Source organism: Lotus japonicus, chromosome 3 (assembly GCF_012489685.1).
Source record: "Lotus japonicus ecotype B-129 chromosome 3, LjGifu_v1.2".
Classification (NCBI taxonomy): domain Eukaryota; kingdom Viridiplantae; phylum Streptophyta; class Magnoliopsida; order Fabales; family Fabaceae; genus Lotus; species Lotus japonicus.
Genome location: NC_080043.1, coordinates 38,825,749 through 38,897,837, shown reverse-complemented (window position 1 = coordinate 38,897,837; position 72,089 = coordinate 38,825,749). Strand labels below are relative to the sequence as shown.

At 38.5% G+C, this 72,089-nt stretch overlaps 4 protein-coding genes across 4 annotated transcripts; 3 read left to right on the top strand and 1 right to left on the bottom strand.

The window, feature by feature from the left end:
- Nucleotides 1-14,696: 14,696 nt before the first annotated feature.
- Nucleotides 14,697-23,482, bottom strand: LOC130742500 (plant cysteine oxidase 4-like). The gene is made up of 6 exons (XM_057594599.1): nt 23,325-23,482; nt 22,418-22,719; nt 18,707-18,852; nt 18,450-18,597; nt 15,242-15,445; nt 14,697-15,109 (listed from the first exon to the last, which is right to left on the bottom strand). The coding sequence occupies exons 2-6, from the start codon at nt 22,518-22,520 to the stop codon at nt 14,991-14,993; spliced, it is 720 nt and encodes a 239-aa protein (XP_057450582.1). The 5' UTR covers nt 22,521-22,719; nt 23,325-23,482; the 3' UTR covers nt 14,697-14,990.
- Nucleotides 23,483-31,194: 7,712 nt separating this feature from the next.
- Nucleotides 31,195-36,051, top strand: LOC130744109 (uncharacterized). Its single transcript, XM_057596301.1, has 3 exons — nt 31,195-32,321; nt 32,421-33,969; nt 34,063-36,051. Exons 1-3 carry the CDS (start codon nt 31,195-31,197, stop codon nt 36,049-36,051), a joined length of 4,665 nt encoding a protein of 1,554 aa, XP_057452284.1.
- A 78-nt stretch (nt 36,052-36,129) lies between these two features.
- LOC130744108 (uncharacterized) lies at nt 36,130-36,618 on the top strand. The gene has a single exon (XM_057596300.1). The coding sequence runs from the start codon at nt 36,130-36,132 to the stop codon at nt 36,616-36,618; it is 489 nt and encodes a 162-aa protein (XP_057452283.1).
- Nucleotides 36,619-44,916: 8,298 nt separating this feature from the next.
- Nucleotides 44,917-47,709, top strand: LOC130742498 (multiprotein-bridging factor 1a-like). The gene is made up of 4 exons (XM_057594598.1): nt 44,917-45,170; nt 45,879-45,962; nt 47,147-47,229; nt 47,382-47,709. Exons 1-4 carry the CDS (start codon nt 45,026-45,028, stop codon nt 47,499-47,501), a joined length of 432 nt encoding a protein of 143 aa, XP_057450581.1. The 5' UTR covers nt 44,917-45,025; the 3' UTR covers nt 47,502-47,709.
- The last annotated feature ends 24,380 nt before the right edge of the window (nt 47,710-72,089 follow it).

The window sequence follows — 72,089 nt, the reverse complement described above, 5'->3', positions numbered from 1 at the left end:
AAATAAAGGCTAGGTCATAGGATCAGAACTAGCTTCTGGAATATTGAAGAAAAGTAGGTAAAAATATGTGAACATTGTTGAATTCAACATGTTGTCTACTCTAAGCACTCGTTGTAGATTGGTCTCTACGGCTTCGTTCCCCATTGGATTGCTCTCGAATTTGGATATGACGTTTTACATTTTCAACTTGACTAGTTGGGTCGTCAAAATAATGTTTGTGCCGAGATAATGTTGTAAGAGAGCATGGTTGGCACAATAAATATTTAGGATAAAATATATAATAGCAGGGGCGTGATCTATAAAGCAATAGATATTTAGGATAAAATATATCATTTCATTCTTGAGGCCTTCTCAATATGATATTTTCTAGGCTTACTTTGCTTTCTCATGTGATCTTAAACAAAAAGCCAACTTTTGATTGCCTAAACAATGACCCACCCTTTTGAAATACAAATTTGATTAGTCCGTTGAGTTCGATATGTGGGACTTCACCATCTTATATGACAATAGAGTGTATTTTCTCTTAATTGCGTGTGTAATTTTACCGTATCATGATGCTAAGAATGTGAGGGTGGGGCGGTAGAGGAAGAGAGGTTATGAGTTAGTGGTAGGGTTTGAGAGATAGGGGAGAGAAGAAAGAAGAAGGCTTACAAATGGGGGTGGAGCGGAGAAACCAACAACGGTTAACATCGAACAGGCCGACGCTAAACATAAAGGCGTATTGCTTGGCGTACAGTGCCCCATTAAAGCTGATCAAAGTCGATGTTAGACAAATGCTATGCCTCAAGCCATGTGCGTTGAAACCATACACTTAAAGACTTGTGTCGTCCTTGATCGACGCAAAATATACTGGCAAAAGTAGCGTCACCGCTAGGTCGTAGCTGCACATCCAAAGGTCGATTCTGAGTGGGTCGGTGAATTTAACATCGACCTTTACCAACACTAATAAACACTTAGCCGATGTGAAGTTACATCGGCTTCACCAACTCAAAGTTTAAGCAAGATTTTTAGTTCTATGTGTCGGTTAAACTAACGCAAATTTGCCGAATTTAGCATCGGTGTGGTGGCCAATGCTTTTTTTCATGCTAAATCAGCACATTCTTATATCGGTGACACCGACATCGGTGCATATGACTACTTTTCACATTCTTAGTTTGGCCATGAGATCCAGAAAATGGGGGGAAATAATGGGGTTGTGAGGTCATCTTAGACAACTTTGGCTTGGAAGGTTCTATTTCTTGCTAGATATTTGGTCACAATATTAACATTTCTCAAAACAAATATAAAACAATTTTCATAAGTAGTTTGTAAATACGGGTATATATTTTTTTCGTTTCTTTTTCCAAAAGAGATTTCCAAACATGCTATGCATTATAAAACCATACTTACAAACTAAACCCTCAACTAGGGATGGCAATGGGTAGGGTCTGGGTAGGGGTACTATAGTACCCGTCCCCATACCTACATTTTCAAAATGTACCCGTACTCGTCCCAATACTCACGCGGGTATCAACTTGAATACTCGTCACTGTACCCTTTGGGTACTAATTTGCCCGTCCCCGTGCCCGTTACCCGCAATTTACTGAAGCAAAATATAATTTTCATGATTTTTTAATAGAAAATCTAAACAAAAGTGCTATTATAAAATAAAAAGCATTAATTTAAAATATTAGATATTAGGCTTAATTCCACTTTGGGCCCCTGATCTTTCAAAAATGAGCGATCGGGGGCCCCCGTGTTTAAACGTAGCGGTCAGACACCTTAACGTTTCGAAAACGTGCGTTCCAAGCCCTTCTGTTAGGTTCCGTTAGTTTGACCAAACGGAGCCATTTACGTGGCTTTTCTTTTTTATTTTAACATTATTTTTTACCCAAAATTCCCCCCCCCCCCCAATTCTCTCTCAATCTCGACATCTCTCCCTCTCTCACTTTCTTCTCCATTTTTCTCTGAAAATCCTAAAACCACACAACATCACCGCGCCTCCTTCTTCTTCTTCTTCTTCCATGAGAGCCACTGCCGGTCACACCATCACCTCCTCATCATCCTCGCGCGAACCTAAAGGGCAGCCACCATGGCCACCACGTGGAAGCCATCACCACCATGAAACCCTAGGACCGCCGCCTTCAAAGTCCGATCTACGGCGAACCGCTCACGATCTCGACAAACTAACACCACTGCTGTGCTCCTCGCCTAGTCCGCAATAAAACCCACAAAGAAATTTCCGATTCCGATGACCTCCGCCGTGAACCACCGTGCGCTGCCGCCGGAGGCGATTTCCGGCGACTCGCCCTTTTTGGCTTAATTCCAGCTAACAGCAGTTCATCTCCCATCAATTGCGCATCTCTCTCCTTCCTCATCTTTCTCATTGAACCTGGGTTTGCTAGGGTAAGGGTTGGCTTATGGGTGGTGGCTGGATTGTTGATGGTGGGGGTGGACTTGTTGGGTTTGCTGGGATGGGTTGGGTTGGGTTTATGGATTTGGACGTTGATGGGTTCCTGAGTTTGGAGAGACCTAGATCGACGAAGAGAAGTGGGTGAGGAAGGTTAGGTTTTCAGGTTGTGTTTTCTGGGACGTTGAGGACGGAAGGTTGAGGAAGATGAAGATCAATTTTGTGACGAATTTAATTAAGTTTGTGACGGATTATTTCCGTCACTAATTTGCTTTTTCAGAATTAATGAATTTAATAATTCTGTTTTAATAATAAAAAATAATAATAAATGCAGCGTCAGCGAGTTCCATTTAGTCAACTGACGGAACTTAACTGAAGGACCTCAATAGATCGTTTTAGAATCATAAGGGATGTTGACCGCTACGTTTAAACACGGGGGGCCCCGATCGCTCATTTTTAAAAGATCAGGGGCTCAAAGTGGAATTAAGCCTAGATATTATTTAAATAATTAACAAGTAAAGATTTAAATTTATAACTCTATATTCGTTAATAAACTCCTAAAGTTATAAGTAACTAACTTTAAGTGAGAGTAAATTAACAATCATATATTTAACATATATTAAGACTTTTTTTACGGATAATACTAAGACTTCACTTGTTTTAAAGAGGTTAGAAAGTTATACTTCAAGTTTATTAATATACTATCAATTATGTGTATAATATGTGTGTGCAGGTATGAGGCACGTTGGGTACCATAGTGCCCATACCGGCACCTGTACCAGCTACTTTTTGCGGGTATTTATTCATGCCCAAATTCATACCCATCTAGCGGGTTTTTAACCTACCAACTGTGGGTATTTTTTGCGGGTACCCAATGGGTCCAAGACCCATTTTCGGACCTTCAACATAAATATACACATGCCTGGAGGCAACAATAGTCAAGTCATCAGCATCATAGTACATAATTATATTACAATGCTCAAAAGGAATAGTCAGCCTAAAATGACCTCCAAGCTAAACTTCTAGGTCCGACTACTCCCTGTGATTCTTTCGTAGGAGAACCACACAAAAAGAAATATGTAGGGGCCTACCCTGCCCTAAAATAGAGACACGTGCTGGTCAACGCTAACGCCTTACTACCGCGAGTATGCACTACCCCTTATGTACCCTACCCCCACCTCTATAATAGCATCTCCTTGTCACTCCTGAAGTCTGACTTGTCGTTGGTATCCTCTATCATGATCAACTTCGCCTCTAGGTCCAGGACCTTTATCCTGTCAACCCCCTCCTCCATCCTAGTCTCACTCGCCTCCAAATCTGTGATTGTCACCTTAGCTATCCTCTCCTCAAGGCGCATCATATGTTTGATACAATAACAAAGAGGTGAAGAAGGGGTGTAGTATGGGGATGGTGGTGGTGATAGTGGCTCTCTCTTCAGGACGACTCGTCTCGGTGCGGATGGAGCGACAAACAAGGCGGATTGTCGTCCGCCCAAACACAAACATATAAACAAGGCATGCAAGGATCAACTTCCCAACATTAGCATATAGTAGAGAAACAATGTATACTTCGTAGAGAACAATAGACAATATTTCTAATCTCAGGAAACACAGTACATATAGTCATATAACATTAACCATTCAAGACATCACTCCACACGATCACGTAACAAGCATATCAATACATCAAAGTCAGTTGCATGATTATGCTCATGCAATGAATGCTAAAAAATGATCCGGATATAACGCCTCCTGGTAAGGTAGACGAGACAATTAACACCACTGATGAATGTCACTTGGTAGGCAAGACACCTCCTAATCGATCCAACACAGTCCTAGTGTTGACCATACCTACTCGGGTGTCACTTACATCCTAAACATCGTCAAGTTGATCCAACCCTCTAGTTGACCATACAAACTTGTGAATGCTGGAAGTTAGTACCCACTTGGTACTCTTCCATTGAAGGCTTGATCTGTGATCGTCTCAACCTTCACGATGGCCGATCTTTTCACTGTCTCAACCCCATTGAGGTCCGACCTTTAGACCATCTCAACCCCATTGAATATGCATGCATGAGGTGCGTCATGGTTAGCCAAACAGCTGAACGTCCTCTTAAGGATACACATGTCTAGCTAACAATTAATTTCTCTAAAGTACCCATAGGTAAATTTTGGATCCTCGAAAAAGTTGCTTTAAGCAAGGTGCGCCTCCCGCACCCTATTGGCTTCTCATCCGACGACGATTCATCATCTTGATGACCAAATCTCTAGTTCACTTTCTCTTCTCAACTCTTGGATCGTCGATCTTTCCCCTTTTCAAAATGTTTCCAATTTTCTAAGTTTCCCTTCTCAAAGTGGGTCTCTTTAGATTATAAAAGTGTCATCACTTAGATTAGTTTCATCAAGATAGTTTATTCTCATATATTTAGGTATTTTATCCTTTTCAAAACTTATCAATTTTTCTAAAGCTCCCTCCCCCCCCTCCCCCCCCCCCGGATAATTTTCCACAAGGCAAGGTCTCGATCCTACAATAGAAACAGTTATGACCTCTCGTCGGAAACCTACTCGCTGACACTCATAAACACTCTGCTTTACAATCGGTAAGCAGTCCATTCACTATGATCATAATTAATCAAATCATGGCAGCACTATTAGTATGCAATTTAAACACTCAATCATGCCTCAACATCAAGCAATATAACAATAAGCATGCTTCGAGCCATCACTCATAATAAGCAATCAAGTACACAATCATAGCAATAAATTGCATATATTTATTAACGGAAATTTCCCTCACCTTGGATGTTTCCTCGGCTGCTTTCTTCTTGCTACAGCCGCTAGACACTCATGTGTCTTGAACCTTAGGCAAAGCATAACTTAACTTAGTCAATAAACGACTCTCAACCTCATACCAACTCAACATGCTCAAGACAAGGTTTCCTAGGCTCCAAGGCTCCTTTAACTCACTCAACAACATATAACTTAGCCAAAAAAACAATTAACCAAAATCACAAGTTCGAGTTATCCATTTTCTAAACAAGTCTTTTAATGCTCCAACAACACATCTAAGCATACATATCATGCAATTTTCCAAGGATTATCCCGAAGCATGTTTCTAGGTGAATTCAAGAAATTTTCTCTTCCCTTTTTCCACTAAATGCTCTCGGCCATAGGCCTCAATTCATGCCCAAATTTTATTTCAACTCTTTTTAAGCTACAACTCATTTTTATGCTCATATAAGGCTAATCATGCAACTTACACTTAGCAATTTTTTCAATTATTTAAAAAGAAAGAAACATGTAACAATTAGCACTTTTCTCAATTATTTCAAACCCAAACTTCCCACTAAGAAACCTAAGTATCATGCACAAATTCTAGAAGTCAAAAATGATATTTTCACCCCCAAATCATAGAGCTAGCTCTCGGCCCCATATGGTTCATAACCAACCCAGCTTTTTCTTCCAAAACTCATTAAATCATAAGCATTTTCATGGAATTTATATGGCTAAAACATCATCCAAATTTCCATACAAAGATTGTCTTGAATTACTATTTTTCTCAACTTCAAAGCCATTCATCATAACTAGTGCTTTTAGAAAGTTAATGGCATCCTTAATCACTTTCATGAAGGTTTAAACCATAGGGACCAAAACTTAACAAAACCCTAAAACTCAAAGTTTGTATTCATGCAAAATTTATTCCATAGAACTCAAATTAAAGGTCGTACAAGTACTTACTTTGAAGATATGCAGTTAAGCTATAGCATGGTATATCACTAAAACTCTTCCACAAAGTTTCAAAACTTAGGGTTTTCCCCAGTTTCATAAATCAACATGTATTCCAAGCAACCTCAAGGTTCAAAAGCATTAATCAACAACAAAAAAACTCCCAACGTCCATCAACTCAAAGCTTTCGGTGGATTCTTACCTCAATACAAAGATGAAGACTCAAGAAAGAAGATGAAGATGATGGTTGTGGAAGGATGGTAGCGATTTTGGGCTCAAAAACGAGAACCAAGGCTTGAATCCATCTTCCTAGCTTCAAGACCTCAAAAATCACTCAATAACACAAGAAGAACTCAATAACTCCCTTCCTCTCTCTCTAGCCCGCGGGTTCAAGTGTGTGCCTCAGATATTTTTTTCTACTTAAGGTGTTAATGATGAGTTATGTGTGGTTAAATGGGCTTAATCACTTTTTAACCACTCATTAGGCCACATAACCTTCCATAAGGGTTGGACACATGTCCTAATGGTGGCCCACACGCCCAAAAATATCTCTTAGGCCCTAAAAATATATCGGGGCAACGTGCACCGAGATCGGCTTGTTTTTACCTCAAAATTTTTCGCCAACTTGAATTTTTTTATTTTAGCACTGGATTCCTTACACTAAATGGAATCGTTCTGGCGGACAACAAAATTTTGAAACGGGTCTCGAACATGCTTGTTCGTAGCCTGGAAGTGCTCTACTAAAACCCTCGCAAGAGGTGAGAAAAACTTCCCCAGGTTCAGAAAATAAAACCTATCAAAATTCACGAAATCGAACATACATTCTCAAACAGATCATCAGAAGTTCTTATCCTCTCTCTAATTAAGAATCGAGACTTATTTTGTATTTTCACAGTGAGAGATCACCTTTCGAATAATTCCAAATTGCAACTAGGCTCTGAGTACAATTCAAAATTTTGCATTTGAAGTGTAACTGCAATGATACACACATAGATAGATATCTTAAACATTGTTTCACTTGTCATTTTGAGCACACACTTCTTACAAACATCCATATGCTAACACGAAACCCTAGGTGTAAGTCAAAAATTAATTAATTAATTAATAATTCTTAAAAAATCGAGGTCGTAAAGTAGGGTGGTAAGAATAGGAAAATGGAGGGGTGATTAATCGTAGCTTTGTTGCCATTATTGCGTTATTTTTGGTCTGGAATTTTTCCACTTCGTGGAGGAGGAAAGGTCGGCTTAAGCTGCGATGACGGCAAGCCGAGGAGGATTAGATTATGGGAATCGTTGTCATTGGGTTCATGTGGGAAGTCGAGGAAGTAGTTTTCGTTGAGTCGGAGATGGAATGCATGTTGAGTTAGATGAGGGTGGAGATTTTGGAGGTCGGTAGTTTGTTGGTAAAAAGGAGTTTCCAGAAGAGTAGAGTGAGTGACAGTGGTGGGCGAGCGATTCGGTGGTGATTGATTTCAGAGGGGATTTGTAAAATTAGGGGTTTAATGTTTTTAGGTTGAAGTTTTTTTGGACTTGAGGGTGGTGAAGAAGGGGGAATGAGGAGAGTTTCCTGAGAAGAAGGAGGAGAGAAGAGATGAGTACGAGAGAGGGTCGAAGAGAGAATGATGAGTCCACCATCAGAGTCTTTTAGATAGTTCCTAGCAAACGAGGGTTTATCCTAAAGATAGTTCCTAGCAAACGAGGGTTTATCCGAAAGAGCACCGTTGTTTTCTCTTAGTTATTTTTTTATAAGCCTCGTTGTTTTCTCTTAGTAATGCTCGTTTATGGAGAATGGTGAGTGAGACTGGTAGTGGTGGTGGTTGTGGAAGAGGGCGACGAGGTTGAAGGAAGGGAAGTTAGTGGAGATGAGGTGGTGGAAGGGAAGGGTAGTGATCGGTGGTGGGGAGGAGAAGATCTAGTGGTGATGGTGGTGGTGGTGGTAGTTGTGGGGGAAGACGAGGAGGTTGAGGGGATGGAGGTGATGGAGAGGAGGTGGAGGAAGGAAAGGGTGGTGGAAGAATTTGGGGTGGGGTCCTAATATAATTTACCATAAATTTGGGTCAAACTACAATAAACATTTTAAGAAGGAAAAACATTTATTCAGGTGAACCTATAATAGAGGTTAAAATTGGATTGTGTAGTCTTTTAAATAAAAGTGTACATTAGGAGGAGCCAATCAAAGAACATATAATGAAAATTTCGTAACAAATAGATTTGAGTAAATTACACTCCCCTCCCTTAAGAGATGTGTAAATTAAACTTCCCTCCCATCTTATTTTAAAAGCTTAATTGCAACTTTGGTCCCTGACGTTTACCAATTCCACGATTTTAGTCTCCCACATAATTTAATTACACGGATGGCCCCTGACTTTGCTGGTCGTCTGCATTGTTGGTCCTACCGTTTATTTGTTAATGGAGGAGGTTTACGTGGATGGTCACTTAGCTGACATGGAAGTCGAATTGGAGAGAGAAAGAGACCAGCAACTGATTCAACGTTCTTCCTTGCCTCCAAGGACTCGTTCGTTCTTTATCTCTTCCTTTTTCGCTCAATCTCAAGCTTCGAGACATCTTCCTCACGGTGCTCTGTTTTTTAAGGAGGAAGAGGGTAAATGATGACTGTTACAGATCTCACGTGCAACTCACATGTTTCCCTCTCTCTTTAGTCCTTTTTTCTCTCTCCAATTGGACATCCACGTAAGCCTCCTCCGTTAAAAAATAAACGGCAGGACCAATGTTGCAAACGACCAGCAAATTCAGGACCATCCGTGTAATTAAATTAGGTGGGGAACTAAAATCGTGGAATTGATAAACGTCAGGGACCAAAGTTGCAATTAAGCCTATTTTAAAACCTACACATCCCTCCCCTAAGAGAAGGTTAAGTTATATTTTCCTCCCCTCTTATTTTAAAGCCTACACTGTACTCCCTTGTGAGATAATATATTACACTTAAGTCCATTTTAATACAAATAGACTCTTATATGTATTTATTTTCTCTATATCGTCATTTTTATATAGTTTTAATCAAGGTAGTCAAATCGAGATACGTATCGTGTATCGCTAGACCCTAATTCCGTGTCGCGTATCGTATCGTAACGTGTATCGTAAGATACGGACACAAAAAAAATTAAGTCATAAATTAAATAATATACTAATATATCATCTAAATATAGTTCAAAATAATCAAAGATCCAAGTCATAAGTAGAAAAATAGTCTCACAAAGTTCAAGTTCAACCTAATTCCAAGCCATAAGCCAAACTAAAGTACTAAACATCAAAGAGATGAAATTAAATGTCCACTCCCTAATTCCAAGTCATTAAAGGGCTGCTGAAGTTGAACGTGAAACATGAAAGGGCTGCTGAAGTGAAGTTGAACGTGAAAGGGTGAAAGAATCAAAGAAAACATCACTTTATAGAGCAATTTACTAATTTTTAATGAAATTAAATGCCCACTCCCTAATTTTTCTAGGGGAGTAAAATGAAACGACATTTGAAAAATTGTTTTTGTATCGTATCGGGATACGTATCGTGCGATACTCATGCGATATGTGCGATACAGGTCACGATACGAACACAAAAAGATACATACATGGGATACGTATCGTTTGGTTGATTTTCGTATCGTATCGGGATACGTATCGTGCGATACGCACGATACTGACTACCATGGTTTTAATTTCTTAATATTAATTAGGCTTAATACATCAGAAGGCCCCTAGAATTGTAAAGGGAATCAGTTTCAGGGCCTGAAAAATTTTCGCATCAAATTGGGTCCCTAAGAAATTTTTTTTAATTCAATTAAGGCCAAAGTGTGCCAGACCTCAATTTTGTCCTAGTCATAATTTACACGTGGCTTTTATAAATTTTTTTAATTAAAAAAAAAAATAATTCCAACTCATCTCATTTATTTAAAGAGAAAAATTAAAAATTAAAAAATTCCAATTTATTTAACTTTTATCCTAATTATATCTTTAATCTTATCTCCCTCAATCTCCATGGAATCAACAACAACAAATTCAGAAGAAAAAAAAATCCTCAGAATCAACAACAAATCTAACATCAACCACCATCTTCATCCTCAAACCCAGAAACAACCACAAATTCAACATCACCCAAAAACAACCACAAATTCAACATCACTCATCGTCTTCATCTTCAGCCCCAAACCACCAAAGAGTCAAATACTGATTTCAAATCAAGGTTTCTTCACATAAAAGCTCTGAATGTCAAGAAGCCACAATCTTCAAGCTGGACAACCCATCAAAATGAACATTTATGTTTTAAATCATAAACATGATATGTGAACCAAATCACAAAACTTCTAGCTCATTAAAAAATCACAAACCAGATTCAACCCCTCTTTTGTGTGCTGGCAAGCAGTACAAAATCACAAACCAGATTCCACCACTGAGAAGCTCCACAACGCGATCCACCTCCTCGAGATCCAGCTCCGCTCCGAGTTGCTCTCCCGCCACGACAACCTCCTCTCCCATCTCTCCTCACGCCGACCACGCCCTCTCCACCCTCCTCTCCTCCCTCCAATCCTCCCAACGCCGCCTCCGATCTGAACTCTCCTAACCTCACCGCTCAATCGCTACCAAAACCTCCCACCTCTCCAACCTCCACGGAACCACCGAGCTTCTCCAGCACTCCTTCCACGCCCTCGCCTCTGCAAGAAGCTCCGAGACCTCATGGCAGCCGCCGATCCGGATAAGCTCGACCTCGCCAAGGCCGCGCAGTTCCACTCCATGATCCTGAGCCTCTGCGACGAGCACGACCTCGCCGGCATCGACGCCGTAGACGAGGAGCTCCGGTGGGTGAGGGAGAGCGGCGACAGGTTGAGGAGCGAAGCAATGAAGGTTCTGGAGAGGGGAATGGAAGGGTTGAACCAGGAAGAGGTTGGAACTGGGTTGTAGGTTTTCTATAATTTGGGTGAATTGAAGGGTAATTAGATTTAGGTTTTATTTTTTAGGAAATGAGTTGGAAAATAAAATAAAAATATTAAATGGTGTTTAAAAAAATTATAAAAGCCATGTGGAAAAAAAGTTTAAGACACATCAGCAGCTGGCACACTTTGGCCTTAATTGAATTAAAAAAAAATTCTTAGGGACCCAATTTGATGCAAAAATTTTACAGGTCCTGGAACTGATTCCCTTTACAATTTCAGGGACCTTCTGATGTATTAAGCCTATTAATTATAGGTCATTTTGAAGATGAAATAAATATTATGTTCAGAAATCCATAAAATAATTATTTAAAGGGTTAAAGTTCGCCTAAAGAAGATTAAAGTGTTTAAAATTAGTTAATGATAACATTGATAGTTATAAAGAAAAGAAATTTTTTGTCTGGAGGCTTGTTCATGGTCATTTAAACAATTAAAAGATTCATCTAAAATAAAATATACTAAAATGTAATATGTATTTATCTTTTAGAGAAGAAAGTGTAGGTTTTAAAATAAGAGAGGAGGAAAATGTAATTTAAGATTCTCTTAGGGGAGGGATGTGTAGGTTTTGAAATAAGAGGAGAGGGGAGTGTATATAATTTAAGCATCTATCAGGATAGGCATCTGTCAGCTTCGTCTATCATAACCAAGTGCACAAATTAAACTGATTCCCTTAATTATAAATTGAGTTAGCATATAAGGAACATACTCTAAATAATATATACAAAAATATTTATTTTATAATAAGTAAAAACATAATGTTCCACTATAGCTGTTCAAAAAAAAAAATGTTCCACTATATAATTGCATTTTTATTTTATAGTACGATAAAATTGCACTAAATTGTAAGTATATAGTATTATGTCCCCGAATGATAGCTTAAGTGGGTGAGGTGAAGAGTGAAGGGTCCAGTGTTCGAACTCTGAGAATGACTAATTTACTAACAATTTACATTTACCTATTAAAAAGTATACAGTATTATTTGTAGGTAGCATTTAATTATAAGGTCTTTTACTAATATAAAATGAGGTTGTCTAAATCACATAAAATAAATTTTGAATAAAATATTCTTAATTTTAAAATACTCAATAACATTTTAACACATATCATGAGTTAGAACTTTCTAAAATATATTATTAAACCATATATAAGTTAGAGTGATTTTATCTAAAATAAATATTAGTAATTTAAACAATCTCATATAAAATACATTGAAGGTACTTTCATATCATGATGAATTAATGCAAATGGATTCAATATTGATTTCCTAATAACCATAGTAGAAATTTATAAGCATCGCCATTGTATATCAGGAGTCAAGGACATCTTCAAACAATAAAGAATTTACTTGCCATAACTGGCCACAAATTAAGTTGAGAATTTGAATTTTCATGTATCTTCTAAAATTTTAGTTGGTAGGCAATCCTTCTTAAGGAAATCTCATGATGTTCTTATCTATAAGTAGACATCTGTTGGTCTCTTCAACATACCGTTGGCGCCTTATTTTGATAGTCTGAAGGTGTTTTCTCTTTATTCTACCATTTTTATAACCAAAAGAAAAACAATAAAGAATGAGAAAAAGTTTGATGCACCGACGGTGTAAAGTTTTTTTACACCGTCAACCAATCAGATTTCAAGGATGTGAGAAAATCCCTCTTTTCATTTAATTTCTTTAATTGACATGTCACATCCTTGAAATTTGATTGGTTGACGGTGTAAAAAAACTTCACACCGTCGGTGCATCAAAATTAAACTCATAAAGAATCCTATTTGCAATATATTTATAAATGAGACCACTAGTGGAATTTATTTATCGTCAAATATTCCTCTGCAATAACCAAGTGGGTTGGAAGTAGTGACATTTTAATTTCCAAATCAATGGCTCAGATTTGGATGGAGAGAAGCTGGATGGAGAGGATCTAAATCCAGTGGTTGGAGATTCGATTCTAAAATCATGTAAAAAAAATCATTAATCAGTTTCTATTATTTAATACGCTTATTGTGGAGTGGGAAATTAATCTCTAGTGTAGAAATACATTGTTTAAAAAAGAAAAAAACTTCCTCTATAACATGGAGATTAGAGAGACCTAATCAACAAAGCAAGAATGAATAAGAAAATAGTCGAATAGACCGGTTAAGACTATAGTCCTCCACCATGTTGATGTATATATTTCTGTATACTTTGGCATGTTCTCGATTTTAGTATCCAATTAGAGGAATCTTTGAGATTGTATTAGTCATAGAATAATATACAAATGGATGCAAAGATTCTATCTAGGTCGCTTCAAGGTCTCTGGGTGAGTTTGCACATATAGTGCCTACTTTTGCGGCGACACTTTCGCCAACATAAACAGAAATCTTCAGTATTAGAAACTATATTTATTCCATGAATCAAATTTTGGTTTTGGTGAGTTCGGCTCCGATCACCATCATGGGATTGGTCAGTAGGGCAGATCATAAGTTATTTTCAGATCATTTACTAACACAGCCTCACAACGGTAAATCAAACACACAACTTTCTGAGAAGAAATCACTCATTATTATGAGACAGATAGAGAATAATGCCATGCTGATTGATCACATGCCCATGTTTTTCGGAGCAAAAATGTGTGAAGCATTTTGGCTACTAGCTGATTTGGCATGAAAAAACACACTAGCTGTACACTTCGTGATCTGACTCAGATGGATGCTGGTTTTGTTCTATTGGGTTTAGCTAATTTTTTTATTACAAGCCAGAATCTCAAGAAATTCCATTCTGGAAAAAACAAATAATTGAGTTTATTTTGATTATGTAAATCAGGCTAGGGTGGAAGAAATTTCTGCAGTTTCATCTGGACAAAAAACTCTAGATCTGTAGTACGAAGTGCGTGTAACTTTCTCCTACTTGGGGATTTGAGAAATTATAAATCTCAACTATAACACTCAACTACAACATCTAACATATTTTGAATTAAGAAATGACACAACAAGATTTGATTGTTTTTTAAATAGGTTTGAACTTGTTTATGATCACTCAATATCACGATTTTCTAATTTAGTCTCCCATCCTCGATTTTACAAATTAGTCCTTTCAAAATTCTTTTCCATTACTAAGTTGTCCTCCTTATGTTTCAGCCGTTTCTTCTCACTATTGAATGCTCGTTTTCATACTTAGATTCATAATTCAAAATTTGATTTTACTTTTCAATATAAGTATTATCAATTTTTCTAAACCCTTAAATTCTATTCCTGGATATGATTTTTTTATCAACTGTGTTATAACGCAATTGCAAAGTATTGAAGTGTGAGATTTTAGTGTGGATTTTTTTTTGTCTGAGCGAAGAGTCTTCCACCATGTCTCTTAGCTGCAAATGAGCGAGCAACATTGAGATCCCATAATTCACTCACTCGTGATGAGGGTACTACATAGCCAACAAGAGTATGTGTCGAGGTGTGAAACATTGTGGTACATTAAGAACCAATTGCAAGGTATGAAACTTGGGTCTTATGGGATTTATAAGACCTACTCTACAATAACAATGGCTAGTTTTTGTGGTTCGGTTGTACACATGGCTCAATCTTATGGGCCTTTTTAGTTGGCTAATATTTGGGGTGGTAAGGGGATGGGAGTTTTCACAGCACACAACAAATGGTAAACAAGCAAAGAGTAAACAAAATTCCCTTATTGTTAACAGCAACAAAACAAAATTTAACAAGCCAAACTCATCATAATTGAGGTCTATTTTAAAATTCCGTAACTAATCTACTCCATTAAGCTGAGTCAGTGACTTAAGAGAGACTACAACAGTGCCCTGTTATGTACATCCCAAATGCCTAACTGACATGAGCCAAACAAAAGAATAAAATTATTGCATTGGCATTTTGACAGCACATTCCACAAATCCCCTTTGTTATAACCTAATTATAAGAAGCCAAATCTTTCTTTTCAATGTAGAAAATGTTCAAGTTTTAATCACTGGACCTCTGTACAGCCCTCTCCGGATCGCAAACTCATCAGGAGGTTGAAATTCTTCCAACCAAGTCACGTCAGAGACGGTAACTCCATTCATCTCAAGAGTTTCTGCAATTCAAGTGAAGGTTGGCAACATGGTATGGTTAATAAACAGAACATATCATGCATGAAATCACTTAGGACACTAAAGGGACAAGTCTACAGGTAAAAAGGAAACTGCTATAGATATAAATCAATTACCTGGAAGATCTTTCCTTGAGGATTTCTGGAAGTAAGAGCAGTGTCTTCCATTGTCTGAAGAGTAAGGTGGAGATAATATGTCAAAGATTGCACAAGGAGTGATGGCACGAAAACAGTGTATGTTTCCTCCAAGGGTAGGATAAAGAACTGTTGTTCGAGTTGGTGCTGTCATCTCTTTATCTTTGACAAGCTTTGCAGCTCTAGCTGTCAATTAACAAATTGGTTGTGAGCCAATGAATAAAAATCATTAATCATTATTATCATGACCCAATTATCTGAAAAGCTTAAACTGCTAGGTGAAACACATGAATGATTTTAAATTATATTTCTAATATGCTCCCTCACGCAAGAGTCCGCTGGACTTGAAGAGTAGACAATGCACAAGCATACATTTTTTGTACTGAAATTCAATTTTTTGTTAGAATAATGGGGGCAACAAGACTCAAACTCTAGAGCACTTGATCATAGAGCCTCTAATACCATGTCATGAACCAACTATCCTGAAAGCTTAAACTGTTAGGTGAAGATGCATGAATGATTTTATATTATATTTCTAACAAATATCAATTCCTGAGTGAGGAAAAGACAGACTCAAAGTTGAAAGCATAAGAAAAAATAATAAAACAGTAAAATGAGCAGATTGGTCATTATTAATCATTGATCATCTACCGTTGCAAGCTAACATAGCCATTTTTTATGCCTAGCAAGGTACAAAAATCTAATGCTGCATTGAATGATACCTACAATAGTTGCAGCAAATCTAGTGGTTGAATATCATTAAACATGGCAGGGTGTCTGAGTATCAAGAGAAATGGCTATGTATCTACATGCTCAATCCATGACGAAGGTTGGTTGACATCTTGACACTGAATATTATAACTTCAATAGGCATTGACTCACTTTACTTTCATTTGCAGGACAAATTAAAAGTATATCCAACATTTCATGAGCACATAACTTTTCCTCTACTTAAAGAAAGAGACTTTCATTTGAAGAATCAGTTTTTCCTAAGCATGTAATACGACAGATACAGGATGTCTACATATTGACAACCCTTTGAAAAGAGGAAACAGGGAATACTTTTCCCATAGACATGCAAATACATGCTAAATAACATTACATGCTTAAGTATTTTCACGGAAATGGTTTGCGTAACCCTAAATTTATTCACATAAGCAAGCACATCAAACATATTCCCCACGATGGTATCAAAATTCAGCTTGCAGACTGCTTTTTTTTTGTCCATTTCTGCTCATTCTAGAGGTGGGGCTTGACATGAGAAATCATAAGCTCAATCCATTACTAGGTATGCAAAGTCAAATGATATCAATCATGTCGTCAAAGTGAGGGTGTTAAAATTTTTGTTGCATCGCTCTCCTAAATAAATACTAAGGAAACAACCAAATAGTAAGTGTTCCCTAAATTTGAAAACTGAAGAAGACCACTGCAAAGAAATTTAACTAGAACTTAGGTACCAAGGCATGGTCTACACTGATTCAGCAACAAAAGCATTTTAACAATAGATGTGGTTGAGACAAATAGATCAAATGAAGCCACAATTGTCTTATCATAAATCATGTCTATTGACCAACAAATTAAATCTACATTGTTCTTGATAATTTAACCGATAGTTTTTCTTAATCTCCTGCTACAGCAAACTATAGGACCACCCTCCCCCTGTTATACTCTTCTTATTGGGGCTTATATAGGTCTTCTCTACATATGATATGCCCAAACCACTAAGACAATAGTCTACCTTCTTTTTCCATAATAACTATCCCGACCTTTTCTTAAATGCATTCATTCCTAATCCTATCTCGTCATGTGTCCACTAACTCCAATTGTCATATTTGTAACATTGAGACTATTTTTCTGTTGGTTGTCTATAGTGATACTGATGAAGACCAAAAATGCAGTACTGTACAAACTTTGACAGCTAAAAGTAACACCACCATGTCAAAATTAATTTCCCTATAAAAAGATTGACAACATAAAACTTTCCCATGAGCAAGATAAATTGATATGTAATTGCATCATGTACTTGCCCATGAATGTTCTGGCTAACCAACATCTAACTGCCGAAACAAATCAACCAGTGTTTATTAACATAAAAAGACATAACTTTTTTTGTGACACTTACAGCTATAGATCATAACAAACTTTGTGCAACTATGAAGCCATCAATTCACATGTGCTATGTAAGAAAATTGAATACAAATTTCTTAGTAATCAGAGTGGCAAGTATGACATGGCAAAAGAAATTATTCAAACCAAAAAGGTCAGGAAGAATATGAGAGAGCCCACAGAAACTTCAGCAAGGTAGAGAGAGAGAGAGGTGGGCGGGGGGGGATAGAGAGCACCAACAAAAGGAGTATCATATTATGGCCACTTTGAAACGAGTAATCAAAGAATAAAGATACTCTGAATAATAAATATCTACACTAAAATTAGTCAGTTATTGTAGGTATTTAAGTTCATTGTGATAGAATTAAAACCATGTTAGGATACTATAAGAACTTGTTTACTTGCTGATCATGTTCTTATATGACTATAGAAGGCCCTAACATAAGTGAAATGGGATACAAATTATAATCACATGAGTTGCAAAGTTTTGTGATAAAAGACTAAGCCTGATGCAACACTAGCACATGAAGAAAACCTAAAGACAATGCCTGCAACACAGAAGTTCCAACATTTCATGTAGCTAATTACTTTAATTTTTAAGAGGAAGTCTTTTTCATTAACTAAGAATTGTCCATTTTTAGTTAACTAAGAATTATACAACAATTCTTCAAGGTTATCAGAGAGGAATGGAGTAAGAATCTAACACTTCACTGAGAATTGTCCATTTTCACTCCCCTTATCCTTAATTGTTCATTAACTAGACGTCCAATCTGTCAGTTTAAAGTTTCGAGATAATTCAAGCATTAAATGCTTATAATATTTATGACTTTTCAGACCATGTATTAACATCAACATAAGTCAGATATCATCAATTAATTTTTTAGCACACATGCTGGCTTTATTTTTCTAGTTGGAGGTGGGAACAAACTGTTTTCAAGAACGATGATATAAAATGATGCTACTTTCTTTGGACAGAACAGAGCCAAAGAAGGGGTCACCTCACTCAACACTTGATGTCCACCCTGATAGAGGATACAGAGAATAGGATTAACATAAAAGTTTGAAAATGCCATAAAGAACATACCTTCAGATGGATCAGTTGGGCCTGGGAACTCGACCCAGTCATAGGATTTAACATGCACTGAACCATACAAGAGCTTGCTTAACACTGTCATTCCAGGATGATTATGGAGAGGAATAACAGATGATGGGGGCATACAAAAGATTCCAATCTGATAAAGAGAAAAATTAATGACTAAACTTCAGTAGCTAGGCAGCTGTACCCAATATAAAAACCAGGTTTTATTAAAATTGCTGACTGTGAATAAAAATAATACATACAGAGAAGCTGTCACATTCATGCAAATGCAAGTATTTTATCGGTGCTGGTGGCTGATGGTTCCCATTACATTCAAGCGCTGAAGCAGACCAATTACGAACCACTTGTGCCTCCTGTTCGAGACCAACATCTATTGGCTTGATTTTTTCTGAAACAGTATTAAGTTGAAAAGGTTAAATCTCAGTTGGGCATAAAAATGAATATGTAGCAGGATAAAAAAAACTACAACAACCCACAAGCTTTTTCCAACTAGGTAGGGTCGGCTACATAGTTAATAGGACACCATAAAGCTTAGTCATATATTAAATTTAAACTTGTATTTTTTATCTTTAAATATCTCTCAATGATTTAGCCTACAGGTTTTATCGGTCTCCATCTAGCCCTATAGGCTATCCTATCACTGGTCAACCATCCTACTATGGGTCTTCTCATTACCATCTAAGACGAGACTCTACCATCTTTTCAACAATGGGGTTGCATCAAATTTTCTCTAATAACTGAATTTCTTATCCTATCTTTTCTTGTGTATCCACTCATCTATCTAACATTCTCATCTTTGTAATACTAATTTTACTTTCTTGTAGACTGTTTAACTGCCCAACATTCAGTCTCATACAATATTGTAGGTCTTATAGTTGTGCCGTAAAAAAATTCTTTAAGCTTGAGTGGTACTTTTATATCACAAATCACACCTGAAGCTTTCCTCCATTTCATCCACCTTACTAGGATGGTTGACATCTCACTTTACCACCTGGTAATTTTGTATGATGGACCAAAGATACTGAAAACACAATACTTGTGGTATAGTATGATATCTAATTTTCGTGCTAAACTTACATTCCATACACTCAATTTTACCAGGGGGAAACTGTGTGTTTCGAATGCTTGCCTAAATGTCTCTAACTTTTCATTTATTTCTTTTCATGATTCTCAAAGTAATACTATATCACAAAAAGTATGCACTGAAGCACCGTCTCTTGGATCTGTTCAGTAAACACGTCAATAACCATGATGAAAAGATGAGGGCTGAAAGTAGACTCCTGATAAACCTTTGTAGCCTTGTAGGTAAGTCTTCAGTATTTCCACCTTGTGTTCTCATTTCTCACACCGTCACACTAGTCATGACCCCCTCATGCATATCCTTGATTTCTCAAAAGTAAGCAATTCTAACTCCTTCCTGTTCTAGAGGTTAACACAAAACCTCTCTAGATAATCTACAATGTGTGTTTCCCAAATCTATGACTACGAAAACCATGTGTATATAGCTCCGATATCTCTCCATTGGTCTTTCTAGTAAGTATATATCTTCCATGGTTGATATCCCCATAATCCAAATTGATTTTTTGTGATGTGGGTCTCTTGTATTCATCATCTCCTTCCAAATTTCAATTACTCTCTCCCAAAGCTTCATACTATGACCTAACAGGTTGGTTCCTCTATAATTTGCATAGTTTTGCATGTCAACTTTGTTTCTAAAAATAGGAATAAATGTACTCCTTCATTCATTCAGCATGCTTATAGACTTCAAAATTTCATGGAACAATTTTTGTGAGTTATCTTATGTCTTCTTCTACAATCTCCCCCGATGCCTCAATAGGTATGTTTTCTTATCCCACTGCCTTACCAAGTCCATAGGCATTCCTTTCCCCTTTAGTGCTTAATGATTGGTATAAATCATCACATGCTCTTGTTTTAGCTTCACTTACCACTTTCTTCTAATGATTGGTATAAATTTACACTTATATATCCAAATTTGCACAAAGCCTCCAAAGCCGAGCATATATAAGAAACCTTTAATATTAAAAGTCACAAGCTCACAAAGGTTTTTCAGCTGGATATGAAAATCTGGCCACATCATACCCCAAGGTGTAGCACAGTTTAGGTATTTTGGATCTATTTTACAAATGGCTGGGAGATTGAGGAGAAGTGACACATAGGATGTAACCAGATGACCGGTACCAAAACATATTTCAAAAGGTTTATCTGATTTAATGTGTGCAGTAACATGTTGATATTTTATAAGCAAGAAAAACTAATAAATGACGAATTGAAATGAAGTTCACAGCAAAAGTTCCATGACAAAACTTACCTTATATTTCTCTTAAACCATCCTATAATTTAAACAGAAAACAGTAACCATAGTTATTAATCACGCATGATAGCTGCGCTAACGCGTCGTTGCATCATGGCCATATGCCGCTGCAATGGCCTACATTGCATCGCACTTCACTGTCGCGGCCCTAGCGATCGCTATCGCAGTGGAAATTGACCTTTAGCGTGTTATCCCGCTGCAATTGCAAATGGGACCTCAAAACCCGGAAAAAAAAAAAGGGAAAAAAGGGGGGTCAAAGTCTGAAAAACCCTTGACGAGCATAGTCTTGTCCCCACATACTTCCAGTTTGACAGTAAGAAAGTATCGAGAGCCTTGTTCAATCTCTAACAGTGGTTTGGACAAAAACCATGGTTACCTTGTGACCCATTGATTGCTCCGGCCAAGTCCTTCTTCTACCAGCCAGGCTCTCCATTCCTCTTTCTGAGTTTACAGTCACATGCCCTGTTCTTCATGTCCAGGTCTGTCGTTTTCATCTTTTGTCTTCTGCGGCTATTTTTCTTTGTTATCTCAACTATTCTGCAAGTTTTATGTCACATCTCTTCTTCATCCTTACCTTCTGCTGTCTTTCTTTCTTAAACAACTTTGCTGTTGTTTTAAATCTTAAGCTTGCTTAAATTCACACTCTTGATACTATGAACTTATGTATTTAGCTCAAAGTCCATGACATTTTGATTGTTAATTATGAATATAATAACTCTGAGAAATGCTTGACTTTTGAGCATTTATATATATATAGAAAATGTCAGTACAGCAGTCATTCCGCTATGCACCATCCCACTATAGCAGTTTTGGGGTTGGCAATTACACGCCGCTATCCAGGATTGATAAATATGACCATGACCCTTATTTCACTTTTGAAAAGGAGAATTAGTTCAACCAAAACTTTGAAGAGAAAATGGTGACTTGTATTAAATTTTTATGAAGAATAGAAGGAAGCTTAATCACAACTTTCATTACTGAGCCTCAAAAATTAACCTTAAGCCTGGAATTCCTTTGAAAAGACAAATGCCTGAAGAGGAAAAGAGAAGAGAAAGAGAGAAGGCTTGCAATTTTCCGTACATAGTATAGAACAATCAATTATTTAGACCAGTCTATTCTCTTTGTGTCACAGTTTTTACTCATCAATAGGTATTACAACTCATCAAATGGACCTATGTGTTAAACTAGATTGGACAAACATTTAGGATTTGTTTGCAAGTTTAGTTTGGAGGGGAGGGAAAAGAAAGGGTAAGGGTTTGAGTTTGAAAGCCCTCCAAAACCCCTCCAAGACCCACCTCTAGTTATTTTGTGGAGGTCCCCCAAATTGGGGGTTTTAGTGGAATTGTGAGCTTCCAAACAAGAGGAGGGCTTCCCCTCCCCTCCCCTTCCCCTCAAAGCCTTCCCCTTCACTCCCTCAAACACTCTCAAACAAAGCCTTAGTTAACAATGATCAGTCAATGAGATGACAGGGGAAAAGTCTATTTGCAATTGCATGTTATTTACATGATAATCAAAATTAAATATTCCTAACACGCATGGAAACAAAACTATGGTGTTGAAGATAAACATATTCACGTATAACTAAAAAACCAACAAGGAAAATAAGCATTAAGCAATATACCTAACTTCTCCTGGACTTTAGCGATAGCTTCTTCTGACACAGGTCCATCAGGCGAAAAGGACGCTTTGCATAGCCTATAAAGTCTCTGTAAATAAAACGGCATCTTCAAAGGTGTATCGACTTATCTACTCAGAACACAGCCCCAAATTCAGCACAGTGATGACACCTTGTAAGCAGCTTATCAATTGCAATTGAGACTGATATACAATTGGACAATAACTGTATTTTAGTCTCAACCAAACCAACGGGTAATGAATCTGAATAGCTGTAGATGTTCCCACACAGGTAATTTTTTTATGGGCCTATTAAACAAGAAAGACAGATAGCAGAGACAGAAACAAATGAGTTTCACTTCAGTCACAGATATCACAAATCTAATTAGCAAATCACTGTGATCTAAATGTACACATTCGAGACGCTCACGAATCATTCCAAAACACTAAGACTCAATTGCATTTTGTCCTATAGTTTCTCTAAAATACACATCCACAGAAACCTTAAAAAAGGACTATTTTTTACAAACAAATCAACAAACCGCACAACCTTTGCACAGATCAAAAGTAAACCCCTTTGATTCTTTTGTCGCTTCCAATCAACAAAACTGACCCCACAAAATCGAATGTAATTATAATATTCCATGAATAAAACGCTCAAGTTTCTTCCCCACAAACAAAAGATGCATAATCATATAGCGAAAGGTTTACACTTTACAGAACAATACTGAACCAGAGAAAATTTGGGAAAATAGAGACCGACCCATTTAACGATATGAGCTGAAAAATTGTGCAAACACGTAAAAAACAAGTCTTGGAAGAGAAAACACAAATGGGGTATGATGGGAAAAAAACGGGCAAAACCAATGGTTGATGCAGAAAAATGGATGGAAGTTGCAGAGAGAAAACCGTACCTGCGTAACCCATGACTGAGGGGAGAACTGAGAAGGGTTAGATGAAGATTGAAGGGGTTGAAGAGAGTGAGGGATCGCTGCCACAAAGGTAAAAACGAGGAACAGAAGTGGAAAGAGTAGAAGGAAGGAAGGTGAAAAAACAACAAATATGATATGAGAGAGAGACTCGTGAGATGGAAATTTCTTCAACACGTCATCAAGGTTTTTATTTATTTGTTTGTTTTTCTTTTTTAATTTTGGGATTTCTTGTATTTTTATTTATGACTGATATTATAATAATATATTCTATTATATATTTTAATATTATAAATTCATATTATATGTTATAATATTATAATATATTATAATGTATTATTTAATCTCAAAAAAATATATATAATGTATTATTTAATATTTCATTATTTTTTATATATATGATAATGTATATTCTATATTAGTTTCATTGACTTGAATTCATTTAATGTAAGATAATATTTTTAGACTTGATAAAATGAATAATATTTAATTTTAATCTTTAATGGTTAAAACGTCTTATTTGCCATCAAGGGTTTGCTTAATTTTTGTACCCCTAAGTAATAATACATTATACATCCGATTTGTTTTTCTAACTTTTTTAATTCCAAAACAACCCTTTAAATAAAAAATTACATACCCTTTTCTAGGCATGTCCAACATTTTTTGAACCGACCGAACCCGACCGGCCCGTTACAAAAAAAGGCCTCCTCGGTTCGGGCGGGTCGGGTTGCGGGTTGAGGATTAAAAAAAACCGGCTCTGGTTGGTTTGGTTCGGTCGGTTACGGTTTGGAGCCCCGTCCGACCGAACCGACCGAACCTAATATAAAAAAAAAATTCAGCCGGCCCAAAAAAATTCAGCCCAACCGCAAAGCCCCAAACCCAAACCCTAGTATTAACCCGGCTCCTCTCTCTTTCACTCTCCATTGTCCATTCTTCACTTCTTCATTTCTTCTTCTTCCCTTACCCTAGTTCTCCCCGCCGCCACCACCTTTCTCCTCTTCTTCTTCTCTCCAAACCCTACCTTCTCGTCGCTCCTCTGCTCCGCCACCACCCTTCTCCTCATGACCTCATCCTCTGCACCGCCACCACCCTTCTCCTCATCCTCTGCGCCGCCATCCACTGCGCCGCCACCACGCTTCTCCGCATCCTCCCGCCACCACCACCCTTCTCCTCCTCCTCCTCTCTGCCGCCACTTCGACATCTCCATCACACATCTTAAAATCTCCTCACATATCTCAAACCCTAGCCACTCCACCACCACAGTGCACCTGCATGCTTCATCCTCCATGCTTCTCTGATCCGAAATAGTCTGTTCATCTTCGTTACCATCGATTCTGATGTGAAATCACAAGGACGAAGTGAACAATCTATTTCGCATGAGGAAAGCAATGGAATCGTTCTCTCCGGATCTGATCTGACATCGATTTTGTTCTTGGTTTAGTTTATGTTCATCTTACTGAAAAATTAGGGTTCTATGTTCATCAAACTGAAAAATTAGGGTTCTGACTATGTTCATCTTACTGAAATTAGGGTTCTATGTTCATGAAATTAGGGTCTCTGCAAAACCCGTGTAACCGACCCGACCCGCCCGTTACCCGACCAACCCGAAACCAATCCAAACTGACACATCTCATGGTCGGTTACGGGCCCAGTTTTATGTCATGCGGGTTCGGTCGGTGGAGCTTTTTGGGCCCAAAACCGACCGAACCCGACCGGTGGACACCCCTACCCTTTTCCACACACTTTAAATAAAGAGTTTAATTTCTATGCACTGACAGTGTAAAGTTTTTTTACACCGTCAACCAATCAGATTTCAAGAATGTGAGAAAATCTCTCTTTTTATTTAATTTCATTAATTGACGTGACACATCCTTGAAATCTAATTGGTTGAACTTTACACCGTCGGTGTATCATCCTTTTTCTCTTAAATAAAAATGTTTAAACTACAATTTAAACATTTTGTTGGGAAACATGAGGGGCATGGCCCTAAAGGTGAAACAACGCTAAAAGAGAGGCTAAAGCCTCATCGGCGTTTTTATACAAAAAGTTACTGCATTTTGCTTAAGGAAACTGCAACACCTGAGTCCCAAAACTGAAAACATGAGCAAACTTTGCTAGACAGTCCGCCAAAGAATTGGCTTCCCGTAGGACATGATGGAATTGAACCTCCACTTGATGAGGGATCGCACGTCGAATAGCCCCAACCATCTCCAAATAAGGATTGACCAGAATCTTTGATAATGTAACTGCCGCAATAGTCTCAGTAGAGTCACCTTCAATCACTTTCAATCCCTACCAACCAATTCCAATGCGGTGCAAATGGCCCAAAGTTCTGCCAACAATGGATTTGAGGTTCCTAAATGCCTACAGAACCCTTGTAGCCAGTGACCGAAGTTGTCCTTGAGAACGCCACACTACTACAAAAATGGGTTTTCACATCGGTTGAAAATGAGTTTTCACATTGGTTTGCATCAGATGTAAACAAATGTGACGTGGTATGTCCGCACCTTTTCACATCGGGTACACAACCGATGTGGTAAGTATTTTTCCACATCGGACGTCTAATATAACTGATGTGAAATCTATCACTTAAAACTAAACATACATGATTTCACAACGGTTGAGACAAAGAAAACGTTGTGAAATATACACATTTCACATCGGTTTTGTTGCCAACCGATGTGAATTCTTTTTTTTTGTTATTTATTTATTTATGGCACTTTCTTAAATTGGCGACAAATTCTTGCTTGGTCATGTGCTTCATCTCCTCAAGCTCCTTTTCATAAGTACTTAATTGAGCATTTAAGAAGCAGTAGATACATAGAATGATCACAGTTACTATTTTTTTTTACAATAAAAGAGATCTTTATTTTATCATAATCAAAGGTTACTGGGAACAATCCCTCATAGTTGTGACAGAACACAACAAATACAACTAGAGAAATCTGAAACAAAATAGATAGAACAACAAGAAGATGGAAAGAAACTAAACAAACGGAAACAGACAAACAACATGGCCAAAGATAAAACTAAAACTAAGACAAGAAGATAGAAGGAAGCATTTACAATCTGCACAAGGTCATGCATCAGAGCATCATATCACGTGGCAATTTTAAGTGTAGAAACAACATCATACGTATTTTCCCGTTGAAGATGATCCTGCTCTTCTTCTGGAAGTCTTCTGATCTTCTGCTGATAGCTCTTCTTTTAATCAACTTTCTGATGTCTGCTGTCTTGTCTTCTTTCAACTTTGCTCAGTATCTTCCCGTTGAAGAATCATATCACTTGTTGTAGCAGTTTCTTATGATAAGACAATCTTCATCTTTCTTCTTGATCTTCCTTGTCATCTTTGAGTCAGACGATAGAATGTGCTTTGTCAAGCTTCGTCTTTTCCTCGTGTAGACGGTCTTTGCAGATATAACATTTCTTCTTTGCAATCAGACCGTCTGATTAGAGCAAGTGACTAATTACTTAAATCGTCCTTGCTTTCCCCGAGTTCCAATGCATATTGAATTCCAGACGAAACAAGTAGATCACAAGTTCTTAGTTCTTTTGACTATGCTTGTTTGTCCAGAAGTTCAATTCATATGAAGTTCCAAGACGTAACAAGTAAGTCACATTTATGTAGCTCCTGAAAAGTAAACAACAAGGATTCTTTAGATATCATTAATAGACTCTTGGAGGACTCTTGAAAATTGTTATCATTCAAAACCAGATAGACGATGAAGGCGTTTGAACTTAACAAATCTTTGACAGTTGAGTGGTGGAGACGAAAGGTTTGGTCTGATGTGATTGATGAGAGAGAGCGGTGGGTGTAAGACCCCGCTCAAAGCCTATTATTTAATTAATAATATTAAATATTATTCTAGGAATTGTTTGTGTTATATATGTGATATAATGCATTTATAAAAGGTGATTTATTATTAGAGGAAATATTAGGTCTTAGTAATGTTTTGACATCGATGTACGCGACATTACGAGCTTTTTGACTGTAATATTGCTAAGGTTCTACAACGACGTCTTTTAGGTCAAAATTGACCCGACAAAGACAACAAGTCGATGAAACGAGTCGGCGAGGACAATTTCGTGGGCCACACCTTATGGTGAAGTGCTGGACATGATTCTAAAAATATTGCATGAGGGAATATTCCTCTCTTCTGTTTTTGAGGGTTTTATTTAAATAAAATTGGTTTTTATTTAAATAAAATGTATTTAATTATTTTAAAACCTATGGTTTATTAAATAAATATTTTTTGAGCCTTAATGAAGGCTTGGTCGAATTTTTGGAGATGTAAAAGATGAAGAGGTTTTGAAATTCAAATTTGAGGTTTTATGGTGCATTAAAAGGGAAAACATGGTGGTTAATGCCCTTAATCACATGTTCTTGACTTGGTCTTGTGTTAAATGAGATTTTTGTGGGCAAATCTGAAGAGAAGAAGATAATGGGCGGCCAAGAAGAGTGTGGGAGTGAAGGGAGATATTTTCATGGTTTTAATGTGATTTATGGTGTTAAAGGAGAAGGAGCAAATATACCTTATCCCCTCTCATTTCTTCACACCAACTCACCAAGCTCTCCCTGTTGTAGTCGTGAGCTCTCTCTCCCTTTGTCTTTCTTTCCATTTTCTTGTTCTTAGGTAGTTTAGTTTCTAAGCCTTGAGCAAGGTCATTCTCAATATGCTTTGTGGTTGTAGCTTATGTTGATCTGCCAAATCCAGAAGAGAATGATTTCAATCAAGGTGCTTAGAGATGTTTGAAAAAGTGGGGGTTTTCTTAAAGAAATTCATGATGTTTTTATAGTGTTCTTATGATCTTCAAACAAAATATTTTAGAAAGGAGGTTTTGACCATATGAAAGAGAAAGCTTTGTCATTTTTAGGTTTTAAGAAGAGATTTTCGAAAATATCGGGAAGGGATATATTATCGCTAACGATTGACTAATTCGTAACGTTACTATGTCTGTTCGTTGGTAGGACCCTTTCGAGTGTAGACCTAGCTTCAAGGAGCAACCCGAAACTTTTAGGAAAGTGTACCTTCGAGGTAAGGGCACTTCGGCCTCGGCCTAGATAAATTGTTTTGTGATTGTGATTGTTAGAAAGCATGATACAAGGACTATCGATGATATATGTGCTAGATATGCTATATGATGATGATGCAATAAATGTTAGCTAGTGTTATTATGAACATGCCTATATGCCTAGGGTGTTAGCTACATTTATTGATATGCATGCAAGTTATTATGTTATGAGATTTTGTTCATATGAGATGAACGTGAAAGATTTAGGGCCTAGTGACGATGACTGACTTACATGGCATGCATTTGTGAGCCAAGTGACCTGAATTGGGCTCGGTTTCCCACGGATGGTGACTTGGATTGGGCTAGTCGATGGTGACGTTCAGGGGATGGACCTGAACAAAGAACGAACGTGATACGACAGTGCGTTGGAGAGGTCAAACCCCGATCTTCAAGCTGTTGGGCAGTGGTGCGTTGGAGAGGTCCAACCCCGATCGTGGAGTCGTGTTCGTCCTGCCTTTCCAAGAGGGATCGGCTTAATGGATATCCGAAGCGTCTGCATGCATGTGCACAAGCATTGACTAACAATAACTTAGAGATATGAAATAGTTCCCCATACTTGTGAAACTTAGAACTTAATATAGTTCCCCTATTTGTGAATATTAGCTTAGGGAAGAACTTGTGATTGATGGGGTAGTATATCCTACTTATGATATGTGTGTGTTAGAAGTTGACACTTGCTTGTTTGTTGTTTGTTGTTTGGGGCGCTTAACGCATAGACAACGAGAATGCGTGTGATCAGTCGAGATGCGACCCTATACCTGCTTCATGTGGACGACGACAAGGCTTAGGACAACGACCGCGTGACCGATGGTTCAGCTATGGGATTGACGAGAGTAGAGGATGCGAGACGATGTGATGCGAGCGTTGGAGGAGGCCTTGGAGGCACGTGGGTTATGAGTCGGGTATTGAGTGTGATAATTGAGTCTGTACTTGGGGGTGAGCTGAGTTTGTTTTTAGGGTTTGAACCTAACCTAGAGGCCTTCTTGTTGTGTTGTCTCGGGGGCGGTCGAACACTAGATTAATCATTATGTTTTAATTTGAAAGAATCATTGTACGCTTCCAAAGCTTTTATTAGTAAAATTAAATATTCACTCTATTTCTCAAGTTACTACTTCTTTATTAGTGAGCTATGTTTCAAAAATATTTTTATTTCAGCTAAAATTTACCCACGTTTTCGAGAAAGACTAATAAAGTGGCCCCCGAGATTTAGGGATGTTACAGTGGGAATGGCGGTTTTGGTTCAGTTTTTCAAAAGTAATGATGAGTTGTGGTTTTTGAGGTTTGATAACTGAACACGCTTAAATGGTGTAACTACACGTGCCATAACTTTTGTTTGAAAACTAATCCAGTATTGAATGTGTGATGAGCAATATTTAACCCATTTTATATAGCCTTAATTTGTCATTATTAATGATTATTCGTAATTAATTGACCTTGCTTGACAGAGATTTCTATTATTTGGTCTAATTACGTTTATTCTTATTTTCAGGTTTTATTTGACATCAAGGGCATTTTGGAGATTTGCGGAATGAAGATTTGATTGTGCTGGAGTGAAGATTGTATTTTAGGAAAAATTAGGATTTAATTTCGGAATAAATTAAGTTTGATATCTTTCATATTCAAACTTATTTAGGTTGTTATTTTAAAACTCAATCTTTAGGATTTGTTAGGATTTGATTTTGATATCTTTTAGGATTTGATTTTGATTAGGATTTGTGATCTCAGCTCCTATTTAAGGGTTTGTGCTGAGAGAAACAATTACCTTTTACCTTCTACATTATTATTTTATGCAATTTTGAATTTCAGTAATTATTAGAGTTCTGCTAGGGTTTATGCTTTTATTCCCTACTTTCTCCAATATAATTGTTGAATTCGCCCGATCCATGGAAGGCTAATTTCCTTCGAACGAATTCCTTTGCAAAGTATATCGCGCTCTTGAGGTATAGTGCTTAATAGAATTCGCATGATTAGTTTTCTTCATCTCTACTTCCGACTAGGGTTTGCTTAATTCCTTAGGTTCACGAATTAGAAGATGATGTGTGTTCGCTTAGTTCATATTAGGGCGTAAAGGATTCTTAATCGCTTAGTTTAGGAATCTGTGAATTAGTTATCGCTTAGTTAATTAATTCTCACGAACTAGGAAACTAATAACAAGAATTGATCTTTAGATACCCGTGATTGAGCTGCGATATACTGAACGAAGGGATTCGTCCGTCTTTGCTTATCATATTAATCTATTTTTTACTTTCTGCTAATATTTCGAACTGAATCACAAACCCCCCCCCCCAGTGTGTGTGCGTTTAGGGTTCTTAATATTGAATCTGTGTCGAACGATAATCCTTGGGAAACGACCTAGGAGTCACTTCCTAGTTACTACAGTTTTCTAAATTAATTATTTGTATCGGGTACGGCCTCGATCAAATTTGGCGCCGTTGCCGGGGATTATCGTCCTTGCCAAAGGTTCAATAGAGTTAGTATTAGTAGTATTAGTATTATTAGTATTATTATTAGTAGTATTAACAAGTTCGATCTCTGACGCAGGTACTGAGAAGGTAAGGATAGTGATTTTTGAAGGATAATTAGGCTGTAACTTCAAACGGCCGCATCTTTTGCTGCAGAACTCGAAATTCAACATATTATATATGTTTTTGGGGCCTTCCGCCAAAAGTGAGATCGATTCTTAAAAACGCAAAAAGAGGCCTTCCGCCAAAAGTTTTTTTAGGGTTTTGAAAAAAAAAATATTTACTTTCATTCTTATTCTATTTGGGATACTTAGTGTTGCATGACTAGGGCAAATCCTGGGTTTTTGCATCCATTTATTTCTGAAATAGATCGAGAATTTCATAGGTTAATTAGAGCACGTAGAGCTTTTGTTACTGATTCTCATTCAAGTGATTCTGATTCTGACCTTGATTTTGATTCTGATTTTGTTGCAGTTTTTTATAACATGGCTGAAGAAGGACCGCGAGAAAGAACATTAATGGAGCTGGCTGCACCTGATTTCACCTACGAAAGCTTGTGTATCCAGTATCCTGAGGATGTACCATGTGTACTAAAAACTGGACTAATCCATTTATTGCCTAAGTTTGGTGGTGTTGCAGGTGAAGATCCTCATATGCATATCAAGGAGTTTCGTACTGTCATATCCACCATGAAGCCTCCTGAAGTTGACAAAGATCATATCTGTTTGAAGGCTTTTCCTCATTCTCTTCAGGGAACTGCAAAGACTTGGCTGTATAACCTGCCTCCTTCATCCATTGCAAGCTGGGACGACCTGAAAAGAAAGTTTCTTGAGAAGTTCTTCCCTGCCTCTAGGACAACTTCAATCAGAAAAGACATCTCAGGAATCAGGCAGCTACATGGAGAGACTCTACATGAATACTGGGAAAGATTCAAGACACTATGTGTAAGCTGCCCCCAACACCAGATTTCCGAGCAGCTCCTAGTTCAGTATTTCTATGAGGGTTTGCTCAACATGGAAAGACATCTCATTGATGCTGCTTGTGGAGGTGCATTGAATGACATGACTCCTACTGAAGCCAGACAGTTGTTTGAGAAGATGGCTGCTAATTCTCAGCAGTTTCACACAAGGAGTAATGATGCTGTTAAAACTGTTAATGAGATTGGGACAGATCCAAGGATGGACAAGCTTGAGAAGAGGATGGAAACCATTGCCAGCTTGGTTACTCAATTGGCCATGAACCAGAATAAACCTTCACAACAGGCAAAGGTTTGTGGCATTTGCACTAAAGACCATAATACTGATGTTTGTCCTTCTCTGCAGGAACCTACAGATGAGAATCCTGAAGCATATGCTGCCAACATTTTCAATAATCGACCTCAGCAAAATTATGATCTGTCATCTAACAGATATAATCCTGGCTGGAGAAATCATCCAAATCTTAGATGGTCTGATCAGTCACAACCTGCCCAAGCACCGTTTCAGAATAATGCTAGACCATATGTTCCTCCTCCAATGCAACAACAGGCTAACAACCCTGCTGCACCGCAATCTAAAGAATCTTCATTGGAGGATATGTTGAAGCAGATGACAACCCAAAACATGCAGTTCCAACAATACACCAGATCCTCTATTCATAATCTGACCACCCAGATAGGACAGATGGCTACTTCAATAAACCAGCTACAGTCCCAGAATTCTGATAAGCTGCCCTCTCAGACGGTTGTCAATCCAAGAAATGTGAGTGCCATCACCTTACGGTCGGGGAAGCAAATTGATGCAGATCATGGACCCGAGCCAGAGCCTGAACCTGAAAAGGAGACAGAGACCACTACCACAAGAACCTTCCAAGTACAACCACCTTCCATTCCTCTTCCATTCCCTCCGAAAGCTATGCCAAGCAAGAAGAAGGAAGAGGTAGATAAGGGAATCTTGGAGATATTCAAGAAAGTGGAGGTGAACATACCTCTACTTGATGCACTCAAGCAAATTCCAAGATATGCAAAGTTTCTGAAAGAATTATGCACTCAGAAAAGGAAGCTGAAAGGAAATGAAAGAGTTCGCATGGGGAGAAACGTTTCTGCAATCATAGGTAAAGCTAGTAAACCTGCTCCTGTTTCTGATGTTCCTGAAAAATGTGAGGATCCAGGTACGTTTTCTGTTCCTTGTGTCATAGGTGATACTAAATTTGAAAATGTCATGCTAGATCTAGGAGCTTCAATTAATGTGATGCCTATGTCTATTTTTAAATCACTTTCACTTGGACCTTTGAAACCTACGGGTGTTGTCATCCAATTAGCAAATAGGAGCACGGCACACCCTGCTGGATGGGTAGAGGATGTTTTGGTTAGGGTTGGTGAACTTGTTTTCCCTGCTGATTTTTATGTGCTTGAAATGGAAAAAGGATCTTCCCGTAATACAGTTCCTATCATTTTGGGGAGACCGTTTTTAAAGACAGCCCGAACCAAGATAGATGTTTATGCTGGTACACTGACTATGGAATTCAGTGATATCGTGGTTAGGATAAACATTTTTGATGCTATGAAACATCCACCTGAAGATTATTCTGTGTTTCATATTGATTTGCTTGATGAACATGAATCTGATTTCCTACATGATTCTGATTATCCTTCCCTAACTGAGTCATACACTTGTCATACATGTACTGCTACTGAAATGTGTGATTCTTGCATTGATCAATTTTTGGACACTGTTGTTGTTGACTCAGATGTTAAGAAATCTGATTGTACTAACCCAGTTGTTGAAGTGCAGGCTGCAGAAACTGTATCTGCTAGTTTGGTTCCATCTGTTTTGCAGGCACCCGTATTGGAGCTTAAGCCCTTACCAGATAACCTCAAGTATGCTTACTTGGAGGATGATAAGAAGCTCCCTGTCATTGTTTCCTCAACCCTTCATGAAAATCAAGAGGAAAAGTTGCTGCAAGTACTAAAGAAGCACAAGAAAGCTATTGGTTGGACCTTAGCTGACATTCCTGGTATTAGTCCATCCATGTGCATGCATAGAATACTCTTGGAAGAAGGAGCGAAGCCAGTAAGACAACCACAAAGGAGACTCAACCCAGTGATACTTGATGTAGTGAAGAAGGAGATCACCAAGCTTCTGCAAGCTGGAATTATATATCCGATCTCTGACAGCCCTTGGGTGAGCCCAGTTCAAGTGGTCCCTAAGAAGACAGGACTTACCGTAGTGAAGAATGAGAGGAACGAGCTTATCCCTACTCGAGTGCAAAACAGTTGGAGAGTCTGCATTGATTATAGGAGGCTCAATCAAGCAACCAGAAAGGATCACTTTCCTTTACCCTTCATTGATCAAATGCTTGAGCGCTTAGCAGGTAAAAGTCACTACTGTTTTCTTGATGGTTTTTCTGGGTACTTTCAAATTCACATTGCTCCTGAGGACCAAGAAAAGACCACATTCACTTGTCCCTTTGGCACTTTTGCCTATAGGAGGATGCCCTTTGGCCTATGCAATGCCCCTGGTACATTCCAGCGGTGCATGGTAAGTATTTTCAGTGATTTCTTAGAGAGTTGCATCGAGGTCTTTATGAATGATTTCACTGTTTACGGATCTTCATTTGATACATGTTTAGATAATCTGGATAAAGTTTTGCATAGGTGCATCGAAACTAACCTTGTTTTGAATTATGAGAAGTGTCATTTTATGGTAGAGCAAGGCATAGTTCTAGGTCATGTGATTTCTAACAAAGGCATAGAGGTGGATCCTGCCAAGATAGATGTTATTTCACATTTGCCTTACCCCTCTTGCGTGCGAGAGGTGCGTTCTTTTCTTGGCCATGCAGGTTTTTATCGCAGGTTCATTCAGGATTTCAGCAAGAGAGCCCTTCCTCTTTCTAACTTGCTGCAGAAGGAAGTGGCGTTTGATTTTGATGAGAAATGCAGAGAGGCGTTCGATTGCCTCAAGAAAGCCTTGACCACTACTCCTATCATTCAGGCACCGGATTGGACAGCCCCTTTTGAGCTTATGTGTGATGCCTCTAATTACGCATTGGGTGTTGTCCTTGCTCAAAAAGTAGATAAGTTGCCTAGGGTAATATATTATGCATCTAGGACTTTAGATTCTGCACAAGCGAATTACACAACCACTGAAAAAGAACTTCTAGCTATTGTGTTTGCTCTAGATAAATTTCGATCATATTTGCTAGGTTCTAGAATTATTGTGTACACTGACCATGCAGCTCTAAAGTTCCTGTTGAAGAAGGCTGAATCAAAACCTAGGTTGATCCGATGGATGCTCTTACTCCAAGAGTTTGACTTGGAGATTAGAGATAGAAGTGGAGCACAGAATTTGGTGGCCGATCACTTGAGTCGGATAGAGAGGGATGCTGATACTCTTCCCATTAGAGATGACTTTCCGGATGAGCGGCTCTTTAATATTTCAGTTTCATTTCCAGCACCCTGGTTTGCTAATATTGTTAATTATTTAGTTGCTTCTGTTTTCCCTCCATTTGCTTCTCGAGCTCAGATTGCTAAGCTCAAGAGTGATGCTAAATATTATTGTTGGGATGACCCCTATTTGTGGAAGTTTTGTACTGACCAGGTTATTAGGAGGTGCATTCCAGATCATGAGATTGAGTCAGTCCTTCAGTTTTTCCATGCTTCTGCAGTGGGTGGTCACTTTGGACCCCAAAGGACAGCACGCAAGGTGCTTGATTCTGGATTTTACTGGCCCACCATCTTCAAAGATGCGTCAAGGATTTGCAGCACCTGTGAGCCATGTCAGAGAGCAGGCGGTACCATTTCTTGGAGAAAAGATATGCCTCAACAACCCATGTTGTTTTGTGAGGTCTTTGATGTCTGGGGTATCGATTTTATGGGTCCTTTTCCTGTTTCTTTTGGTTTTTATTATATTTTGCTTGCTGTTGATTATGTTTATAAATGGGTGGAAGCTAAGGCCACCCGGACTAATGATTCTCTAGTTGTTGTGGATTTTGTTAGGTCTAACATCTTTTGCAGGTTTGGCATTCCTAGAGCAATCATTAGTGACCAAGGCACCCACTTCTGCAATAGGTCCATGCAAGCTCTTCTCAAGAAATATGGGGTTGTTCATAAAATTTCCACACCATACCATCCTCAAACAAATGGGCAAGCTGAGAATTCCAACAGAGAGATAAAGAGGATTTTGGAGAAGACTGTCTAGCCTAACAGGAAGGATTGGAGCAATAGACTTGAGGATGCTCTTTGGGCCCATCGTACTGCTTACAAAGCACCCATCGGAATGTCTCCTTATCGCGTTGTTTTTGGTAAGGCATGTCATCTCTCTGTTGAGATAGAGCATCGTGCTTATTGGGCTGTGAAGACTTGCAACTTGGCTCTTGATCAAGCTGGTGGCGAAAGAAAGCTTCAATTGAGTGAGTTAGACGAGATCCGCTTGGAAGCCTATGAGAACTCTAAGTTCTACAAAGAGAAGACCAAAATATTCCATGATAGCTTGATTTCCAGAAAAGACTTTTTGGTTGGACAACAAGTGTTGTTGTATAACTCTAGGCTTGGCCTAATGAGTGGTAAGCTTCGTTCTAAGTGGATTGGTCCTTTTGTTGTTACTAATGTGTTTCCTTATGGTACTGTAGAGATCAAAAGTGAATCCACAGATAAGAGCTTCAAAGTTAATGGTCATCGCCTCAAGCATTTCCGCACTAATCCTTCTCTTGTGGATGCTACCATGGACGATGTTTCCTTGGTTGTTTCCACCCTCCGCCCGCCATGAATCAAGGAGTTTTCTTTCTCCTTCTTTACTTTTAGTGCACTTGTTCAATTCCATATTTGTTATGCTTCATTGGGACAATGTGTAGTTTAAGTGTTGGGGGGAGATTACCGTAGGTAGAATATTTAGTTTTTGAATAAATTAGGTTGATCCATGCTTTCTTTGAATTCTTAGGTCTTGTTTAGATTATGAGCATTTTCTTTCTTTGAACTGAGTCATGATATCTTGTGATGTGAATCCATGCGTTCTTTTTGTCAAGTTACTTTTGAAAATTGAGGGGTTGAAACAATTATGATAGACTTAATTCCCCTGTGAGAGTTTTTGAGCCTTAACTGTAGGTGGTCAACTGTATGCCATCTCTAATCTTTTTCTTGTGTGATTGCACTCTTGATTACTTGCACTCTAGAACTTGACTTGACGCTTGTTTCTACTTGATATTCACATGCACATATTGAGGTGATTTTAGGCATTTTCTTCTTTTAATTAATAAGCCACTAGCCATATAAGTCTACCTTGAATGAATTATCCTTTGATAGCCACTTTGAGCCTTTTTATCCTTCTTTTCTTTAGCTCATTACAAGCTTATAAGTGAAAAACCATGATTGACCTCATCTTAGAGAATTTTGGAGCTTTGGAATTGTTTTGGGAGTAAGTACTAAGTGGGTAAGGGTGCATTGTTCTTTAATTCTTCCAATTCTCGGTTATGCTTAGTTGGTTGTTGTAAATAGTATGGTGGTGCTGTTTTTCTTACTAGTTTTGAATTTCAGTTAAAAAAAAAAAACCGAAAAAAAAAGAGAAAAAAAGAGAAGGCCAAGAGAAAAAAAAATGAATGAAAGGATGAAAGATGAAAAGTTGAAGTGTGGAATTGGAGGAAGAATTGCAAATCTTATGCTTTGAAATTGGGTTGATCTTGACTTACTTCTTACTTATTCCCCATTGCTCCTCTATTTCCTAAGGTTTTAGCTACTTATCCCATATTTTATCCTACCTTGTCCTTGGCCCCATTACAACCTATAAAAGTCCTTTTTGATCTTTATGTGCATGTGTTTTTGATTGTTGATGTTAGCGTCTTGTCAAGCCTATGGTAGTGTTTGTTCTCATGAAGTGCCTTGAGCGTAAACACAAACCTTAAACACTTGAGTGTAAACACTTTGAGAGCATAACTTGTGAGGTTCTATCATCTTTGTTCTCACCTCTTGGTTTGATTGGTTACTTTACATGCTTGGATGTTTGGGTGATATTCATGGATTTCTTGTCTCTTTGATTCTTCACTTGATTTTGCCCATTTCTCTACATTTCCTAGGATTCATTGTTAAGTATGTGATCTTTTAGGTTATTGCATGATTCACTTCCAGTTACAAATTGGTTTTCATGTTCTTAATTCTTTATTTTGCCCAGGAGTGCAAAAGGCTAAGTGTGGGGGTATTTGATGAGCAATATTTAACCCATTTTATATAGCCTTAATTTGTCATTATTAATGATTATTCGTAATTAATTGACCTTGCTTGACAGAGATTTCTATTATTTGGTCTAATTACATTTATTCTTATTTTCAGGTTTTATTTGACATCAAGGGTATTTTGGAGATTTGCGGAATGAAGATTTGATTGTGCTGGAGTGAAGATTGTATTTTAGGAAAAATTAGGATTTAATTTCGGAATAAATTAAGTTTGATATCTTTCAGATTCAAACTTATTTAGGTTGTTATTTTAAAACTCTATCTTTAGGATTTGTTAGGATTTGATTTTAATATCTTTTAGGATTTGATTTTGATTAGGATTTGTGATCTCAGCTCCTATTTAAGGGTTTGTGCTGAGAGAAACAATTACCTTTTACCTTCTACATTATTATTTTATGCAATTTCGAATTTCAGTAATTATTAGAGTTCTGCTAGGGTTTATGTTTTTATTCCCTACTTTCTCCAATATAATTGTTGAATTCGCCCGATCCATGGAAGGCTAATTTCCTTCGAACGAATTCCTTTGCAAAGTATATCGCGCTCTTGAGGTATAGTGCTTAATAGAATTCGCATGATTAGTTTTCTTCATCTCTACTTCCGGCTAGGGTTTGCTTAATTCCTTAGGTTCACGAATTAGAAGATGATGTATGTTCGCTTAGTTCATATTAGGGCGTAAAGGATTCTTAATCGCTTAGTTTAGGAATCTGTGAATTAGTTATCGCTTAGTTAATTAATTCTCACGAACTAGGAAACTAATAACAAGAATTGATCTTTAGATACCCGTGATTGAGCTGCGATATACTGAACGAAGGGATTCGTCCGTCTTTGCTTATCATATTAATCTATTTTTTACTTTCTGCTAATATTTTGAACTGAATCACAAAACCCCCCCCCCCCAGTGTGTGTGCGTTTAGGGTTCTTAATATTGAATCTGTGTCGAACGATAATCCTTGGGAAACGACCTAGGAGTCACTTCCTAGTTACTACAGTTTTCTAAATTAATTATCTGTATCGGGTACGACCTCGATCAATGTGACAAGACAATTGTGTGTAGAGAGGATTGATAATTGTTCCAGTCACGTGTGTGAGAGGAAATGTCTGATGATGTCAGCTGTGTTTAAACTTATTCAGGACATTGATTTGTGCAGATGTTGAGTGCATACATTCCTTTTTCATTTCTGAACAGTGCATTGGCAGACAGTGCCTCTCTAAAGTTAGACGATACTTCATTCAAACAATCTTTTGTTGCATGATCCCTTGGAGAGTGACTTTTGAGCTTGGATGTTGTTTGACTTTGTGATGTAATGGAGAATTCCAATTAAAATTTTGTGTGGGTGTTTACTGTGACATGTTAACATCCTTTTCCAATTTGTAGGACCACATGCAGTTCAATTTGTATCATTTCTAGAATTTTTTAAGCTTACAAAGTCTTTAGTCAAAACGAAAGTTGGGTAAGTAGGAGAACGTATGACATCAGATTTGATAGAAGGTTTTGACATACTACATTCTAAGTCATATATTGACTTTGAAAGAAATGGTCCTTGAAGATTCATGACCTAGCTTCTTCTATCAATATCATGTACCATCTTCTGATGACATTTAGAAATGTCACAGCAAGATTTGAAGTGTCTTCCAAGTTTGTCTTAAGTAGACTTACTTGTCTTTTAGTTCTCAAGGTAACTTATCAAGGAAAAAGTAACACCACACTTTTTAATCTATTAAAGGAGACAGAGAATTTGTTTTCACATAATTGATTTATGCTATTTAAATTTTGTCTTTGATCCTTTAATGCACCTTACCTATTTACCTACAACATCTCAGTTAGGATCTCTGGGGACATAGACCTTTTTCTTATCATGAGTTGTGAGCATCCATTGTCCAGGGACTATCTTTGGTGTCTTCTTTGTCCTGTCAAGTACATCTGCTATAGGTACACTCAGAGTTTTTTGGGTCCTGATGGGTCAATGGTTCTCTTAGAATGTGTCTTATTTTCATAAGAAGCCTTCTTATCTTATTCAATAAGCTTATCATCAACTATAAATAGTTTGGGTTCAAAAGATGTTGATTCATACGATGCAAAACTAATGTTAGACGAAGATGTTTCAGACGATGAATCACTTTCAAAACCTAAACCATTTTTTTCATAGAGTTCATTGTTGTTTCCACATAATTTAACAAGATTATCATGACCAAGAGTAAATGATGATAAATCATCAATTAAACCTTTTACTCTTTTCTGTAAAACAACAACTTGTTTCGAAGTGTCCTGGTTTCTTAAAAACTCATTTTCTTTTACTAAGAGCTCATTTTCATGTTGACATGTTTCATGCTCTTATTGAAGTTTAAGAAATTGTTTATTCAAATTTTTAAACTTAGCAGCTAAAGCATATGAATGAGCAAGTAATTCATCATAGTCATCCTCAGAGATATCAGATCTTACCTCATCCTGCTCTTCGTCTGATTCGTCTGCTGACGCCATAAGAGCAAGAAAAGATTCTTCATTGTCGTCTTCTCCTTCGTCGTCTGAGGATCCTTCAGAATCGTCTCATCCTACCATGAGAGCTTTCTTCTGTTTCTGGGTAGGGTTTTTGAATGACCTTTTGTTCCACCTGGGACACTCTGGCTTGATGTGCCCTGGCTTTCTGCACTCTTAGCAGACGATAGGTTCCTTTTCGGAGGATGATGAGGTCTTCTTGGATTCGTACTCCTTTTTGTGATCACTTTTGAAAACTTATTTTCCTTTTCCTTTTTGTCATTTAAGCCACATTCTCTATCCATGTGGGCCGCAATTATATTCATTAAATCTCAAGCAGGGAAATAATTTCATCGAAATAACCTAGACAACACCATGCACGATATCCTATTGTGTGATGATCAAGTAGTTTATCCCAAGGAGTTATTATAATTTAAAAAAAGTTTTGGTTGATTAAAGTGCATTGTATAAATAACTATTCTCTTTGAAATAAATAGACATGTGAACAAATTTTGTGCAAAGGATAAAATGTTATTTTCAACATTGAAATTTCATAATAAATACTACTGACCTCTAGCCAAACATCTATGTCCAACATAAAAAATTGTGCTCAAGATATAATTTTCTTTTGTTATTTCAACTCTCTCATTTGAAGGTCTAGTTTCCTAAAAGAAAACAATAGACAACTAATGACTTTGTGACTTAAGTTCCCTTATTGACGTGGTTGTTGCTAAGCCACATCAATTCTAACTAAAAAGACTCATAACATTCGTGGGAGCATAGTAAGGTATGCCTCATAAAATATTAAAAGTGAGAGCTCAATTTTCCCATATTATTTATTTTCAACCAATGTTATAAGAATTGGACCGGACTGACTTATCTGATCGAAAAAAAAAAAAAACATTGATTGGTTCGTTCCGAATGAGAACTGGAACATTGACCAGCTCGACTCTCCCTTGAACCATGCTACACAAATGGCTTAAATACTCTGGAGGTCCATAAAATTGTGTGTCGTACGAAAATAAGTCCTTGAAATTTTTTTTTCCGATTCTGAATCCCTGGAATTTTTTTTTTAATCAGAATAAGTCCATACTCGTGTTTCCAGCCTATGTGGCACAATTTTTGCTGAGTCATTTATTCCACATGGCTTTTCTATTTTTGTAAATACACATGGATTAAAAAAAATAAAATTAAACATTTAAATTTAAATTTAAAATTAAAATCTTTTTAGGGATTTAGGGTTAATTAGATTTAGGGATTTATGGTTAATTAGATTTAGGGTTAATTAGGTTAATAAGATTTTAATTTTAAATTTAAACATATAAAATTAAAATTAAAATCTTTTTAGGGTTAATTAGGTTAATAAGATTTTAATTTTAAATCTAATTATTTAAATTTTTAAAATTAAAATCTTTTTAGGCATTTAGGGTTAATTAGGTTAATAAGATTTTAATTTTAAATTTTAATTTAAATTTAAATGTGTAATTTTATTTTTTTAATCCATGTGTATTTAAAAAAAATAGAAAGGCCACGTGGAATAAATGACTCAGTAAAAATTGAGCCACATAGGTTTGAAACACGAGTAGGGACTTATTCTGATTAAAAAAAATCCAGGGATTCGGAATCGGAAAAAAAAAATTTAGGGACTTATTTTCGTACGGCAGACAATTTTAGAGACCTCTAGAGTATTTAAACCCTACACAAATATTAGTTTAAAACCTGTGGAATCGGTCTAGAATCGTTGAAACTGGTCAAAATTGGTGGTTCATCGATTTGAATCGGTTCAGTCAATATGATGTCATTTTTTTTCGTTTCAAGAGTTTTATTATCTACATGAAGATCCACACTATCAATGTACACCCAAGTTTTAAAAAATTGAAGGAAATATCCATTCAATATTTTGTTCGGACTTCGCAAATAGAAAGTAGAAACAAGGTTGAGAAAAAAAAAGTTTTTGAGGACAATGAGGCACCAACAATGGTTGAGGGAGTGAAACGTGGTGAAAGTTGTCATTCTCAAGCGTCATGATAATGTTGATGTGGTCTCGGTGCCTATCATGAAGGTGTTGCATGAAACCACCATCAAGAGGAAAAAGTGCAAGTATGTATATGAAACCTTAACTCTTTTTTTGGCTAAAGATTTTTAAATTAAACACCCAAATGACATTTACATCATGTGGGACAAAATTCTTAATAAGTGATTCTACAATGCACAAAGATAAGAAAATGAAGAGCAAGCATGCTCACCCTGGTTCAACAGTTAAAACATGAAGTAACAATAACATTAAAGGCTGTACAAAAACCCACAAATCAACAAATAATCCAGCCCAGAGTGGTGAAAGGTTTTATCAATTTCTTTAAATGACACTCCAAATGGAAAACCTGTCCGTCTCTGTCGAAGTTGTAACCAATGCTGAAAATAAGGAAGCCTAAAAACATGGCTTCAACAACACCTAAATAGGGACAATCTAGAAATTTGAGAACAAGGGAGATGAAGCAGACATCTATAGAACGCGGAGACAACAACAAAGGGAAGATAGTCGTTGTCAGAGGCACCACAACAACTTGAATTGAGACATGTAGAGGAAAGTGGTGGTGAATGTCGATATGAGCAGTAGTTCCGTGTAGTAGCTGGTGACTGAGGCCACCAATGGTAGTGGAGGATGCGAGGTGGTTGTTGTTGACGGTCGCATGTGGTGGTGGCCATAAATTTGGTGCTGGCAGTGACATGGATGGTGGCCCAAATATGCTTATGATATGCGAGACGGTGGCGGTGGCCCAGATTGACCGACGACTTGGTGGCGGCGGAGGCATATTTGGAGATGAGGGAAGCACGACAAGTGAGTGATAATGGTCTCAGATCTGCTGCTAAGGGTGGGTGGGGGGTGGTAAATAAATTGTGAAGGGCGGATGGTGGTCATGGTAAAGCAAGGGAAAAGAAAAGAACCCACTTATTTGGGTAGAAAGCCACCTAATGTGAGAGAAAACACCTAACATAAGTAGGAAAAAACCTTCCTAATGAAGGAAAAAGATCCCCAATGGGGGATAAGGAGAACAACTTTATGAAACCCTAGCGAAGGAGATGGAAACGACGCTTGACCATCGATCTATGAAACATCATAAAATCGATGCTTTGTTTGGGCTTACAATTTTCAAGACTCTTTTTTTTGTCTATAATGTTCAAGTCTTCCATATCCTTAGCATCGTTGGTTTGGAAGAAGTTTTGGGGCACCGAGGCTTTGCCAAGGTGGAAAGAAGTGTGTTGGGGTGTTGTATCGCAGTTCCTTCCAGTCTGCAGGAGTCTTCAACGGTGCGGGATGGACTTGGATCCAAGTGGCCTGTTGTGTGAAGTTGAGATGGAAACCATTTAATCAAGTGTTAATGAAATGCCAAGTAGTTCAAACATTCTGATTTACATCTCCATTATCCTTGCATGTTGGCTCTTTTGATGTATTTGCAGATCTGGTTGTGCACTTCACTAATAGCTGGGAACCAGCAACCTTGGTGTGCTTCCAGTCTCTAGCGTATGTCCTATGGGAAGCACACAACGCTGTTGTTTTTTGAGAAGCTCCTTTCCCCCTTCATGCAACTCTCCAGCGAGGCATGTTTCTTCTGCCCAACCCGACGACACCAGCGGTGGGACGAGCTCCTCCGATGTCGCAACGCCTAGCTTCCGATGTGATAAAGCTCAATGTCGACGCGTTTCTTAGAAGGATGGCAACACCGCGGGAGTATGCATGGTCGTGCGCGACAATAACAGACAATTTATGGCAGCAACGTCTAAGTTCCCAACTCATGGGATGTCGCTAACGGTGGTCGAAGGTATGGGACTTCGTTGGGCTTTGTCTTTGGCTGTGGACTTGGGGTTTCGAATGATTTGCATGGAAACAAATTGCACCTTTGTTTCTGAGTTGTAAGAAGTGGGATCTCAATGATTCTTACTTGGCCATGGTGGTTAAAGATTTCGTCGTTTGTCTTTTGCTTTTGATTCGATGTCTTTGTCTTTTGTTCTTAGGAGTGGTAACTTTGTAGTTGATCTCTTGGCAAGGAATGACGTCACCTACTCGAATTTAGTGTGGGTGAAGGAAGTTCCGCCAGAGATGTTTTCTGCTATAATCTCTGATGTAATGACGTTTTTGCTTTCCATTTAATTTAATCTGAGCTCACTTTTAAAAAAAAGGAGAAAGTTTCAAGTCTCTCAAGTTACTTTTTTTTTTTTTTTTGGGCAAATCTCAAGTTACTTTTTAACCTCCATTTCTCTTTTAATCTTCTAAAATATTTGGGCCTAGCCCATATCTTTATCAAACGTGAAGTTGAACAACCCAAAGCCCAAACGTGAAAAGGATAGGGACTCCCTCAGCGTGATCACCAAGCTAAGAAGATCAACATTCATTCATTCATTTCTCTTCTAACGAAAACCCTAGACCCAAACAACAAGAAGAAGAAGAAGAAAGTACTCACCAACACAGAAGAGAAAAGATGTCAGGAGCAGGAGGACCCGTTTCACAGGACTGGGAACCCGTTGTCCTCCGCAAGAAGGCTCCCACCGCCGCTGCCAGGAAAGATGACAAGGCTGTCAACGCCGCTCGCCGCGCCGGAGCTGACATCGAAACCGTCAGGAAACGTTAGACCCTTCCCCTTCCTCATCTTGAGATCTGTAACCCTAGATTTACTTTGATTTCGATTGTTTCATTCCACGTGAAATTTGTTGTTACTTTTCTTATCTTAATCTATATATGTATACAAATAGAATGATTGATTTGTTCATGGAGCTTTGTTGTGATTCTTGATTAGAATTTTGGTTCAGCAGCTGATAGTCATGGTTTTTATTATTTATCCAGACTATGGAGCTTTCATTTCTATTGTTGATTATTGATTATTATCATCAGTCGATATTATCTGTTTAAATTTGATTTGGGACTATGGGTTATGGGATTCAGACTTCTTTTTACTACAAATGATTGTGCGTTTTAAGTGGTTTTCGCAATTTCAGAAGTGGTATTTTCTTCTGGGTTGATCTTTAGGGTTGTTTGGATAGATTTTTCAGAGTTTATTTAAGGATATAACTACATGTGAATCGGTGTTAGTTAAACTTTTGAAAATATTTACAAGAAGCTTACAAGGTCTTTGGAACTTCAGCTCATGAACTAGCTTTTTTGACTCAAGTTGTCATGTAATTCGTGTTTGTTGAATTATCACTTAATTGAGCTGATGCCCTTATTCTGGGATACTTATTTCGTATAGGGTGGTTGAATGTTTCCACTCTTTCATCTTGATTGGCTTCTTTTTATTTGGCTGGTCGTATTGCTGATTGTTAAGTTGTTCTGTGCAGATAATGCTGGGACAAACAAAGCTGCTTCAAGTGGCACTTCACTGAACACTAAGAGGCTGGATGAGGATACAGAGAATTTAACTCGTGAGTGTGCTTATATACAATCAACTGTTTCATGATTTTACATTTTCTGCCATGGAAAGAACCTAATTGCATTTATTTAGTGGATTCAACAGTAAATTATTTGTTTGGGCAGTTTTTGGTTGGTGGTATGCTAGCTCATACCTTCAATGCTGGAATTCAACAGTAAATTATTTGTTTGGGCAGTTTTTGGTTGGTGGTATGCTAGCTCATACCTTCAATGCTGGAATTATATTTCTGATGTTTCCCTGAATAGATTAGCTATGTACTTGGTTGAACTGTTGAGGCACTTTAGTTGAGAGCTGGCAGTATCACTTCATCACTATCAGGCTTACATGTAAATGTACTCTCTACCCTAGTACCACTAGGTGCTAACTTCTGGTATATCATAAGCACGTGTTTTAGAAGTGTTACATAAATAATGGGGGACATTCATATTATGTTACTAGCTTGGGCTTACTGTGGTTATTATAACTTGTAGTTTTCTGGAATATTCTTTTATTAGCTTGGGGTTATTTTGCTAGATTTAGGAATTTTGTGAGTGATATAAGTTATAACTACTACATAATTTCTGGGAATTTCATATTCTTTTATTAGCTTGGGTTTACTGTAGATATCTGTACTATTTTTTTTTTTGTTTGTTTTCATCTATCGAACCTGTTATACAAATTTATGCTTTTTCCTTCTAAGCACAATGCAAAAAATGTCTGCATAGCTTGGGCATGGCAATGCAAATGTACTATGTTCTAGTGTGGTTCAATTTCTGATAATTGGTGGAAATGAGGATATACTCATAATTTATGTCTTTTGTGATATTAGTCCCCCACTAGCAACTATTTTCTTTGAATTTGATAACTATCATATGGCCTGATATTTTCTTAGAAGTTAAATGGTAATGTCATCTTAGCACTGTGATTATAAAACTGACTCCTCATCTACAATGTGCTATCTGTTTTCTTCTATTTACCTGGTGATCAGCAATCAAAGCCTATTATTATTGTTGTTGTTGTATCCGTTGTTGTTTCTCTTGGATCTATGAGTGTCAAACATGGTTGAACTGAATAACACATTATTCAATTTGGAACACTGCTGTAATATGTGGTGGTTTTTTTGTTGTTGGTCCTGCCTTGTTTTATTCTTTGAACATTAACTCTTGTGTGCTAACTGAACTCAACTTGTGTGCACAGATGATCGTGTGCCAACTGAACTCAAGAAAGCTATAATGCAAGCCCGGATGGATAAGAAATTAACTCAGGCTCAACTTGCTCAGGTATTGCTAACCCCTTCTCTCTAACATATTTTGTGTCTATGTTCATTGTCTGTAATTTGTGATTGCAGTCATGATTGCATGCATATATTTTGTGTCTTCATGTTCATTATTTGTAATCTGGTATTGTTGATAACAAGCTTGATTGCTTGTAGATAATCAATGAGAAGCCTCAAGTGATCCAGGAGTATGAGTCAGGGAAAGCGATTCCAAACCAGCAGATTATTGGCAAATTGGAGAGAGCCCTTGGTGCCAAACTGCGTGGCAAGAAATGAGGAACCAAATCTGATGGCTGTTTATGTAGTCAGTTTTTTATCTCGCTGTCCAAGATGGTTGCGTTTGCATGTTGCAACCGGAGGCTTTAACATGTTCAGACATAATGATGTATTTACTAAATATTACCATACGAAACACAAGCTGTGGTAACTATCACCGACTACCTTCCATCCATGTCTGTTAAATAACAAAGTTAGCTTTGTCACAGATTAGCGTATTTTAATGCATTTCTTGCAAATTTCCTACATATAGCATATTGTTTTTTTGTAAATAAAGATGTGTTTTCAGCATAAATTATTGACATAAAAATTTGGAAAGCTTTACTGGGAGATGATGCTGTTTAGACCATGATTTAGTGTTTGATTAAAAGTTGAAAGAAAGCAAAAATACATTCTCTCCATCCATCTGTTTAGTTCTATTGGGTTAAAGGATGAGTTAGAACTTAGAACATATAACATGGAATCAAAAGAATGCGACAGAGACGATGGGGTGAATTAATTCCATTGCTCGTGTTCTGGAACTATTGGTTAAATATTGTCAAATATGCATCCAAAACTAGCAATTCTGATTGTTGAGTTCAAAATTCAGGAGTCAAGGGCTCGAGGAATGGTGAATGCTGCAGTACAATACTGATATAGGTTGTCTTGAAGTTGAACTACGGGTTCATTTGTAAGAATTATGATTCATTCAAGCTTTTGCTTCATTTACACCTCACTCACCCCACTTTCTATCTATTAAAAAAATCCAAAACCTTCTCTCTTCCCTCTCGTTTGTTGTCATCGGCGATTGTTGTCGTGGTATTGTTTTGCACCATACAAGATCCACTCGCCTGATGCACCGTGGAGTCCACCCTCAAGGAATTAGGGATGCCAAAATGAGAAAGATGAACTATCAAGGAGTACAAGTGTACAACAACGAAAGAAATTAGAGGCATAATGTTCATTAAACCACTCATTTAGTAAGCAGTAACAATTGAATGACTATTTTCTCACCAATTGCAGTGCTCAATATTGCTCATCCCAATTATGAAGCTTAAATAGCTAGTCAATGGAACTAGTAAGCAGTGAAAAAAAAAACTGACCACATTCTCATAAATTACGCAGAACTGGGTCTGCGTATACATAGTCCTCCATTTTTCTTCCAAACTGAGCACACTTTCATACACCATCATTTTTATTAATACTTCAAGAAATTCAGTTAATTTTTTACTCCAATCTAGTAACTCCAAAAAAATGTCCCATGAATACGGGTTGTAGTGATTAAAATTTGATTGTTTTAACCTTAAGTTGAAAGTTCAATCTTAGGAGGTTCACCTCTGAGAGACCTATACATTCACAATTCTCAAGTCGGAATTATGAGAGTAATCTAGTTCGCCGAACCTCACAAATAATCCATACTTTCATATTTGACTGAAATTTTTTTTTTGGTCAATGTGAAATAGTTTTTAAGATCCATAATTATTTATTTATTTAATTTTTATTTTGATCACCAGGCACATTTGAATATCAGTTTCGCAGACATAAGCTTGTTCCATCAGTTATTCTTTCCCAAAGCAACTACACTCACTCATTTCAATAGTCTCAATTTCTTTTAATGTGTATTTAGATTTCTATTGAATAAAACGTTGTTCGATTAAACTCAATGCTAATAAATCTCATTCCTCTCAAATTAGATTTATATTGATTAAATGGGATAAAAACACACAAAAACAAGCATAATATCAATTGTATTTTTTTTTGCCGCGTTAGAGATGGTCTCACTCATAGGAAAACCCAATCAGACTCATCCATCTGACTCTGAAGTCTGATTATACAAATGGAGTTGGCCTTGTATATCCACATATAACAATGAACATTAACAAAGATTATCTACGGGATTTTGCCGCTCATTCCTGTAAAATCTCAACCCTTTATTTAGTTTTGATGACGAATTAAGATTATTGTATGATTAATACCTGCAAATTGTAATATATGTTTATTGGAATATAGTTAAAAACACATGACATATTTGCTGCTGGAAAAGAGAGGGAGGGAGGAAAGATTCAACTAGAGGGGATCCAATTCCAAGTACTAGTGACTAGGACACAAAACAACAGATTTTGTCCTTTTGTATTCCGAAATTATTATTGTGAGACTACTATCTGCTATCCCAGTCCAATCAGACATGACAAACGTGCAGGCGTCGGTGTTTCTTTGCATTCCCATGTCCCTCAACTTTCACCTATTTTCTCTTTTCAACCTTCAATCATACTTGTGATATTTGTTATTTTATTTGGACGTGCAGGGGCGGAGCCACATGGGTGGCTTACCGGTGCTCCGCGCCCCCGAGTCTTTTCATTATTCATTTCTATACTATGTATATTTTTTCTTCTAGCACCGATAAAAATTAATATAATTTTCAACGTAGAATAGATTATGTAATGGGTTTGAATCTTTCTGGCTCCATTTTTTTCATTTTTAGACCGAAAAAGCTATAAAAATGGATAAATGCTAGGACTAGGAATTGAACCTCCTACTCCAAAGCTAAAAGTTTCATAGGCATGTTTTCCACTATGCTGGAAGAAGTTTATCCTTATATTTGAAAATTTTATATATTTATATATTTATACACAAACATAATATCATAATTGGTCACTTTCTCATCTCAATTCATTTACACATATCTTTTTTTAAAGGATACTAACCACTGACCACTAACATTTGCCTATAAAAAAACATATCGAATCATTTAGATTATTGTTTGATAAATTTATATTTAATAAAATGAAGTTTGATAAAATAAAGGATAAAAAATTAAATTTGTATAGATATTATATGTAAAAGTAAATTTAAAAATAAAGATTTTTTAGATATAAGAAAAAAAATTAATTTTTTATTTGATATTTAACCACCCCGGTGTCAAAATCCTGGCTCCGCCCCTGTAGACGTGGCTATGGTTATATTGATAGAAATCTTTTAGAAATACTAAATTAAAAGGATTAAATAGTAATCCTTAGAAAATTTAATTGGTTATCGAATCTTTGAATGAGGTGGTTCACGGATTAATAGTTCAAGCGTAGTTGAATTATGCATGGTTGAACGTGAACCGATAACAATTGAATATACTTTTTTACATTTTCTAATATATTAAAATTTTATTAACATAAAAGGTATGAAATTAAGTTAAATGAATTTAAATCACCAATGAGATTTATCTTCATTGCACTGAGACCTCTCATTTTATTATTTAAACATGTACTAATGACCCTTATTTTATTGGGACATTTTTTTTTGTAAGTATAGGGTCTGTTTGATATGTTGTATAGTATAAGACCTGATAATATTATGTCTAGTAGTATTAGGCCTGATAAAATTAGACCTGATACAACGTTTGGTAACACACTATATAATTTACAATTTCGTTTAAATTAATATAAACTTATGTTTTGTGAAATATTGAATAATGCTATGAATTATAAAAATGAAGACGATGTTAGTAGGTGGTAAAGATGGCGGTGGCGGCCAAGGTGGTTGAGATAATGGCGGTGGAGGTGATGGAGGATGGTGGTGGCTATAGAGGTGGCAGCGGTGATGCTGAGTGGTAGTTAGGGTGGTGGCAGCGACGATGTTAGTGGCAGTGGAGGGAGGTGGTGGTGGTGGCGATGGTGGAGGGTTGTGGTCGCGATAGTGGTTTAGGTGGTGGCGGAAGTGGTGTTGGAAGTGATTGTGATGATGGTGGTGGCAATGGCATGGGTGGTGGTGGTGGTGGCAGCGACGGAGAAAGGTGGTTGTGGCGGTAGTGGTGGTGCTGAGTCATAGCGATATATAGTGGTAGCAGCGATGACAATGACAATTGAGGTGGTGAAGGTGGTGGTGGTGGTGGAAGGTGATGGTGATGATGGTGGTGGCAGTGGCGATAGCGATGACGACAATGATGGTGGTGGCAGTGGTGGTGGTGGCGGCGGTGGTGGTGGAGGGCGGTGGTGGAGAGTAGTGGTAGCAATGGTGGAGGGTGGTGTGGTGGTGATGGTGGATGATTGTGGTTGTGACTTATACATCACACTCTTATCATGTCTTATTCATCATCTATAAAGTAGATTAAATAATCCATCATTTTAATGTATTAGAGGGGATTGGTGTATAAGTTTATACAATACAATGTTAACACCAAACAATTGATAAATTCATAATATATTGTATAAACTTATATTATAATGTCTAGTATAATGTGCCAAACGATCCCTTATTTTATTGGGACATTACATTCGTTGAGGTTTTAAATTTTTGCAATGCTCCCTTTACTAGATTTAACTTTTCTCGTGACTTTTATTTTTCCTATGTAAAAGTTGCAAAATCATATTCTTTAAAGTTGTACGAAGTATATGGAAAAATTTAACATGCACAAGTAAAACCTTGTGTAAGGTTACACCAGGCCATTTTGACCCACTATAACAGGTTTTTAAAAAAAAATTAAAATATATATTTTCTTAATTAAACATTTACCTTTAATTAATTAAAAAAAAGCATTTATCCTTAATCTGAACCTCTTCCTCTTCTCTCTCCCCCTTCATCTCCTCTCTCTCTCCACCTAAGTATTCAAATCCAGATCCACCTTCACCTCCATCACCACCACCTCTCTTCACGCCACCACAACACTTCATCTCATCTCTTCAATCTAAATCAGTGCTTTTGCATTCAAATCCACCCACTGCCATCATCAAAGTTTTGATCTTTTTGCATTCAAGATCCACGCTCACAAACCCCAGATCCAAACCCAAACCCATAAATCATACAGAATCGAAGGGAAGAATCGAACTATTTTGTGGATCTCAGAACCCCCAGCCATCATCACCCTCAACCCAGCACCTCCTTTGCGATCTGGGAAAAAGCTTCAAACTTGGTCGTCGCTGTTACGCTGTGAAGGTTCGAGGGGGAGATTGGAGCGGCCATGGGAGCAGTGGTTCTTGGTTGGTTTCCTGGGTTCGTTTCTAGATCTGGGTTGGGTCGCAGGTGGTGAAAGGCTTGATCTTTCGAGACTAGGTGTTAGGATTATGCTACTTGCTAGTGTGTTTTTTGAAGTCCTGTTTTGTTAGTTTTCTCATATATATATATATATATATGAAGTTTTTATTGGGGCTGTTTCGTTTCTGAACTTCTATAAGGTTTATATATGCCAATTTTTGTTTTGTTTTCATGTGGTTGTTAACAATTTCTCCCTGACTTCTATAGCGTGGCTTCTTGATCTAGAGAATCATTTGTTAGCTATGGATGCTATTAGTGTCGGCTTTCTGTTTCATGTGGGTAATTGCCATGCTTCCTTTTGGTTCAGTAATTGAAGTGGTTTGGGTTTATTTAGTGATGTCATTAGTAGATCTGGATTGGGTGATGCGAATAAATAGAATCAAGATCCTTCTTCTTCCTCCACTGATTTAGTTTTGCACATGTTTGTTGCATGTTTTGTTGCTGGATGAAGATGAGATGAAGAGATGAACACATGTTGCTGAAGAATCATGGGTTTTGGAGCGGTAGTGGTAATGGTTGTAATGGGTTCTGGCTGGGTTTGGGTTCAGTCGATTTAGTCTGGTGAGAAGCAAGAAGAATAGGGGAAATGATTAAATGATGATGAAAAAAATGTTGAAGATGGCAAATTTGGAAGAACATGAATGATGAAGATGAATGTCTGGGTGGAAGATTAAAAGATTTGTGATCTGGGCAAAAGCTTCGAACTTGGCATGGAGGTTGAAGATGATGATGATGGTCAGGGGTTTTGAATCATATTTAGGGTTGGGTGATTTATTGGAGGTTAAGATTTTTCCTTCTTTTTTTTTTACTATGAATAATTAACCTAATTCTTCCTTAACTAATTTACTAATATATATGTTTTTTGATTTTTTTTTAAAACCTGCTAAACCTGCTACCATAGGTCAAAAGTCACTTGTATAACCTTACACAAGCATTCAATTGTGCACCGTAAATTCCTCCGAAGTATATTGCTATATTTGGGTTTGATGAATTAACACATACGAGTAGAGATGAAAATATGCTAGGTTAAGTTAGACATTATTTATATATGTCTGACTCACTAAAAATTCAAAGCATGAGTTTGACTTACTATCTGTCATAAATTTTCTTTTAGACTTGAGCATGAACCTTTTGAAATTCTGGTCTAGCCTAATAGCCTATATAAAAACTTATTTTATAATAAGATATTTGAGTAAACTAATAAGTTTATTTGTGAACATGTCATCAAACTTGCTAATGAGCTAAAATCTATTAAAATCATTATTTCGTTTAAGTCAGAGTAAATAGATCATCAATATCTTTCTAGAGAGGTAACATGGTTAAATCCTTATATAGTCTAACATGTTTTTTTAGAAAGCAAAAGAGAATATATATATATATATATATATATATATATATATATATATATATATATATATATATATCAAGCCAGAAAGAGACAAAAGCTCAACGAAAACAAAGGGGAATGGATGATTAGAGCAACAAAAAGCTAAACATTCCTCAACTAGAAACAACCCCTGAAAGAGCAAAAGCTAGAAAATAAACCAGAAGCGACCTAAGCAACCCAAAAGAAACCAAATCATCCAAATGAACCCAAAACAAGCCACCCAAACACTACTGCCTAAAACTACGAGACCTAATATTCGTCGCAATGCCTTGAAGGGCCTCTTCATCAGAGCAATTATAAGACAAACCAAGTCGAACCCCTATAGCCCAAGCTACTCTCGCCTGCGTCATAACACCTGGAGGTCCCTTAGAGCACTATGAGTAAAAGATCCTCAACTGGTTATCCAAAGTACCCACGACAACCTCCCCGGGGTCAAGAGAGAAGGGAACATCAATCTCCACTGCTGAAGGCGGGTTGTTCCCTTTCCTAGGTCGCCCGCGGGGGCGGGAAGCCTTCATGACAGGGCACCGCCCTTTAATCATCTCTTCCCCTGGTTCAATAACACCAATACAAACAGGATCACCACCGAGACATTTCTTTGGACGACCTCAACGTCTAGGAACCCGCAAGACCACTTCTACACCATCCCGAGAGATCTGTTCAGACTCCTCACAAGGCAAAGGGCTAGAACACCTACCATCAACAATAGAAGAACCAGGAAGGACAACAGAAGGAGAAGACTACCTGGTCAATAAGTGAAAAATACTACTGAACACATTCCCACAAGGAGGGGACCTCTAACCTCCAAGAGCGGTTGAGACCAACAGGGAGGAGATCGACCAAGGTTAGACGACGTTGATCGGAGTAAATCAGGACAGAAACCGTATTCACCTGGGCCAACCAACACTTGGAAAATTCAATCAAGGAACCCGCAGCCTCAGGACGAACACGATACTCGGAAGGACCACCACGCACAAGGTCATGGCAGCAACACCCCGCTCTACCTCCCAACATGTCTTCATCAACCTGAGCCTCGCAACCCTCCAGTCTGGACTCTCCACACCGCCACTCTGGGAACAGATCATCAACCGATAGCTTGTTGGACTCCAACCCATCGTACCTTGCCTCCTCAAGTCGCCACCCAGAAAAAATTTTGGGGAACAGAACCACCTCTGGGAGGCTACCAATCTCCTCGCAGCATCTCCAAGCATATGAAAACATACACTCTTCATCTGCAACAACAATCGTCTGGCGCCGCACACTACTCTTCCCATGTTTAAACATATTAATAAGTAAGTAAATATATAATTTTAGGATATTATTATACAAATCTAACGTAAAAATAATACCAATAATAAAATAATTTTATGTTAATTATATTTACTTAAATAGGCTGACCTATTAGGTTTATAAGGTTTTTTTAGTGACCTAAATCTGACCTTTTTAACTAAATAGGCTTTGAACAAAGCTTTGCCCTTGTCTATTTATTAACTTGGTTTGGCTTGACCTGGCTTGGGCCTTATGTAGGCTGACGACATGTCCATGTCGGTGGTCATGCCTTATGTATTGCATTTCTTTGGTTCATCTTCATTGTTGTTCATTTTTTTTATGTTGTCTGCATTTTAGCTAATGTATGTGTGTGTCAAGATGTGGGACCAGATGTTGTAACATCGTGCTATGACATTTGTCCCTGTGGATCTGTTGTGTGTTTGGCTGATTTTTTTAGAAGCTTTGGATGGATTTCGTGATAATCAAGTTAGGGTTATTGAAGAAGCTTCTCTGTTCTATCTGGAATATAATATAGTGGAATCAAATCTGTTGAAGAGGATTTGATTTGGTTTAAATTGTGAAAGTTGTTATCTTTTGTTCAAATCTTATCAAATAAGATTTGTTACTGGTTTAAAAGATTTATTCCAGATCTGTTTTGTGGACTCTATTTTCGTGCAAGCCCATTGAAGATCAAGACCTGAAGAATGGCTATTTAAGGAGGCTTAACCTTAGTTGCAAAGCGTGCGTTGGGCACCCAAGGATTGTGCTTTTAGGGTTTTGTTTTGTGAGTCCTTGTTCTGTTATTTTGTACACCTCTCTACTGCCTCCATTGATAATCATATGACTTAAAGTTGGTTTGTTTATTTGAGTTGTAATCTCTTCAAATGTGTTTGATCTTGAGATCATCTTTGCTCTTGTTGTGAGTTGTAAGGGATCGGTCACTGTGGCAGTGATCATTAGGAGTTAGGGGAAGTTTCCTTGTAGCTTAGAGGGAAGGGCTAAGCTAGATTCACTACTTGTAATAGTGGTAAACATTGAAGAGGCTCTATACTAAGGGGGAGTAACTTAGGTATAGGAGGGACTTTCGTGTATGACCTGAGAGCTATTACTAAGATAGTGAATTGACTCCTGGATTGGTATCCTCCAGACATAGGTGTTTTGACACTGAACTGGGTTAACAATTCTCTGTGTTTTTTGGTGATTTATTGTTACTACTGTGTTGTTTCTACTGTATTAAACGTTGTGGCTTAATTTCTGTACTGTTGTGCAATTGTCGAACCGATTGTCCCAACATCGCGTTCGACATCTGTCTTGTGCACGAACCAGAATTTCATTCATCCTCTCAATTGGAATTATTTTTACCATGTTAAGTTTCCTTGTTTAATAATTAAAGAAATAAAATAAAATCAATTGTTAGATAGGGAAACTTGACATGATCAATTTATTTTTTTACAATTAAGTGGATCCTGGTTCGACATTAATATAAGATACTTATAACACATTGTCATGTATTAGGGTTCTCCCCACTACTTAACATGGAAACTAATAAAAGAGACTACAACTCGTGATTTAGAATATAAAGGGAACTACAACCAATGATCTGGATTTTAAGGGGACTAAAGTTGATAATTTTTTTTACAGGAAGTAAAAGTGACAACCCCATATATTATTGGTACCCAAAAGTTTTTTTTTTTTAAATCGACGTTAGCATCCTAGTTATTAGTTAGCAACCACACCAGCAATCATGTGAGGTCCCCAACGTGACATTGTTGATTAGGATGAAAGTTGACCATACAAACACTTTATTTTAAAGCAGAAGTATAATATATTGAAGAATAGTCAAAATTACAAAGCTCAACTTCGAAAGGAAACAAACCCTAAACGAATCCAAATTTAGAAAAACTGACCCCTCAAAATGCTTACAAAGGAACAAACCAACAAGCCCCATGAACACCACTATAGACAAGCCCCCACACACACACAGATCAAAGATAACAGCCACAAAACCTAAAGAACCCAAACCAAACAACCTAGAACAAGAAAAAGGACATCCATAAAGAACCTCTGTAGAAAGGACCAAGATCAGCAGCAAAAAAAGGAGAAACCACAACTATTTTGATGCTCTGCGGGCACCAATCTAGGCAGTTATCTAGTTCGGACCAGCCTCATCTGTACAATCGTAACTCATACCCATATATTTCTCAGAAAAATGACATTCCTCGCTCTAGTCACAACACCATAAGGCTCTGAAAACTCCATCAGTAAAACCATCAATTGGTTCCCTTCATTTGCATCCAATGAACCCGAGCCCTCAACTAACGAAGAATCACGAACACCTCCTAAAAGATCCTTCTTCTTCCAACCACTCTTTTGATACTTCTTTTGTCTTCCCCTAGGTCTCGAACATGTAGTCCTAATGCCAATTGCAATAAATGACTCCACCTGAGACATGCACCCTATGTTTAGCTTCTTTGGGTGACCACACCCTCTCTTTGGAACCCCTTTGTTATCCATACCCAAAGGGAAAAGTGCCACCTCGGGCTCACTGACTTGACTCTCGCCCGTCAACAAGAAATTCTTCTCATTGGTACAAGACAAAGCCTCAACGACAATCTTGCCAAAGAACAAAATAAGATTTGCCACCCAATGATCCTTCAAACATAACGAAGGAAACCCAAAGCTGGTATATATTTAAGAAGGTTGAAGATGCCAGGATCCACAAACAAAGAAACACCACATATTTCCTCAAGCCCTACCCCCATCAAAAGAAGCATCACAAGAACCAAGACCTTCCCCAACATCCCCAAAATTTCCACCACCCCTCACGAAAACATCAGAAAAGAACACAAGAATCATAAGACTCGAGAACCACAACCAACGATCTCAACCTCAGGACAAATGAGCCACTTACCAACCCCAACTAAGAGACGTCAAGGGCGAAATCTTGCCATCCAAAAGAAGAAATCTCTAGGAACAAAACCTCCATTGGAGTCCTAGAGCTCAAATCATAGGACTTAGGAGCAAGCTTGACCACGAACCCAACATTCCTCACCCTACAAGAATGAGAACACTCGTTTCCTCTTTGACTCCCCCATCAGTACATTGCGAAAGGAAAGGTAGAATTGTGCGAAATCGCTTCTTTTCCCTACTTACCCCTTGAAACATAACAACTTTAATTCATTGTCAGCCATACAAACATTTAACGTGCTTCCACTAATGATATTGATTAAAATAACAAAAATTACATGAACTTACTTTAAAAATGAATGTATTTATAGGTTTTTTTAATGTTAATGTATTTATAGGTATAAGAAACTTCTGTTCCGGCTAGCTGCTAGGCCAAAGGGTTTATATGCACCACAACTAACCCAAAGAGCTTGCAATTAAGCAGGTGTCATAAGGGCGGACTGCATGACCGAGTGAAGGAATGTTACTCAGGCAAGTGTCTGATTGGCCATGCACTAGCCGAGATGCAACAAACAAAGCATGACAATGCTAAATCGGCCATGCGCCCGGAAGCTTCCACTTAAGAATTTTTCATAAACTTGCAGATACATTGAACATAAGAGAAAAGGATGAGAGAGAAAGGGAGGGCGAAAGAGGAACAAAGGGGGGAAGGGGTTCACAATGACGACGAATGAGTTAGGGTGAGCAGGCGGAGGAACACTAGGAAGGGAAAGATCACCTCCTTCTTCTTCACCCACTTCCCGGGAGATTTTCATCCCAAACAAGAGAATGAAATCAAGCTCTAGGTTCGGGTTTGTAAGATACCAGGAGGTGAAGGACCCTGTCCTTCTTTAGAAAAGCTTAGATCAACTCTTTATCGGTGGTAAGAACCTGTTTGTGAACCTCCCACGTTTTGATAAAACGGAGGAGGGAAGGAACAACCTGACACCACAAGTGAGGATGGTGAGGAACGACCATGCGGTTAGACATAAGAGTCAGAAAGAACGCGAGGCACCTGAACAACCTAAGGCTGAACAACCGAAGGTGAATGCTAAGGGAAGGCTGTCCACTGGAAACTCCTATAAGCTCGCCTTGCTAAATGGTTCCCGGCCCGCCACTGCCAGGAATGACACTTCTAAGATGAAGAAACAACACAAAATCTGGAGAAGAAAGGAGGAGTCGACAGAAGCAGCGGTGGAACGTTTCCAGTTTGATGGAGACACAGAGGAATGGCTTCTTCGAAGCTTCATTGGGAAGTTGCGGGATGTTGACAAGATTAAGCAAGTAGGTGAAGGCTTTTTCTTGGAGGGGTTTAAAACCATTCAAATGAGACATCTTGGGGATAAGCTGGTTCTATTGATAGGGGAAGAAGGAACCACTTTGGAAAAGACTCTACAAAGCCTCGGAGCTTGGAAGGATGAAGTTTTTGAGGAAGTAAAACTATGGGATCCTAAACAGATCCCTACCTCGCGGCTGACTTAGGTGAGGTGTGAGGTTATCCCTCTGAATCTGTGGAACGAGAGGTGCTTCTGCTTCCTCATTTCTAAGTTCAGTGAGATGATTGATTTGGATGAGGACACATCTTCCTCCAATAATCTCATTTTCGCCAGAATCCGTGTAAGGACCTCCTCCCTCTTAGCTATCAACCAGTTTAGAAAGATGGCCTGGAAAGGATTCGTGTATGGTATCCGCATATACGAAGAGCACTCACAAAGCCAACTCTGGATTAGAGGAAGTTTCAGATACGCTAGAGTGGAACAATGAGATCCTCGCCGATGAACTGAGGGACGAAACTGACGATTCAGTGGTAGGTGGCGCCACAGGCGGCGCAACGGAGGAGATACCTCAGGGTGCCAAGAAAGTAGGTCTGACTACTTTAACGGCTGGTGAAGGTTGTGTGCCATTAGAGGAAACTGACAAGGGAGACTTGGTTGGTTTTAATGCCAAAGACACGAATGTAGGCCCTGGTCAGCTGCATGGGATCTCTAAGACGTGTCAAAGAGCTCTGATCCTCTCCTGTTTAGCTATCGAGGGACAGAGCCTTGCGGAGACCAAGGTTGGACCTGTCGGGTTTGTGCCTGACACTTGTGTGGACGGAGCACGTGCACTACAAAAAATCAATAGGGGAGATCCTCACTACCCAAGAGAGAAGACATGATCTCCATTCACTTGTGCCCTGATGACCCCGGTTTATATGATGTTTTTATGGTTTTTCCTTGTAGGTTTTGAGTCTTTTTCTTGTGTCTCATGTAGTGTTTCATGCATTCTCATGCATTTTTACTTTTATTTGTGCATTTGTATTAGTTTAGTAATTATGTAGTTTTATAAGGACTTTAGTTGCATTTTAGTATAGTTTTGAGTCTTTTGTTAATTGTCATTAGTTTTGAGTCCCTTGTGCAATTAAATGGTTGGTATTCTTGATATTTTTCCTTGAGCTTTGATGAGAGTAATGAGGCCTGAAACTGAAGAAGAAGGAAGGTCAAGAAGTTTGGTGAATTGAAGGGAGGCTTAAAGAGGCATAAAGAGGAGTTAAAATGAAGATCAAGGGACTTTCCAGCGAGTCTGAGCGCCTAGGCATGCTCCATTGGCGCCTAGGCGCCAATTGCCCTGTTCCAGAAATTGGAATTGGCGCCTAGGCGCTCTGAATTGGCGCTCAGGCGCCAGACTCGTGATTTTGCCTATAAATAGGATTCTAGTCATTTTCTTTGGAAATTTTGGATATCTTTTCATACTTTTGTAAAATTCAGAGTTTGAGGTTCATCTAGGAGAGTGAGAGAAGGCTTCCAAGCTTGTAATTTAGGTTCTTAGACAAGCATGGCTCTTGGCTAAACTCTCTTCTTTTGCTTTGGATTTCTTTGTAAGACTTTTTATATTTGAGTTATAATCTTAAGTTCTTTCACACATGTTCTTCTTCTTTCCTTGAATCCCATTTTCTGAATATCAATCTAAGCTTGTATGCATGCTTGCTTTTTGGTTTTCTATAATCAGAACGGAAGTTTTTTATAGATTAGGGAACCGATTTGGGATTACCCCTTCTATACTTGCTACTAGGAATAGAGGAAGTGTTGGGGTTTGATGGCCGGAATTTGCATGATCTAAAACCTCATATAAATGACTAAGTACACAAGGAATTGGGCTTAGCTTTTAGTATGGGAGAATTGCTTATGTGAGGAAACAATAAGTGAGTAACTAGGCTATATCATCAAGGACAGATCCATGAGAACATGTGCTTAGAATGATTTACTTGAATTGACTAGTTAAACAAGAACCCAAAGCATGTTATTTTCTGAATTGTCTTTTTATTTTTCCTTTTCCTTATTACTACTTCAACATATCTCTTATTCAATAACACAAACCCTCATACTCAAGGCTTAAGCTGAATTTAGTCACTCACAATCCCTGTGGTTCGATATTTAAAACCGGGTGGATTAGTACACTTGCGAATTTACCAACATGCCCCCCTTCACTAAAGGATCATCCAACTGGGCCTTTTGGGCCACAAGATGAGCAAGGCCCAAGGCTCCTCTCTTCTGCTGATTCCTTGTGCAAACAAGCTTCGCCAAGCTTAGGCCTTTCTGAGTCTCCTCTGGCTCCAGTATCTGAGACCCGCTCAGTGGTGGGAGACACAGCAGATCTGATAAGAGAGATCTCTTCCCTACATGTCGAGGAGATTCTTGAAACACAACAACTAAACAAACAGCTGCCACAGTTAGAGGAGACCAAGGAGATTTGTGGACCTCTATGCAACTCTCAGGTTGAGGACCGCTCCCTTGTTGATAGACAAGGAGACTCTCTAGCTCGAGCTCCTTCTGATGTGTCTAAGAACAAGGATCCTTCGCCCCCTTCTGTTGTCTCTAAGAGCAAGGATCTTTCTTCCATTCACAGCAAGCCAAATTCCAATCACAGGCAAGAAACTCGCTCCCTTTTACAATCTTATTGTAATTCTGTCTTTGACTCTGCGGTGAGGAATTGTAATAAATTTTTTTGGCTGAGGAATGATGAGGAAGAGGCTACAAATTTGTGGGCTATTGGGAAACAATTGGGGGCTAGTTACAATGGGTGTGATGCAGTGATAATCAAGAGCCTTAAGGAATTGGAAGATAGAGATGCAGTTGTTGGTTCTGACGCCGTTAAGGATGGGCATGCTTCGGGTGCTTAATCAGGCTCTTGAGCTTCAATATCCGAGGGTTGGGAGGGAGGATCAAGAAGCTCTTTCTTCGTAACTTGATCCAAGCAGAAGAACCTGAATTGCTAATGTTACATGAAACTAAATCAGAAACCATCAGTAGATTCACTTGTCCATCTCTTTGGGGTGATGTTGATATGGATTGGAGGGTAACCCCCTCAGTTCAGCGAGCAGGTGGTCTTCTCTGTATTGGGAAAGCATGAGTTTTTTGTGTTGAGGAGTGTTTTACAGGGACAAGCTTCAATGGTCTTAGAGGCAGGTGGCGATCGAGAGTGCTTCATCTGCAATATTTATTCCCCTTGCTCTTTGGGGGGAAAAAGGGAACTATGGGTAGAACTGTTAGCTCTGAGAAACAGATTTGGGAATCTACCTTGGTGCTTAGATGGAGAATTTAACTCTGTTAGAAGGGTTGAGGAAATGAATGGGTCACATGAGACTGCAAGGAATAGTATGGGGGAGATTAATGAGTTTAATGGATTTATTGACTCTATGGAACTTGAGGATATCCCTAATGGTCGTGATAGGAGTAGAATGGATCGCTTCTTGGTCTCTCATGAATGGTGGGATCTTTGGCCCAATAGTGTCCAATTTGTTCTACCGCGAGATGTTTCAGACCATTGCCCCTTGCTTCTCAAATGTTCGAACGTTGATTGGGGACCCAAACCATTCAAAACTAGAAACTGTTGGTTATTGGACCCTTCCTTGGGTGGGCTCATCTCTACGTGGTGGTCATCCTTTACGGTGCAAGGGTGGGGAGCTTTGTTTTCAAAGAAAAACTTAAGTTGCTAAAACAAAATCTGAGGCAGTGGAACCAAGATAACATTGGTGATTTGAACAAGAGAAATAAAGAGATTGTGGATCAAATCAATGTCTTTGACACCAAAGAGGATGATGAAGGCTTAACGAAGGAGGAGCAACAACAAAAGGGCATTGCAAGTGGAATTTTGGAAAGTAGCAAAGCTCAATGACTCAATTCTCTACCAAAAATCTAGAGATAAATGGATAAGGGAAGGGGACTCGAACACAAAGTATTTCCACAACTCTATCAATTGGAGGAGGAGAATTGATTCTCTAAGAGGTCTCCTTGATGATGGTGTTTGGGTGGAGGATCCACGATTGGTGAAGGCTAAAGTCAAAGAGTTCTTTGAGAAGAAATTCAAAAAGACTCCAAGCCGTGGGGTGTTCCTTGATGGAGCCTCTTTTCTCTCTATCTCACTAGAGGTGAACAAGAACTTGACAAGAAAATTTGAACTAGAAGAGATAAGGAGTTCTATTTGGGAGTGTGAGGGTGATAGAAGTCCGGGACCCGATGGTTACAACTTCCACTTCATTAAATCTTGTTGGCACGTGATGAAGGAAGACATTGAAAGAATGTTGGCGGATTTTCACAACCATGGTGCTTGGCCAAGGGTGGGAACTCATCTTTCATCACTCTTGTCCCAAAGGTGAATAACCCCTCCTGCCTAAATGATTATCGCCCTATCTCTCTTATTGGTTGCATGTACAAAATTATCTCAAAGATCCTCGCGAGTCGCCTCTGCAAAGTGATGGCTCAAATCATAGATGAGAACCAATCCGCCTTCTTGGAGGGTAGACAACTATTGGACTCTGTCTTGGTGGCAAATGAAGTCATTCACGAAGCGAAGGAGAAAAAGAAAGCTTGTCTTATATTCAAAGTGGACTACGAAAAAGCTTATGACTCGGTAGATTGGAACTTTCTTTTGTACATGATGAGGAGGTTGGGCTTTTGCACAAAATGGATTCTATGGATCAAAGGGTGTATCGAATCGGCTTCCATCTCGGTCTTGGTCAATGGAAGCCCTACAGGGGATTTTAGAATGGAGAGAGGGCTTAGGCAAGGTGATCCCTTGGCCCCATTCTGAAGGTATGAAAAACGGTAGAAAGGGGGGGGGGTTTGAATAACGTTTTCAGAACAAAACTTCCACCTTAAAGATTTTGACAAATCTTTCGAGAACTTAAGTGCTAAAGATAAGAGATAGAAAAGCACACAAGGATTTTATCCTGGTTCACTTGATAAATCACTCAAGCTACTCCAGTCCACCCGTTAAGGTGATTTCTTCCTTCTTAGAATGAAGGCAATCCACTAATCAGGTAAGAGTTACAACTGCACTTGAAACCTACAAGTGACTAACAATTACACTGACTTAGCTCACACTAAGATTCACTCTCTTAGTCTTCTCTAGGATCCGATCAACCTTGATCTCCTAAAGGCAAACTATACAACTGTATATGAAGTTCTTGTTTACAAAGAAATTGCTTCTAAAAAGCTTATAGTAAACACAATGAATTTCAGATGAAAGAAAGCTTAGAATATTTTGAATATGTCTTGCGCGTGTGTATTGCTTCTTCTTAGTTTCTTAGCCGCTTCTTTCAATCTTCAGCCTCTATATATACTCCAAGGATTAGGGTTGAGCGTTGCATGGGAAATGCTACCGTTGGAGGGCAGTTCTGGAAAATCCAGCTTCTGCTGTGGCTGAGAACGTTAGGTAGGTCGTCAGGAAGGTACACTTGCTTTTGTACTTGGATAGCGACTTGACCTTTTAACCTAGGAGACTTCTGATCAGGGGAATACTTCATATTGGAACTTGTGAAGCCGGTTGATCAGAGTCAGAGGGAAAGCACAGATCCTCTGACCATTGTATCTTCTGATTCTGAACTCAGAGGGAAGAACATGGCCTTCAGAGTTTCTTGCTTCTGGACATCAGAGTTTCCACTATTCAGCTTCTGGATCTTCAGAGTCTTCTACACCATCAGAACATCTGAACCTTCAGTGTTTCTTGGTTATCATAACTTCTGGATCTTCAGAGCTTCTAGCGACTGAGTCCACATCAGAGTTTGTATAGCTTCAGAACTTCTGAAGCTTTTCCACTGTTCATACTGAACATGGTGAATGCGAAAGCGTTGCTTGAGTTACCCTTTATACACAGTGCTTCTGATTTGTGTGAGATTGAGTTGAGGTCAGAGCCTGTAAATAGCACACTCAGAAAAACACGTTAGAGTACCACAATTGTTCATATCAAAAGGTTAACTTGTAATCATCAAAACATAGAGTTGTACTACTAGATCAAAACTTGATCTTACAATCTCCCCCTTTTTGATGATGACAAAACTAAGATTTTTGATGAACAATTCTTAACCATTAAACTGAATTCACTCAGAGTTTAGAGATATAGAATAATACTTATCCTGATGTGAATAGTTTATCTTGCTCATTCTGAATTCAAGTCACTGCTTGATTCTGAGCTTAGCTCCCCCTGAATCTAATACTTGATGAAAACGTTAGTAAAGTCTAGATTCTGAGCTAAAAAAATATAAGAGTTCAGAGTGAAAAACTTATGACATAGATGAAGAACGAATAATCAGAGCGCATAAGTGATCAGAGTCAGGGACAAGGTATCAGAGTCTTGGGTATCAGAGTCAACTTAGAATCACTTCAGAAGAAGTGAAATGTATTCCTTGTATTTGCCCAGTGACACATCTATGGTCATGAAGGTGGAACTCTTAAATTCTCCAAAAGAAAAATAAATCACACTAACACATCTTACACATCAAAAACTGGGTTTACTCCCCCTTTTTGTCATAAGCAAAAAAGCTTGGGGTGTGAAAAACTTAGCTTGAAGTACAAGGTACTCCCCCTTAGAGAAGGTCTAAGTTTAAAGAAAATGAAAACGAAGTAAGAATCAGAGTTAGGCGAAAATAAATAGAAGAGTTAATGCAAGGGATGAACGTTTACCACCGGTCAAGTGAGTAAATAGAAGGGTCAGTTACCAAGAACTTAACCTCGAGAAACTGTAAGAGCATTAACTTTCAGAGAGAAAGTGAAGCCTATAAAAAGCGTTGGAGAGAAAGGTAAGCTTCACACCTCGAACAAGTTTCATTAAAAAAGAATGGCATCATACAACGTAGCACTAGAAGAGCTGAGGAAGAAGGCCTTTGAAGAGGACTTGTTCCTGAACATCAGGCATCCAGAGGGTGCAACAACCATCGCGGAGCTGACACGGACACTGCTGGAAGAGGACCTGCGTCCAGAGTTGGAGAGAGACCTGAAGGAATTTCTTGCCTTCGTGGAGGAGGTGCAAGAACTCAGCCGGCTTGAACTCAAGCTGCTGGAAGAAAAAGAAATCTTGGAAGAGAAGCTCAGGACTTCAGAAGAGATTCTGGAGAAAGATGAGCTAAAGGTCAGACTCAACAACATCCAGCATGTACTGGATCGTCTGGAAAAGGATAGGTCAGAGCAGCGCCAGGAGTGCAGAAGAATGAGGAGGGATCCTCCATTCTAGATTATATGATGTAAAGAAATATGATGTAAACATAGAATTATGAATAAAAAAGACTTTTGCAAACATATGTGACATAAGTATATAGATATATATGTAATCACAAACGAACAAAAGAGAATAAATAAATAAAAAGAAACAGAGTTTAACAAAAGGAAAACAAAGTTAACGAAAAAGAAGAAAAAGAAGAGATCCTAAAAACTAAGGTTTGTCAGTGCGTCGCAGAAGTTCCATCATCATTTGCTTCATCTCAATCAGCATGGATTCATGAGTGTCAAGACGTTGTTCCATGATGTCGAGTCTGGATGAGCTTGTCTGAGTAGAGCTGGAAGGAACAGTCTGAGCAGCTTGAGGATCTGGAATGGAAGCAGAAGCAGCAGGAGTAAACACAACTGGTGCAAGTCGCTCTGCCTCAGCCTCAGCTTCAAGACGCTCTGCCTCAAGTCTGGCTTGTTCAGCCTGAGCTGCTGCTTGACGTGCAGCTTCTTCTGCTTGTTCTTTCTTTCTCTTGGCTTCTTCAATAGCTTCAAGAAGCTTATTTCTCTTTTCTAGTTCATGAAGAGCCACCCTCCTAGCAAGCCTTTGCTTTGCAGCCTCAATGCTCTGACTGCCCTCTGCATGCAGGAGCTGCATCATAATTGGAACTTGAGCCACTAGCCAAGTGCTCAGATTGTTCCACTCATCAGCCACATTTTCAGCATTCTCACTGAGATCAGTCTGACCGTGCACATTGCGGAGCCTCAAAGAGGCTTCATGATAGAAGATATTGATGCACTCAGAGAGAGATGTGGGTTGAAGGTGAGTATAGGGAATTATGGAGAGGTTGGGTTCAGGAGAGGCTGGGTGATTGCTGCTATGAGCTTCAGAGGCACCTTGTGGAGAACCAATGTTAATCATGGGAGCATTGGGTTCAGAGGTTCCAAGGTGAGGGTCTGAAGTTTCAATCAGAGGGTGAGGTGATCTAACCGAGGATTGGTTAGACACTGATTGTTCAGGTTCAGGGTCTGGTTGAATGGGCTCTTGTTGGTCAGGGACAGGGTGAGCTTGTTGAACTAAGGGGTCTGCCTCTTGGATAGGATTGGCCAAGATAGGTTCATCTGGGTCAACTAGACGTTCAGGTCTAGGGCCAGGATATCTCCTAGGGCTTGGACAGGTAAGGTAATACTCTTCCAAGGCAGATACCTTTTCTTTTCTAACCTCCATGAATTTTCTAATTGATTCAGAGGTATTGGAGGGAGGAGAGTCAATAACATTGGTTGAGAAGGATACAGGTGTAAAGGCGGTTGAAGAGTCTGTATCCGTGGTTCTGACAGCAGGACGTGCTGATGCTCTGGGAGCAGAGTGATCAAACGTTCTGGGTTGTGGTTCTGTTTGGTTGGGCTCGGGTTGGTCTTGGACGATTGGTTCAGAAGATAATGGGTCGTATGGAATGGTAAGGAGAGAGGTTGGATCTTCTGACCTAGAGGTTGGGTTCTGAAGCAAATTCCAGAGTGGTGCTTCAGTAGGAGAAGGTTGAAAGAAGGAGGATCTTGGGGAATGTGGTGGAGAGGTGGTTTGTGCGGCTGGCTGGGATTCAGGAATAGGAGTGAGGGGATTTGAGGAGTGTTGGAGCAAGGCAGAAATAGGGAGTGCATCAAATAAATTCAAATCATCATCAGAAGCAAGTGCAGGCTTACTTGTATGTGCTGATGATCGAGTCACTCTGGCAGGAGGTTCAGTCCTTCTGACCACTGCAGCAGCTGGTTCCACCCGAGTAGGCTTCACCACGATTCTGACCTTCTTCTGCTTCTTCTTTGGAGGACCATCCTCACTATCATCATCATCACCATCATCAGGCTTTCTCTGCGTCTTCTTGACCAGAGGGACATCAGAGTCTTCAGAGGATTCTTCCAGAACCATCTTCCTTTGAGCTTTCCTCTTGGGATGAGAAGGAAACTCTGGAGCTGGCGGTAGTCTGCTGACGAAATCATCAAGGTCAATTTCGAAACCTTGAGCCCTGAGGTCTTCAACATAGCATCTGATGGCTTCAGGATGGTCTGCTTGAGTCCACAGAGGGTAGTCATTCAGAGGCATTCTTCTTCCTCTGATCTCAGAAGATGAGTCTTCATGAGCAGGAGCAATCTTCTTCTGGATTAAGCCCATCTTCTTCAAGGAGTTTGCAGTGAAGACATCACTGACAATTGTGCTCAAATCCTCTGTGCAACCAGCATCGATCAAATCTTGCACCAAGTTGCTTTCAATGAGAAAGTCTGAGAGCAGCCTCCCAAGAGGGATATATTTGATTGCAGACTTGATGGAGGCGGTGGTGCGAGACTTCCGGATGCATTCCTTTAAGTAGGAGAACAGGAAGTAGGGAAGGCAGATCTTCTCCTTGTCTTGAATGAAGAACAGCATCGCCTTCTGGTTGAAGTTGATGTAGTCTGGAGAACTGCCCTTCGGTCTCTGGTTTATGCAGTTGAGCAGGATCTTGTGCCAGATTCTGAGTTTGGGGTGAAGATCCATCACTTTGTAACTCGTCTTGCCCGGTTTGAAGGTGGTGTACAGAGCCTGGTTGACTATGTCCTTGGTGCTGGGTTTCAGCTTCGATTCCGTCAGTTGGAAACGATACCCATAAGCAGTATCTGCACCTAGCAGATTCACGAATGACTTCTCCGTGATGATGATCTTCCTGCCAAGAATGTGAGAGACCACCTGAGTGTCATCGCAGTCTGCGTGCTTCCAGAATTCCTTTACCAATTTCTCATACACCGGTCCTCGAAGTCGATTGAAATAGTTTCCCCAACCTTGAGCTTGGACTTCAGGACGAAGATCATACCCATTTGCAGCCAAGTTATCGAGGTTGAATCTCCATTCTGCCAGGACTTGGAGTTCCTCAGGAGCAAATACGCAGTGAACGGCACAGCCCCGTTCTGCAATAGGAACAATCTGCTCTTGAGCTTGAACTTGTTCTTGTGCCGGGTTCTCAGAGCCCCTTTGACCCGTTGCCAAACCAACTTCCATGTGAGGGAACTGAGGTGCATCTGCAGTAGATCTTCTGGTTTGTCTCACCATTTTGAAGAGGTTGAAGGTTTGAGGTAGAAGATGAAGTTTGAAGGATGAAGAGAGATCGAGAGAGAAATCAAGAAAGAGGCGGTTTTGAAAAGCAGAGAGTGCGAGAGTGAAAACCGGAAGTGAACGAGAACGTGTGTGTATAGTGGGTTTTATCAAATAACCGTTGTTGATTCAAAAAGCACTTTAAGATCAACGGTTGAAAATTAAAGATTGATAGTAACAGTAAACTACACAATCACACACAGGAGATAAGCATATCTACACGCAATCATAACAGACTGTCACACGGGCACAAGGAACTATGCATCAGAAATTCTGACACACGTGTTGTTGTCTCAGCTTCAGAGTCAGTACCAGTGGGCACACACACTCTGATTGAGTTACCTTCTGGACTAGACATCTTCTGATCAAGAAGTATCATAGTCAGAGGTTCTGATCCATCTTCACTCTGGACAAAAGTCCATGTTTAGATTTTTCAGAATAAAATTAAATCTATCCTCTGCTAAGGGCTTTGTAAAGATATCTGCCCATTGATGGTCAGTATCAACAAACTTCAGAAGAAGTACGCCCTTCTGCACATAATCTCTAATGAAGTGATACTTTACCTCAATGTGCTTTGCCCTTGAATGCAAGATAGGATTCTTGCTCAACGAGATTGCAGCAGTGTTATCACAATAAATTGGGATATTGCTCTCAAGGATCTGATAATCCTCCAGCTGATGTTTCATCCAGAGCATCTGAGTGCTGCATATTGCTGCTGAGATATATTCTGCCTCTGCAGTTGATAGTGCAATGGTTGATTGCCTCTTGCTTGCCCATGAGACTAGATTGCTTCCCAGAAATTGACAATTTCCAGAAGTACTTTTTCTCTCTGTTCTATCTCCAGCATAATCAGCATCACAATAACCTGAAAGCTTATACTCTGATGTTTTCTTATACATCAAGCCAAGGTTAGTGGTGCCTTTCAGATACCTTAGGATCCTCTTAACAGCAGTTAAGTGGGTTTCCCTTGGATCTGATTGGAAACGAGCACATAAGTGAACACTAAATAATATGTCTGGCCTAGATGCAGTTAAGTATAGAAGTGAACCTATCATTCCACGATAGAGCTTCTGACATACTTTACCACTTTTATCTTCTTTCTCCAAAATGCATGTAGGATGCATTGGAGTCTTGGCCACTGTAGATTCCAGCATATTGAACTTCTTCAGAAGTTCTTTAGTGTACTTGCTCTGATGGATATATGTTCCTTCTGGTGTTTGATCAACTTGTATTCCCAGAAAGTACTTTAATTCTCCCATCATACTCATCTCAAATTCAGCCTGCATCATCTCAGAAAATTCTTTGCATAGAGATTGATTAGCAGAACCAAATATAATATCATCCACATAAATTTGCACAATTAAGATATCATCTTTATAAGTCTTGCAAAAAAGAGTTGTATCTACTTTACCCCTTACAAACTCATTCTCCAGAAGGAATGAGCTAAGTCTCTCATACCATGCTCTGGGAGCTTGCTTCAGACCGTAGAGTGATTTCTTTAATTTGAACACATGGTCTGGTTTCTTTTCATCTTCAAAACCTGGGGGTTGATGAACATAGACTTCCTCTGAGATATAACCATTTAGGAAGGCACTCTTTACGTCCATCTGATGTAGAACTATGTTGTGATTTACTGAGAAGGAGATCAACAGTCTAATTGCCTCCAGTCTTGCTACCGGAGCAAATGTTTCAGTGTAGTCTATTCCTTCCTGCTGGCTGTAGCCTTGAGCAACTAGCCTTGCCTTGTTTCTGACTACTTTTCCTTTCTCATTTAGCTTGTTTCTGAATACCCATTTCGTTCCAATAACATGAACATTCTCAGGCTTCTTCACTAAGCTCCAAACATCGTTCTTGGAAAATTGATTCAGTTCTTCTTCCATGGCCAGAATCCAATCCTTGTCCTGAAGAGCTTCATCTATGGACTTGGGTTCAATTAAGGACACCAATCCTTTCAGACTCAGCAAGGTCTCTTCAGAGGGTCTGAAGGCAGATCTGGTTCTGACTGGTTCGTCTTTGTTGCCCAGAATCAATTCCTTAGGGTGAGCTGCAGTGATTCTGCTCTTCTTCAGAGTTTGTGAGTTAGAGGGACCAGCTTCTTCCTCTGGTTCATCTTCCTCTGGCTCAACTTCCTCTGGAGCTTTGCCTTTGTCAGAAACATTAATGCTTAAATCTGCAAACTTTTCAACTAGCTTTGACTGGTCAGAGTCAAGCTTATCATCAAATCTAACATGAATAGATTCTTCAATAGTCTTAGCATCAGTATTATAAAATCTAAAACCTTTATATCTATCAGAATAACCAAGTAATAGACACTTAGAAGACTTAGCATCAAATTTATGCAATCTATCCTTAGTATTGAGAACATAACAAACACAGCCAAAAGGATGAAAATAAGAAATGTTGGGTTT

Bases quoted from the DNA above. Each gene is read 5' to 3' on its own strand.
- LOC130742500 (XM_057594599.1), bottom strand. From the start codon at position 22,520: ATGCCGTTTTATTTACAGAGACTTTATAGGCTATGCAAAGCGTCCTTT. The intron at 18,598-18,706 runs GTATGTATTATT...TCTCTTTATCAG, and splicing joins ATGAATGTGACAGCTTCTCT to ATTGGAATCTTTTGTATGCC. The intron at 15,446-18,449 runs GTATGTTCTTTA...GTTAATTGACAG, and splicing joins CCCAACTGATCCATCTGAAG to CTAGAGCTGCAAAGCTTGTC.
- LOC130744109 (XM_057596301.1), top strand. From the start codon at position 31,195: ATGACTAGGGCAAATCCTGGGTTTTTGCATCCATTTATTTCTGAAATA. The intron at 32,322-32,420 runs GTCTGATCAGTC...CCCTGCTGCACC, and splicing joins AATCATCCAAATCTTAGATG to GCAATCTAAAGAATCTTCAT. The intron at 33,970-34,062 runs GTGAAGAAGGAG...GTGGTCCCTAAG, and splicing joins ACCCAGTGATACTTGATGTA to AAGACAGGACTTACCGTAGT.
- LOC130744108 (XM_057596300.1), top strand. From the start codon at position 36,130: ATGTCTCCTTATCGCGTTGTTTTTGGTAAGGCATGTCATCTCTCTGTT.
- LOC130742498 (XM_057594598.1), top strand. From the start codon at position 45,026: ATGTCAGGAGCAGGAGGACCCGTTTCACAGGACTGGGAACCCGTTGTC. The intron at 45,963-47,146 runs GTGAGTGTGCTT...TTGTGTGCACAG, and splicing joins GGATACAGAGAATTTAACTC to ATGATCGTGTGCCAACTGAA. The intron at 47,230-47,381 runs GTATTGCTAACC...GATTGCTTGTAG, and splicing joins CTCAGGCTCAACTTGCTCAG to ATAATCAATGAGAAGCCTCA.